This window comes from Chenopodium quinoa, unplaced genomic scaffold, assembly GCF_001683475.1.
Source record: "Chenopodium quinoa cultivar QQ74 unplaced genomic scaffold, ASM168347v1, whole genome shotgun sequence".
In the NCBI taxonomy this organism is placed as follows: domain Eukaryota; kingdom Viridiplantae; phylum Streptophyta; class Magnoliopsida; order Caryophyllales; family Amaranthaceae; genus Chenopodium; species Chenopodium quinoa.
In genome coordinates, this window is record NW_018744367.1 from 314,610 (window position 1) to 386,698 (window position 72,089).

The 72,089-nt window shown below is 37.4% G+C and overlaps 6 protein-coding genes and 1 pseudogene across 6 annotated transcripts; 2 read left to right on the plus strand and 5 right to left on the minus strand.

The window, feature by feature from the left end:
* Window positions 1-1,367: 1,367 nt before the first annotated feature.
* LOC110696418 lies at window positions 1,368-2,383 on the minus strand. Its single transcript, XM_021873704.1, has 2 exons — window positions 2,336-2,383; window positions 1,368-1,841 (listed from the first exon to the last, which is right to left on the minus strand). Exons 1-2 carry the CDS (start codon window positions 2,381-2,383, stop codon window positions 1,368-1,370), a joined length of 522 nt encoding a protein of 173 aa, XP_021729396.1.
* A 6,443-nt stretch (window positions 2,384-8,826) lies between these two features.
* On the plus strand, window positions 8,827-9,572 carry LOC110696419. Its single transcript, XM_021873705.1, has 2 exons — window positions 8,827-9,046; window positions 9,145-9,572. The coding sequence occupies exons 1-2, from the start codon at window positions 8,827-8,829 to the stop codon at window positions 9,570-9,572; spliced, it is 648 nt and encodes a 215-aa protein (XP_021729397.1).
* Window positions 9,573-11,637: 2,065 nt separating this feature from the next.
* On the plus strand, window positions 11,638-12,780 carry LOC110696420 (uncharacterized mitochondrial protein AtMg00810-like). The gene is made up of 2 exons (XM_021873706.1): window positions 11,638-11,978; window positions 12,285-12,780. Exons 1-2 carry the CDS (start codon window positions 11,638-11,640, stop codon window positions 12,778-12,780), a joined length of 837 nt encoding a protein of 278 aa, XP_021729398.1.
* A 4,588-nt stretch (window positions 12,781-17,368) lies between these two features.
* On the minus strand, window positions 17,369-18,222 carry LOC110696758. Its single transcript, XM_021874108.1, has one exon. The coding sequence runs from the start codon at window positions 17,989-17,991 to the stop codon at window positions 17,479-17,481; it is 513 nt and encodes a 170-aa protein (XP_021729800.1). The 5' UTR covers window positions 17,992-18,222; the 3' UTR covers window positions 17,369-17,478.
* Window positions 18,223-20,720: 2,498 nt separating this feature from the next.
* LOC110696466 lies at window positions 20,721-29,273 on the minus strand (annotated as a pseudogene).
* A 2,552-nt stretch (window positions 29,274-31,825) lies between these two features.
* Window positions 31,826-35,021, minus strand: LOC110696468 (DNA replication complex GINS protein PSF3-like). The gene is made up of 7 exons (XM_021873757.1): window positions 34,835-35,021; window positions 34,112-34,241; window positions 33,934-34,005; window positions 33,750-33,850; window positions 33,453-33,545; window positions 32,528-32,667; window positions 31,826-32,439 (listed from the first exon to the last, which is right to left on the minus strand). Exons 2-7 carry the CDS (start codon window positions 34,154-34,156, stop codon window positions 32,333-32,335), a joined length of 558 nt encoding a protein of 185 aa, XP_021729449.1. The 5' UTR covers window positions 34,157-34,241; window positions 34,835-35,021; the 3' UTR covers window positions 31,826-32,332.
* A 10,507-nt stretch (window positions 35,022-45,528) lies between these two features.
* LOC110696469 (transcription termination factor MTERF4, chloroplastic-like) lies at window positions 45,529-47,344 on the minus strand. Its single transcript, XM_021873758.1, has one exon. The coding sequence runs from the start codon at window positions 47,138-47,140 to the stop codon at window positions 45,596-45,598; it is 1,545 nt and encodes a 514-aa protein (XP_021729450.1). The 5' UTR covers window positions 47,141-47,344; the 3' UTR covers window positions 45,529-45,595.
* Window positions 47,345-72,089: the final 24,745 nt, after the last annotated feature.

Sequence of the window (72,089 nt, forward strand, 5' to 3'; positions counted from 1 at the left end):
AGATACATTTCGAAGTATAGCAGGATCACTACCAATGACCTCATCAACCAGGGAATGAAAATGTTCAGCTTCCTCGGTTGAATCGTTAATGAACACATGTATATCAACACCATCACCAATAACCAAGGTCTTCCAGAATGGATGAATTTTCCTGATATACAAGCGAATCATGTATATGCAACTAGCAAATCATGTATCTGGCAAGCACATGGTAAACCATGGGTCACACGCATTGCACATCCACAACTCTCATACACTTGGTAACTCAACTCCCTCATCCTTCTTGTCTCATCATCGAGAATTTTCAAACAATATTGAGACACTTTGCCATTTATACGTGATAGTGGAAATTGTCTGTACTTCTCACCAATTTTCGATCTTGATGCCCCCAAACCATTACGAATTGCAATGATCTAATTACCAATATGGCAATGTACTCGGACCCATAAGGTATCCAAAGAACCTGCCGTTGATTCAGATTATAAAAAAAAACATTATGATTTTTAATTAAAATTACTAAAACGAAGTAAAGACAACAACTACAACATTATAACAACGAACCTGTCGATGATTCAAACCACGTCTTCACTGCCGAATGTTGGCTCTCAACACTACAACTACTCGTGTTACCAAAGTGAAGAACTTGGTTCGTCCAAAATGTCACAAATTTTGATTTTATGACAAAGTCATGTGTTTTCAACGTAAGTTATCACTGTCGGATAACTTGCCCACCTAGCTTTCATTGTATCTACAACAACATAATAATCCGCCTCGGTTGTAGCATCCATAATACGTTTCCATTTGCCATTTTTAAAACTCGCACCGATCTTCTTATTTTTGAACATATCAGTCACCCTAGCCTCCACATCTTTGTTAATGTGCCATCGACAAAGTAAATGCAACGTCCCTGGAAACACTTCTCTCAATGCCGCACAGAGGCCAAGTTCACGATCTGACAAAAATATCGATGGTTCTTTATCATACCCAATCAACTCCTTTAATCTTTGCAACACCCACCGATAGCTTGTCGTGCACTCGTTGCACATGAACACATAACCAACGAGGAAATTCTGATTTGTCGGTGTTACACCTACTATCTCAAAGAACGACATCCCGTATCGGTTGGTCTTGTATGTCGAATCCATACCGATTACATGTGGGTATGTGCGTAGTATGTTTACCGTGATTGGGTGCACCATAAATGCATGTCGTAGAACGCCGAGGTCATCGGCCATGACCCAGTAAATATACTGACTCTGTCTCGCCAAATGAAGAAATTGTTGAACAACTCCTCTGCCTTCAGACATCTCCGTTCTCAAGTCATTCCGATAATTGTAAATGTGTCTGATGTTTGGATGATCATCAGGTTATTGCTCTGAAATAGTTGCCATGATGTTACGCGGTGCAATCTTGGACTTTGTCAGGTCACGCACAACCTTTTTTGCATCCGGGCTCAAGCCAGTAATTTTACAATGACCCTCCTGATACACAATCATTGGATGACTATGGGTCCCAGTTTCATCATTTTTTGCACGAATCTTCCAACTGTTTGTGATGAATTCATAATATATCTTGATGTAGAAAGGACAAGCATTAGCTTTGGTTTTTGTGTCCTTTTGTATTGCGTTCTCAAAGTCTCTCGGCTTGCTCTTCCGTCCCCGATCACATTTCAAATATCGATACGGCCAACCATCTCTAGTTTTGTTGTAAGATGATTTAACCAAAATAAATCCCAGATATATGGAAACAGCATCCGCCCATTTAACTGCATCATCAAACGTTGGAAATAACGTGTCCGTGACAAAATTCACACCATCACCGCCATTTTCAGACTCCAAATCCTATAAAAATAAAAGAAAACACACAAAATTCTCCAATATTTTTTTATTATAATATTAATAACAATATTTATAAAACAATAATAATACTAAATATCACTAATCACAAGTTAAATAATAAGGTTGATCACAATAATATATTTAAAACCAACAATAAGCAAATATAAACAAACGAACATTAACTAATATTAACTAATAAATTATCACAAAAATAATAATAATCACAATAAAAATTATAATAATAATACAAAGATTACATTAATAAATTTGATTTATTGGTTTTAAAAAAAAAATTGATTAATTAATCAATACAATACTATTAATTAATCAATACAATACACAAAACAAAAAAAAAAAAAAAAAAAAAAAAAGACATCCGCCTTAAATTTTCGGATCTACCTTGGTGGATCCAGAAATTTTAAGCGGATCCACCAAGGTGGGTCCGGATATTTTAGGTGGATGTTTTCATTTATATATAAAAAAATACGAGGACTTACGGAATCCTCCGACGATGCCTCCGGTGTACGATCACTGTCATCGTCCATCGTACTAAACCCGTCGCTGAAGCTTAATAAACTTTTTTTAAAAAACAAAATTGGATTTTTGGTGGTGGATTGAATGTGGTGGGGTTGGATGTCGTGGGGTCGGATGTGGTGGGCTCGGGAATTTTTTTAACCACGTGGTACTAAGCGGAGGGGTCGGAATAATATTAAATTGCCCATATGTCTCATAATGGACCATTATATAGTCCAACTTACACAAAGAACAATATCGTCTTTCCATGTCAAAATGGGAGCGATGCCTTGTAAAATGGGAGCGTTGTTTAGCAGTTCACTATCAAATATGTGATCAAGGGGAGTTGACTGACTCTGATTTAGATAAGGATAAGCATCGATTGCCAATGTCCAAAAGTAGATACAGAGTTAATCTAGACTACATTGGTAAAAACGTGGATGTAGATATAATACAACTAAACTGTAATCGGACCGTAATCTTGCTAAATTTCACCAAGTTGGATAGCCTCGACTGTTATGTTTTGAATCATTAAATGGAAAAAACTGGAATAATTTTTTTTAAGCGTTAATAATAATCCTTACGTTCAAGTTTGGGTCAGAAGGTGCACAACAACACGCTTCCAGGGCTCCTCTTGCTACTCGTCCAGGTTTTGTAGTTGTGAAACTCTGATTAGTTTTTGAGTGAACCTTGCATTTTCTTTGCTTAGCTTATAACATGCAGTATTATTGGTTGTTAAATGACAAACTTTGATATATTATTGGAACAATATTGTTTTATTACTTCATTATTTGTTTGTGTCATTATTATTTGTTTATATCTATATAATATATTAATTAAGGGTTTTTGGTACAAAAATATTACGCTTTCATCCTAACCTAGTTTTTGAGCAATCAATTGTAGTGGTTGAAAGTTATTAGTCAAAAAGCACCACATTATGCATGATTGATTTAATATTTTAATTTCTGCAAAAACCCCAAGTAATTAAAATATGCTTGACACAATTAGATATGCTTGGCTCCCTAAATATAAGTTTTTTTAGTTTAAAAATATAAAATTTATACTTCCTCTGTCACTACAAGAAAACAGTTGGATTCCGACGGAAAAATTCCGTCGGAAACATAGGAAATTCCGTCGGAATCAGGCTTTCCGATGGAATTCCGTCGGAGTTAGTCTGTCGTAACAGCCTTTGTCGGAAATTCGACCTTTACCGGTGGAATTCCGTCGGAAGGCGTTCTTCCGACGGATTTTCTGACAGATCTAATTCTGTCGGCGCTGTTTTTGACTTTATTTGAAATTCCGTTGCAAATTTCCGTCGGAGGAGGGTAGGTTTCCGACGGAATTTTCCGTCGGAAAAGGTATATTCCGACGGAAAATTCCGTCGGAAAAGGTATATTCCGACGGAAAACTCCGTCGGAAAAGTCAATAAAAAAAAAGACCAGCTCCACCCCACCCACACCCAGCGCCACCAGCCTAAATCCCCACACACCACCAGCCCACCCCCTGCCCCTGACTACCCCACCCCCTGCCCCCTACCCCCCCACACCACCACCCGCCCACCCCCTGCCCCCTGCCCCTGCCCTTGCCCCCTACCAGCCCCCAACCACCCTCACGCACCACCCCTACCAGCCCCAACCACGCAACACCACTGAAACCACCCACACACCACCACCAACCCACACCCAAACCCACTAGCCCACCACCGTACACCACCACCTATCCCACCTTCACACACCACCACCAACACACACCCAAACCCACTACCGTACACAACCAAATCGCAACCAAAACACCACCAACACCCCACCCAAACAAAACCGAAACCACCCTAACACATACCCCACCCACACCAAACCCAAAACCCCGCCCACACCAAACCAAAACACCACAAATCAATTCCAAAAAAAATAACCGAAAATTATCATAAAAAATCAACAAAAATTACCCAAATCAATTCAAAGAAATATATAAATATACATAAATTTAACAAAAATTATACATTAACATTACAATGACATCAATAATTAACTAAAATCGGAATTTAAAATGAAAAAAAGGCTAGATCTACTTGGTGTTGGTGAACTTGGTGTTGACATCAATAAAAAAAAAGGCCGTTGTTGGTGAATTTAGTGTTGGCGGCGTCGTTGAAGGTGTTCGTACTTGGTGTTGCGTTGAGGGTGTTCGGCAGTGTTGGTGGCTATGAAAGTGAAAGGGGAGAAGAGAGGAAGAACCAAAGAGGAGAAGATGAGGGAGAAGGAGAACGTGAAAGGAGAAGAGGTGAGAGGAGAAGAGAAAGGAAAAGAGAAATGAGGAGAGAGAAAGAGAGGAGAGAGAGGAGAAGAGCTGGAGGCGGAGAGAAGAGGAGAGGAGAGAGAAAAGAGAAATAAAAGGGGGTGGGGAACCTTTTTTTAGGGTTAGTTTTTTTTTATTTAATTATTTTCCGACGGAATATTCTGTCGGAAATTTCCGACGGAATTTATTTCCGCCGAAAATTTAATGTTCGACGGAATAATCCGTAGGATATTTCCGACGGATTTTATTTCCGTCGAAACATTATATTTTCAACGGAATATTCCGTCGGAAAGCCCATAAATTCCGGCGGATTTTTATTCCGTAGGAAATCTGTCGTAAATGTCCGACAGAATAAAATTCCATCGGAATTTACTGGATTTCCGACGGAAAAACATATCCGTCGGAAATGGTCCGTCGGAATTTGGCCTATTTCTAGTAGTGTGTTTTTTTAGTTAAAACCGTTTGACTTTTACACTATTTACAAACGACACTTTGACTAGTTTTTGTGATTTATAACTACGATAAAATATAGTCAAGTGGAATCTTGGTCGAATCGTCTCCGTGTATGTTTTATTAATATCCACTTTTTATAATTTTACAATGTCAAGAGTTAGAGATATTAATCGTTAAAATAATGCGTTGGCAAGCGTAATAATAGAATAGTATCAACTAAATAAAAACGGAGGTAGTAATTATTTGGGTAATGCTATATATATGTAGGGCTACAAATAAGCATTAAATATCTTTCCTTATTTGATACAAGTATTAGTTTCGGAATGTATGACAAAATCACGCGCAAATCAGTGTAATTAATAATGAATATATCACACTAATACTCTCCTCTTTTAGCTTCTTATTCATAGCCCATGTATAGCATTTTCCTAATTATTTACCAATGTAAAATTAGAATAATAAAATTATAAGTTTTACATGATAAAGTGTTAATATATTATGAACGAAAATAGCGCTAAATTAACACGTCAATGTAATCTCCAAAAAGAACGTGATTTTTGTGAAGGCCTTCATAACGTTGATTTTTTTTTTTTTACAAAAACCACAACACTTTATTAACTTGAAACTGCAATACTCCCTCAATATATTAGAGTAACTTCAATGGTTATAAATAGGGATGTGCTAGTAATTTTAAATAATTTCTAGCTACTATCTAGCTTGACTATTGAAGCTAAAAAAATGCAATTAGCTTGGCAAAGCAATAATTTGCTTTTCTTTCCTTTCTTTTTATTTAGGGTTTCAAGTTTTTTGGCCGTTGAGGCAGGAAATAGTCTAATTTCTTCGAAAATTAAACTATTTCTGACCCTTTTTCTTAATTTAATTTAGGTAATTTGCTTTGTTATCTCCATTTGCTTGTGAGAGTTTATCCCAATTATATGGGTTTTTCCCAATTTTCTAGGATTTTGATTCTCATCTATGGATGAGAATTTTATTTTTAGAGTTTTAATAATTGGGAAGGTGATTTGGATTCATATGAATTTAGGGTTTGCCATCAACTTTACGATCAAAACATCAGTGCAGATTGCGACGGTCTACACTTGAGAATATGTGAATACATCGAAAATCAATTCTCGCGTCAAGTTTGAAGCGGTGGAATGTGAGCTATGTCAAATATGCAAAATAGTTATGTTTTTTATTGTAAAAGTTAAGTTATTTTCTCTAAATTTATGGTTTAATTTACATACCAATGCTATTATTGTAGATGTCGTATGACTACTCATTAATGATAATAATTTCTTCCCTTTAAAAAAAAGGCAACAATTTACTTGGAAATAAACTTGCCAAAAAAAAAATAGAATAAATAAAATTAAATATAAAAAAGTATTTAAGGAAGTGGAGTTCATTTGAATATTAGCTAATATCTTGTCATGGTGCTCAAAGCAGATAAAATGACAATTAGTTTAAAAGGTTATGTGGCATGACATACTAATTTGACCATTGAAGTTGCACTTACTTGCTCCACTTTTCTTTTACGGCCGTATTTTATTACTTGCTCTATTTCTTTTATGGAAAATCTTAACAATATTTTACTATTTTTTCTCCACTAGTGATCCCCTTCATATCATATTGTAATATTTTTCATATTCTCTTTCATTCCTACTTATACTCACTTTTGCTTTTTCAAATTTTTTTATTTTTCAATCAACCCTACTTCCATCATAAAATAATATTTCTTCTTAAAACTTTGTATCCGGAGAAATGAAACAAGTAATAAAATACAGAGGGAGTATTTGGCATTACAAAATTGAGCCACTTAGTCGGTGCTTCTTCTAGCCAAGCTCTCATTACATCAAATATTTGCTCAAATTTGCAAGTTTATGAGCAACAATATTACCACTCCTTTATTAATGAGAGAAAGAAACAGTGGAGCAAGATGAAGATATAGCTAAAATATCATTAACAATGAGACCAAAAACCGTCAATTCACAAAGGCTTTCATAATATCGATTGTTTTATACTCCATCTGTTTCATGATAATCGGAAAGTTTAAATTTTGTACTATTTATATATTTACTTTAACTACAATTTTTACCAACATATAAAAAGCATATGTTGATATATAATACGGAGTATATTACTCCCTTTTCTTTTTCTTTTTCTTTTTTTCTTTTCCTCAAAAAATAACAATTCCCTTAAAAAAAAAAAAAAAAAAAAAAAAAAAAAAAAAAAAAAAAAAAAACTTTTTCTTATGTAACTCTTAACTTTTTCACTACTTCTTGAAGTAACCTTAAACTTGCAAAACACCATTAAATTGGATGGAAAAGCTAACACTTAATTGTTTAACTTTTTATCCTCTTCAATTCAATCTCATTAGTTGAATTCACTCTCTTTTTCGTAATAATGGGGGATCTAAGCAATGTACTTCTCCTCCCCCATCTTCTTCTTTCTTCTTCTTCTACTCTATATCCTCAATTTCAAGACCGGATATAAAGAAGAAAGACAACATCAACCAAATTCTATTTCAACTCACACAGCTTCGAAAATTAAACCCAACCTAAAATTTAATTACCTTTACAATTTGAAAACCCAACTTGAAACATAACATTTACCATCCCATATCATCCACTCAAATTAAACATCAAATCAATAAACATATATGTAATATAATAAAAAAAAAAAAATTTAAAAAAGAAACCAATTTGTATTGAGAAAAGGAATGAAGAGTTAGCTAGGAAGATTAAAAGGAGTTACTTACTGTCTTTCTTTTCATTTTTACCATTTTAGTCTGACTTACTAATTCACAATGTTCAAACACGCTGTTTTCACATCTGTCACAGCTGATCATATATGCATTAGTTATTGCTCCTTCCACCTTCGCTCCTAACTTTCGCTCACTCAATTCTCAAAAAACTTTTTCAACAAATCCTTCTCTGCATCACCAATATTTGGATCAGTGAGTGAACTCACCAATGATGATATAGTGAGCTCACCAATTCATCGGCTTTCGCTAGTACATGTGGATATGACACTCCTTACCTTGGAGTTTTATTAATAATATAGATTATTTACAAACCCGCCGGCTCAGATACTAAACACGATATATAATTTTTTGATAACAAAGGAAGTGGAATTAAATAGAAATAATTAGTAAGATTAAGTTTTTAGTTAATAAAAAAATTTGTATGTAGTAGAAATGTTAATTAAGATAGAGTTTAAGAAATATTTAGTATATTGTAATTACGTTGATAAGAAGTTTTGAGGCATTGAGATTACTTTGACAAAAAAATAATTTTTAATCAATAACGAGTAATAATACAAATAACAATTATTAATGCTTTTATGTGATAGATATTATAGTTATGATAATATTTGTCGCAGATAAAGATAATAATTGTATATATTTTGTATCCTTATCGTACTAGGTTTACGATATTTGTACAACTCTATATATATTGATCAATGGTACACACTTCAAATTGAGAAGTTTTTCCGAAATCTAACATGGTATCACAGCTACAGGTTTCGATACTAGGATTATTCAATTAATTCTTTTCATTTTTTTCTCTGCTTCCGCTTTCCTTTTTGTTCATGCAATTTAGCTTCCATGGCCAAAGAAGATGATAGATGCTACCCTTCACCGCCCACTCCTCTACCGTCCAATGAGTTCCATCCGGCCCTCACGGTTACAAATATCAAAAACGTAATTCCCTTGACTTTAGATTATGAGAATATGCAATACTCAAATTGGGTCGAATTATTCGAGAATCATGTTTGTGCGTATAATGTTCTTGATCACATCGACCCGGATACCCCTCGTCCAACTGACGTTTTCGATGCTTTATGGAAGAGACTAGATGCAATTGTGAAACAATGGATCTATGGTACAATCTCGGTTGATCTTCTTCAAACCATCCTTTTACGGAAATCTACTACTCAAGAGACTTGGAATCGTCTCAAAGATATCTTTCAAGATAACAAGAATACAAGGGCAGTGTATCTCGAGAATCAATTTAATTTCTTCATCTTGATAATTTCCCAAACGTCACAGCTTATTGCCAGCGCCTAAAAAGCATCTCTGATCAACTCGCCAATGTTGATCAGCCAGTTTCAGATCAAAAATTGGTACTCCGTCTTGTTGCAGGCCTCACTAAGATCGATTTTGACACGGTCGCAACTATGATTGCTCAATCGGACCCCCTTCCGTCTTTTAACAATGCTCGATCTCGGTTCCTACTTGAAGATACTCGCCGGAATACGGACTCTGTTCCATCTCCGGCTTCGTTTGTATCACAACAACAATCATCGCTCAACTCCGACTCCACGCAACAGCAGCAACCTGCCGCAGGTGCCGGCAGAGGCGTTGGTGGCGGCGGACAAGGCCGCGGTGGCGGAAAGGGGCGAGGCAAGGGTCGCGGACGTGGTACTCCTGCCCGTGGCAGCCCTCAAGGCCAGCAACAAAATACGCAACAACAATAATGGCAACAGCAGCAGGTGACTCCTAACGGCCAAAATTGGGCCCAGCAGCAACCTTGGCCCAGTTCGCAGCAGTACTATTGGCCTCAACAAGGCTGGGCCGTACCTCCTGCCCCCTTTCCAACAAACGGGCCTTATCACAACCGGCCCCCTGCAGGCCCAGGTGGTGGCTCATATCCTCAACAGGCTTATACCATCGGCTAACCTCAATACGGTACACCTATGACTCCTACGGAGCCCGGGAGTGCCTACTCATCATTGTCCCTTTCAAATCCGGAAAACGGGTGGTACATGGACTCTAGAGCTACATCTCATATGACTCATAATTCTGGTAATCTCTTGCCCCTTTTAAATTTAAGCACGAATAATCATATTTTAGTCAAAAATGATCATCGTATTCCAATTACCAGTTATGGTCACACCACCCTCCCTCATAAATCCCTAGTTTTAAAAGATGTCCTCCTTGCCCCACAAACCATTAAAAATCTCATATCAGTTCGTAATTTTACCTCTGATAATTCGGTTTCTATTGAATTTGACCCTAATGGTTTTTCTGTGAAGGATCTTCGCATGGGGAGGGTAATAACAAGATGTAATAGTTCCGGAGACCTTTATCCAGTCATCGAAAACTCACCAAGCACTTGTCTGGACACATCTCTCACCACAGTCGCTTCTTCTACTTGGCATGACCGCTTAGGACACCTTGGGGCTTCCTCTTTACAGTTTCTTAGGAGCAATAGTTTAATTGATTTTAATAAGGAGCATGACTCCAATTTTTGCAATTCTTGTCAAATAGGGAAACATGTTAGACTTCCTTTTTATGATTCTAATAATAACTCTTATTGTGCTTTTGATATAATTCATGCTGATTTGTGGACCTCTCCTATTCGTAGTATTAATGGGCACAAATATTATTTGGTTTTACTTGATGATTTTACCCATTATGTGTGGACTATTCCTTTAGCCTCAAAATCCCAAGCCTTCTAAAGCTTTCTTATTTTTAAGCAATATGTCCAAACTCAATTTGAACCGCCTATTAAATCCTTCCAAAGTGATCATGGTCGTGAGTTTGACAATGATTAGTTTAAAAAAAATTTTAATGCTAATGGCTTGGTGTTTAGATTCTCATGTCCTCACACCTTTTCCCAGAACGGGAAATCCAAGCGCATGATCCGCACTATCAACAATGTCTAACGCACTCTTCTCTTCCACGCCTCTTTGCCTCCGTCCTTTTGGTCGCATGCTCTTGAGACCGCCACATATCTTATTAACATCTTACCCACTAAGACTCTTAAGAACTCAACCCCTACTCAAGCTCTTTTTCGTAAAAACCCATCCTTTGATCACCTTCGGGTTTTTGGTTGTCTATGTTTCCCAAATTTGTCGGCTACTGTGCCTCACAAACTTGCTCCATGCTTTACACCTTGTATTGGGTTACCCTTCCAATCATCGTGGGTATAAGTGTTTAGATCTCACTACTAAAAAGGTCATTATTTCCCTTCATGTAACCTTTGATGAACTCACTTTTCCATATCGGAACATTGAAAAACATCCTCTAAAGGACTACAATTTTTTGGGCATTGATGACCAATCCCCCATCCTTACACACTTATTTTTGCGCCAAGGAGCCCCAACCCAGTCCGTACCGCAAGCAGGCCGCGACCCAGGGCTCTCTCCCAGAGACCACCCGCAAAGCCCACTGCCTACCACCAACATCTCTCCTTCTAGCAGCCCACACACCTCACACATCTCCCCTGCGAGCCCAACAACCCTGCCATCTTCACATGGCAGCCCACCTGTCACGCCTCAAACCAGCCCAACTCACCCAACAGGCCTGCCACACCTTAATCCCACATATAATCCACCTCCTTTAAGGGGCATACCACCTTTGCAGCCTACTCGGCCTCCCCCTCCGTCCCCTCCCATCACCCGTAGTCAACGGGGTATAGTTAAGCCTAACCCAAAATATTTCAACCTCACTGTTCAACCTTCGGGTCCACCTCCTCACAAATCACCTCTTCCAAAGTCTTATAAACAAGCTTTAACTGACCTTAATTGGAATGCGGCAATGCTTGATGAGTATAGTGCTTTAATTAAAACAGGGACTTGGGAATTGGTGCCTAGGCCTACGGGGGTGAATATTGTTAATTGTATGTGGCTTTTCAAACATAAATTCAAATCTAATGGTGACCTTGAAAGGCACAAAGCTCGTCTTGTTTGTGATGGCAGATCGCAAGAAGTTAGTGTGGATTGTGATGAGACCTTCAGTCCGGTAGTTAAACCGGCCACTATCCGTACAGTTCTCAGCTTAGTTATGGCTAAAAAGTGGTCAATTCATCAATTAGATGTCAAAAATGTCTTTTTACATGGTGATTTACAGGAAACCTTGTATATGCATCAACCCCCAAGGTTTGTTGATCAGCGTGCACCCTCTTATGTTTGCCGGCTCTGAAAGACTTTCTATGGCTTGAAACAAGCTCCTAGAGCTTGGTACCATCGGTTTGCGAACTTTCTGATTAAATTGGGTTATGTCATTACCAAGAGTGACAATTCTCTTTTTTACTTTCCGGCAGGGTCATGATATGGCATATTTGCTTCTCTATGTTGATGATATTATATTAGCTACCTCATCTGACAGGTTGCGTGCAGGGATCATATCTCGGTTGAAAACCGAATTCCCTATGACTAATTTGGGGCCTCTGAGTTTCTTTTTAGGGATTGCGGTGACCCGTACACCCTCTTATTTGCTACTTTCGCAGGAAAAGTATGCACAAGAGATTATAGAGCGCATGCAGGTATGGACTCTTGTAAGCCTGCAGCTACTCCAGTTGACACTAAGTCCAAACTTAGTGCAGATGCAGGACCACCATTCCGAGATCTTACTTTGTATCGCAGTTTAGCAGGTACTCTTCAGTATCTCACCTTCACTAGGCCAGATATTGCCTATGCGGTACAACAGGTGTGTCTTTTTATGCATGATCCCCGGGAATCTCATTATGATGCATTGAAACGCATTATGCGTTATGTTCAAGGTACCATTGATCATGGCTTACATTTATATCCATCTGCTTCTCATCGTTTGATTACTTACACTGACGCTGACCGGGGAGGTTGTCCCGATACCCGTCGTTCCACATCGGGTTATTGCTGCTTTCTTGGGGACAACCTCGTTTCTTGGTCATCTAAGCGTCAGCATACATTATCTAAGTAGAGTCAGAAGCAGAATATCGAGGCGTCGCTAATGTTGTCTCTGAGGCATGTTGGCTCCGTAATCTTTTACTTGAGTTACATTCCCCCCTGCGACAGGCTACTAATGTTTATTGTGATATTGTCAGTGCTATCCATCTTTCTGGCAACCCGGTACAACACCAACGCACCAAACATGTGGAGATGGATATTCATTTTGTTCGAGAAAAGGTTGCTTTGGGAGAAGTTCGGGTTCTACATGTTCCTTCCAGATATCAATTTGCGGACATTTTCACGAAAGGCTTACCACGGGACTTATTTTTGGATTTTAGATCCAGTCTTAGCGTACGACCTCCTCCCGCTATGACTGCGAGGGTGTGATAGATATTATAGTTATGATAATATTTGTCACAGATTAGGATAATAATTGTATATATTTTGTATCCTTATTGTACTAGATTTACGATATTTGTAAAACTCTATATATATTGATCAATGGTACACACTCCAGATTGAGGAGTTTTCCCAAAATCTAACAATATGCAATATTTAGGGGGTGTTTGGTTCATCAAATTGGAATGAATTGGTATGAAATCTCATACTAAAGAGGAGTAGAGGAGAGAGAATCGGAGAAGAAGAAGAAGAAAGAGGCGGAAGAGAGAAGGAGAAGAGGATGAGAGAACAGAGGAAGGAGAAGAGGTAAGAGAACAGGAGAGAGAAGAGAGTATCAGAGAAGAGGAGTAGAGGAGAGAGAATCAGAGAAGAAGAAGAAAGAGGTGGAAGAGAGAGGAGAAGAGGAGAGAGAAAGAGAAGAGATGGGGTACCGGTTTAGGGTTTGTTTAAACGGGGTATAATTTTTTTAAAAAAAATATTTTCCGACGGAATATAGTAATTTACAACGGAAAAATCTGTCGGAAAATACATATATTCCGACGGATTTATATTCCGTCGGAAATTTCCTACGGAATTATTGAATTCGTCGGAAATTTCCGACAGAGTATAAAAACGTCGGAAAGTTTGAATTTTCCGACGGAAAAACATGTCCGTCGGAATTCGGCCTATTTCTAGTAGTGACAAACCCTTAGAGTTTTGCATAACAGTACATATACATACATATTTGTTCATCACATCATCCGATTTCACAAGATTATAATCTCACACGGAACAACATATACATACACATATTTGTTCATCACATATACATACACATATTTGTTCATCACATATACGTACACATAAGAGTACTCATACATGCATTAAATTAAACAAACTAAAAATTTAAATTTCCTCCTAACATACAATGTTAGATAAATCTCACACATAACAAATTAAAATATTTTTGAGTGGGGGGGTTGTCCTTGAATATAAATTCTGCATATAAATATATCATCACCTTTTACACAATTCACAAGCCACTATTCACACGCACAACTGAAATAAAAATACGATGAGCTGCATCATTTTGTCTTTATTAATAACTGATGAGGGCCTGAAGCCAAGTTATTACGAGATTAGGGTATTTTTTGTTCACCTTGAACGTTACACGCCTACAAGAGAGGTTAGGGGACTGTTCTCCCAAGAGTGTCGCTAGATTATTGAGTTGGGAAAGACACACATATGAAGTTTGTGGCACGAAGTAAAACTTGTACGTACTCGTACTCGTACTCGTAGTTAGGGGTGTACACCGGTCCAAAACCGGACCGGACCTGGACCGGACCTGTTTGGACCGGGGACCTGAATTAGGTAATTTTAAGGACCGGGGACCGGACCTGATTTAACAGGTCCGGTTTCGGGCCAGACCTGAAAAATCAGGTCCGGTCCGGGTTTAGACCTGAATGGACCTGTTTTGTATATATATATTGATTATCGAGAGTAACTCAAAACTAAAAAATATAATCTGTACACAGAACTTACATTTCAATTATGTACAAATGAAGACTAGTGCCTTTAGTGGTATACTGATATTCAACCACAAAAGCCCACTAATATTTCACTTATGCACTCTTAATTTCATCATATTCCGAGAACTAAGAATACAAAAGGCAAAACACGATCCACAGGCAAAACACGATCCACACAAGTGGTCTGAATTTGCAGACAAGTCGAGAATTCACGACTTTAAAAAGAAGATCAGAATATTGAATACACAAATTAACAAAAAAAAAATAGATCTAATATACAAATTGAACAAAAACATATCTATAATAAAAATTGAATAATACAAATTCAAAAATAGAAAAATTAAAATCCGAAAAAAAAAAATTCTGGAAATTGACGAATGAATGAATAAGAAATCAAAATCTGGAAATTGACGAACGAATGAACAAAAAATAAAAATCTAAAATTAAAAAATAAAAACCACCCATCACAGTGGTTTTCTTGGGTCCGAGATGAAGGAGAAGGAGAGGTTGTTGCGGTGGTTTTCTTGCGACGCTAAATGGTGGTAACGGGCTAACGGCTGCTGTGGTTGACGCCAAATTGCCGGAAGTTGCAATAATGGTTGTTGGTCTACTCCGGTGGTTTTCTTGTGGTGGTTGTCGGTGTTGGGCAAGGAGAGGAGATTAGATCTAGGGTTTGAGAAGTGAGAGGAGAGGAGAGAATTTGAGATGCAACCATCAGAAACTCTGATATAGGATATTAATTATAGGGTTTTGCTGAGTTGCTATTTTATATATATATATAAAAATTATTAATTCAGGGTTTCAGGTCCAGACCGGGGTTTTCCGGGTTTTACCCGAACCGGACCGGAAAACCGGAATCGCTTATTTTCAAGGACCGGGACCGGACCTGAATCAGCAGGTCCGGTCCAGGTCCGGTCCGATTCAGGTCGGGTTTCAGGTCCGGTCTATTTTTTGTACACCCCTACTCGTAGTAGTTACTTTAGTGAGTTTGACCTCCCTTTCCAGTACTAACTCCAGGCCGTGGTGGAACCCTGATTCTACTTTGCTTTGGTTGCGGCAGTAAGCCTCCCTCCTTCACATTTTGTTCAGACAAGATGTTACTTATAATACAGAGTATAATTCGGATATTGTACATTTGTACTATGTATACTAACTCGTATAATATAATGCCAAGTATAAATCTAATCTCCAATTGTAAGACTCAACTTTGAGTATTAATATACAAAATGAGTTGTTTTTCATACCCAATGGTAATACCTAACCTATTTCTCAATTAAACAACTCATGTAATACGAAGTATATAATTTCCCAATGATGAGACTCTCAATCTCAACTTTCTTTTGGAGTATCTAAGTTTAGATACCAACTTATTGATATCCTTGACAAAAAATACTCTCTCTCTCCTAAAAAAACTCTAATGAGTTTCACCATTGGAGATGGTTTAAAGAGTCAATACAAAATTAAGGCATTCAAGCAAGCAAGCAATGCAAAATTAAAGTGATACTACTGGTGTAAAAGCTTGTTTTGTAATAATAATAATAGGAAAATGCTATACATAGCTCTCGACCTACATATAAGAAGCTAAAAATGGAAAAAAAAAACAAATAAAAAAATAACATTAATAACACTAATTTGCACGTGATTTTGTCATGCATTTCCTAAATTAATACCAAATAAGAAAAGCTATTTATTGTTTATCCATAGCAATAAGAGCTACATATAGCATTACCCAAATAATAATCTACATATTAATTTTAGAGTCATTTTTTTTATTGTCAACAACAAATTTACTAAACCACCAATGCTCAAAATCTATGCACTTTCTTGGCCAATTACTTCTACCCTACGTACTTTGTATTTTGTATGGTGCATAATAACCACGAGTATAATCTGGTAATGATGATAATAGTAAATTAATAATCTATAATAAACCTCTTGACCTTAGTTGTACATAGCATATGTACCTAAACGTTCATATATGATAATAATATGAGTAATAATAGCAGGGGTACCTAATGCATTTTTTCAACTTTTTTCTTACCTCTTCAAAAAAAAATTACTGTACTTGTATTAAGGAGTAATAATAAATAAATATACTTTTAATACTTTTTTTTTTTTTTTTTGAGGAAATACACTTTTAATACTTTACAATTGATCATTCAGTCATTTGGGAAAAAAAATATGTTCAACTTCCATTTAAGAAATACACGTATAATAATAATAATAATAATAAAAAATATAATTAAGGACATTAAAACTTTTTTCAGTCTTCTCTCTTAAATTTAAAAAAAAAAAAAAAAAAAAAAAATATTCAAAAAGATTCGAAAAATATTATGAAGTTAAAATTTTACTTGCAACCATTTGAACTTTAGTTTTATTCTTTTATTTGTGGCGTATACGTAGCTAATACATACAAGTATAATTTCTTGTAAAAAAAATAAAAAAAAATACATACAAGTATATTTCAATTCACTTGTGGTTTCAACAACAACAACCCCCAAAATATATAAAAAAAATAATAAACATATACGAAGTACTTTATATTTATATTTTTGGGGCTAGGGAGCTAGGTATAATTTTATTAGGATACAAATCTTTAATAAGTACTCGTATTAAAATTCATTGTTACCCAAAGATGTACATACAGTACAATTATTTTCTCAATAATAATTAATGATGGTACTTGGTCGGTTAATTATAAAACAATAATAATGGGAGAAATAAATTGAAGAATCATATGTATAATGTAAAATAGTAAACCATCAATACCTCCAGTATAGTAGCCTAATATAATAGGGTTACGTTGCATATAGTATAATCATTTAATTACCAAGAAATAAATCATAGAAAGAAAATAAATCATGATTAGCTGGACTTACCGTATCTATAGGTGGAAAATAATCACCCTCTCCTGGCTGACTTGCACTTCCACCACCAACATCGCCATCACCACCACCTACATCTGGTGTTTCCGTGGTCGGACAAGTCGTCTCAGCTTCTCCGTTTTCACCGTTGTCTATTACAGTCGTTGAACTCGGAACAATCACAACAACTCCACTAGAAGCAACACTAGTAGTTATTGTTGTCTCTTCACTACCTCCTTCTTCTTCACCACCGTTGTCGGTTACAGTTGTTGTTGAACAACTCGGAATAGTCGTAGTAACATTAGTATAGGCAACAACAACATCATCAGTTGTAGTCGTAGTTGTAGGAGGAGGAGGAGAGTCTTGTTGAAGGCCTAAACATCTAAGAATTGTTGATATTAATTCATCAAGAAATTCACAAGGACCTTGTAACAAAATGTTACTATGATAATAGTTACCAAAGAAATTCATCAAGACAGTGTTATTTAATGTTTATGGTAAAATCATTTTTATATGTTACACCACCTCACTTCTGTGGTTATTGCCTTCTACTTTTATTTTTTAAATAATAAAATAGATTCAATGAAAGGCTTTTTTTTTTTTTTTAATATTTTGATAAACTAAATAGAACAGCTGTTGATATGAATTTGTTGGCAGTCAACTAAGACTCTTTCTCATCAATTTTATTTTAAGGGATTTCACATTTACTACTACCTCATTTTCTACATTTTTTTTAAAAAGATAGGATATTTCATTATCTACATTAAGTCTTCAAACAAAAATATATGGAAGCACTTATTTTATTTTTGGACAGAGAGAGTATAATAATTGTAAACGGTAAAACCAATAGCTATATATATACCACATACTCTTAAGTTCATTCCAAGTAATAAAATAATTACTTGTATAACAAATTGATGTACCAAATCTCAATGAACTTTGCGTATATTATTTAACATTTTAATTTTCTTTTTCCTAGATCAGGTTGACTCTTTGACTCAAACCTCCTTTTACCTAAACTCATAAACAATTTACTGGTTTAGAAATGTCAAAAATAACTTTTCAAGAAACAAAAGTTAAAACACTACAATACTATCTACTATGTATTTATTTTTTTAAAAATATGAACTATGCACAATTTTATATAAGTTTAAAGTAATTACTTCCCAGAATTAAATTTTTATTTGCATAAATTTTTATGAATTGAAGGTTGATAAAAATAAGATAGTGGTGTACTGGTGTTTATTTGTTTATAGGTGAATATTAAATATACTCATATTAAAATTTGGTTGATTAAAAGTAACACAAAAAGAGGATTGTGAAGTTTGGTCGATCAAAAGTGAATAAATGAAAAACATAAATATATTAAGGACACGATATATTGATGTTATGAATTTTTATTTGAGATAGATGGGATATCCGGTATCATTGAAAAAGTCTCGGAATAACGTATAGCTATACAATTGCATTAATATATAATCAATTTTCATAAATAATTTACACCAAACAATATAATATGGGTCATGATCAAGTTCAATATTTCCTCCGTTTTTAAATACTTGTAACACAACCTTGTCACCTTGTGGCATGCACTTTGAGGTCAAGATTAATCAAAATAATTTTTACACATGGTACCTAACCCTTCTCTAATCCAAGTGTTAAAATAATATTGAAAAAATCGTTTGTTTACTCTTACTAATTGCTGCATAGGCATAGAATTGTGTGTTTAAAGGTTGTGTTGCAAGTATAATAAACGGAGGAGGTATACATTTGTAAACAGATAATATCAAAGGAAGAAATTGGATGTTTGATGACATTTAACTGCATGGAGGTTTATACCTTGTCTTTTTGCAACCAACTCCTATCAACTATATATAAATATAACCATATTATAAACTTTATAGTAAGAGTTAAGAAGATAATTTATTCAATTATTCCATTCGTGAGTCCAAGTGCATAAATGTGTGTCAAAGTTAGGAGTTTCTGCAACAAGTCATTTCCAGATTAACATGTTACATTTATGATATAATATACTTATGGTTTTTTATTGTAAAGTTGTTAAATTCCAAAACTCATCTTCTTCCGAACTAGATAAGACAAATAGACAAGGAGATTTCCATACACACCAAAAATGCAAAATTGTTTTATATAAGCTATTTATTATTCCCATGAAAATGAAATAACAAAGTTTATTTTCTTTGTCTGAAATAAGGTGATTGTCTATTTTTAAGGTACGAATTAATTTGATCTAAATATTTTTTTTTTGGTTTGGACATATATGACCCAACATACTAATTTGATAATTTTGACTGTTTTTTTCCGTTAATGTACAAATATAAAAAAAAAAATTGTTTTTAAGTGAGATCTTGTAAGAGTTTTTTATACTCCGTAGCAAAATTTGCAAATAATACTGAGTAACAATTTCTTAATATTTAGTAATCCATATAAAAGAATTTAATAATAATCTAATGGAATTAAAAAAATTTGGTCTAGCATGGTTTAATTCTAGAAAAAATAAGCGCATTTTTTTTGTTCCTACATTTTTCATGTTTCGATATTAGCATACTATTTTTGATGATTAACACAATAATATCTGCAAGAAGCGGTCACATAAAATTCTTCATAGATTCAGTCTCAATATATATTTTCGTATTACTCTATATCAGCTTATTACGGAGTATACTTTTTGAAATACTACGTATAAGAACAAATCCTAAAACACCGTGCAAAAGGCATGATGCAAGGAATTTATTCCATTAGGTTGCTAGTGCCAAAGGCAAAATACAAAGAATTTTGAAAACAGTAAAGACTCAACATATTAACTTTATCTCCACATTTATTATTATTATTATTATCAGAGTATAATCTCACTAGGAAGAGCTTAAAGACAACTCAAGTATCTTCAAGTAATTTTGTCAAAATAAATAAATAAAGTAAAATAAAATAAAAAAACCATTCAACTTAGGTATTCAAATTCTTGCACAACATACTATTTAGAAGTTAGAACCCTTTTGCAACCTACAAACTATCAAAACCAAAAACTTTCCCCTTATATGTCCACATACCCGCATTCATTTTATCTCTTAATATAAAGATTCAAGTTAGGATAGTCTTCTCTCGAGTCAGAAGTGTTTACATGTATTAGCTGTATGAATGGCAAGATTATGTTACCACCTGAAGTTTTGTATCTTTGCAAGAAATTTATAACAAAAGTTGCTGAATCTACATTTAATTGATCACTTGTCAGATGGTCACAAAATAGTCCCATAAACAATATGCAATTTCCTGAGAAATTGCCCCTCCAAAACAGGTCCATGTCCATATACACAAATTAATATGTAGCCCAAAAAAAAGGCACTCGGGACGACTTCCCAGTTACAAGAACACGCCTAAAGATGAAAAATGAGAAAAACAAAAATAATAATAATAATAATAATAATAATAATAATAATAATAATAATGAAAAAAAAGGAGTTAATTAAATTAATTTCTTTTTTATTCTGTCACTTGGGAGTGACATTCATCTAGGACCAGATAACTCAACTGCATGCAGATTGTCAGTTGAATCGACGATCCAATCTGAGTTAGAGTGAGGAGCTAAATCCACCTCTTGCCGAAGAACTTCCACCTTCTGCCATTCATCCCACCTCTCGGCCAAGCCATCACCTTCAAGCATCCTTACTACCTCTGACATTTTGGGTCGTTCCAAAGGGTTGCCTTGCGTGCAGAGAAGTGCAACTTGAATAAGCTGCTCCACTTCTGCCTCAATGTAATTATTTTGAAGGTCAGGATCAACAAGCATTTCTAATTTCTTTTCTTTGAGAAGTCCTTTAACCTGTGGCGTCATTAGTTGATGAAACAGCCAGATTAATGAGTGCATAAAAACTTGGAGAAAAAAAAAATGTTGCTAAAGTTATGTAGTCAAATTCCACTAACAATCTACCAAAAGTTTCAAGTGGCATACCCAATCGAGTAACATGACATCATCATCATTCGCAAGTCGAGCAAGATCGAAAGCCCTCTGTCCAGTGATTAACTCAAGAAGCATTATACCATAACCAAAAACATCAGTTTTTTTCTGAAGATTTTCCAGTAGACAGGTATTCAGGAGCTATATGTCCTATGGTCCCACGTACAGCTGTAGTCACGTGAGTGTCCTTGTAGTCCATCAGCTTAGCCAGACCAAAGTCACCAACAACAGCTTCAAACTCCTCATCCAATAATATATTGGCAGCTTTTACATCTCGATGAATGATCTTTGGGTCACAATGGTCATGCAAATAGGAAAGTCCTCTAGCAGATCCTAATGCAATTCGTTTGCGTGTAGGCCAATCCAGTGGCGGTTCATTTGGTGGACGTTCTGACAAGAAACAATGTTAATGTCAGTAATAAGGTCAGATATAACCTCAAACAAAAATAAACTACCAGTCAGAGATATGATTTATATCTCACTACCACATTCCCACCCTACCCCCCAAAGGAAAGGTTATTGAGTTATTGACTGATTCCCAATCGAAATGAACATATTATTGAAAGAGCAACAGCACACCAGATTGCATTACCTCGTAAACAGGAGGCAACACTCCCGTTAGCCATGTAGGGGTAAACAAGCAGCCGTTCTGTTGGTGTCATACAAAATCCACGCAACCGGAGCAAGTTTCGATGCACAGCCATGCTGATCATTTCCACTTCTGTTTGAAATTGCAGCTCACCACCAGGAGTACGTTCTTCCTTCAAACGTTTTACAGCAACCAATGATCCATCAGCAAGGCGTCCTTTATACACCTTACCAAATCCTCCTCTACCAAGTATGTTTTTGTTGCTAAAACTATCAGTAGCAACCTGCAGTTCTCGTAAAGAGAATCTTTTGAGCTGCCCCAGATGTACTTCCGGATCCTCCTCAGCTGCAGAATGGAAGCAATAAGTATATTTATGGTAAGTGATGGCAACTTTTAATTTGAGCCTAAACAAAAGGTTGAAAACTTTGAGGACTTACCAGGGACATCAAAGAAATACTCTTGAGGCTTCCTACGCCGCCACCAGGCAAATAATATTGCAGGGGCAGCAAACAGTAAAGCAGCACCAGCAGCCACTCCACCAGCAATTGCTCCCGTGGCACTGACACCACCTAAATATCCAAATGATGAAGAATCAATAAGGGCATAGTACATCATAACAAACTCAGCTGGGTATCCAATAAGTGAAAGTGTGGGCAAGTAGATGAATCACATCAGCTACAACTGAGTTCCAATGCATTAGCACTAAAGAAGAATTCGATTCACAAACTAAAACACAGCAAGTAGCAGCCTTCCTATGAGCTAAGACTACAGTTAATACAACGTAAATGATATACCCACAGAGTACTATCAAGATGCATAAGCTCATTCAAACAACCAAGGTAGAAGTGATGTCTATCAAACGATAAATGGAAACCCATAACTAATTGGTTTCTGATTCAGAGCAAGAACCTGCCTTGATTATTAATTGGTGGTGGTGGTATGAAAGGAGGCGGTGGTGAAAAAGGCGGAGATCCAGGACATGGCCTCCCAGTGACAGGACCACATAGATTTAAGTTATTAGCAAAACTGCAATTACAAAAAGAAAATATCAGAAGTCCAACAATATTGATGTCTACTCCAAGTAAATTCACATCCAAACAGACCTTATTGGCGTAAACAAGGAAAAGGAACCATTGTCTGGAACAGCTCCCGAAAGACGGTTGTTTGATAGATCCCTGATCAAAGAAAGGATTCCATGTCTCAAAAATTCATAAAAACTGAGTAACAGGGACAATAAGACTAGACCAACTAAGAGAAAGTACAAAGAAACTTACAAGACCTGCAACGAGGTGATATTTGTCAAGGACATAGGAATGGGGCCTGTCAGACTATTGTTGTTTAGCCGACTATCCTTGCACAGAAATTTCAAAATTTTAAAAAAATGTTAGGACCTTATAGTTCTTCAATCAACTGAGATGCACTCCAATTTAACAGATCTAATTATCCAAAGTACAAAATCTAAAAGCACTAGCAACACTCTTGGAAGCAAAATTGAGTCAAGTAATGTCCACTGTCCTGAGTCATTTACATTCTTTTCATGTCAAAAAATAAACACACATGGAGTATCCTAGAAGAGTTTTATTGAAATTATGCAGAAAATAACTGTACAGCTCAAATGTTAAAAAATCATCAGACATATGTTCAGTCCTTGTTTTGGCTCTTTTCCGCTGCTTTCCTATCACTTTACAACCTTGAAATAAAAAATAAAAAATCCCTCCAACTACTACAACTTGGCTTGCATTTCACTCACATCAATATAATGGAAGAGATCAATAACTACCCTTAAATAAGGGAAAAGGGTATATTCATCAAGCACAACATAAGTAAATCAAAAGACCCTTAATAACCTTACAGTATGTTTGTCCCCATTGAACTTCCACACATAAGAAGAAACAAGGAAAATAACTACAAAAGTATTTGGAATTGCTTTGACAAAAGCAGAACATTCAATGCATAAAATAACAAATGATAATTGTCTCAATCAATCTGAAAGTACAAAATGGAAAGGTCATTATGGAAGGAGATAAGGAGTAATTTTTTGGGTTTATATTTTATACTTCTGGCAAAGAAACTGAAAAGAAAGCCAGTAAATTAGCACACCAACCTCACTTGTCTCTAATCCCTCCACAACTATAACTGATAGAACCACTAAAAGGTCTCCTTCAGATATAAGATGCCCCCAATAGGAGATCCTAAGAGTCAACAAAGATTAGATCGTATGGCCCATCACATTCTATCTTGCCCCCTCTTCTCTCACTACCCATTCAAGAGTTTTAACCATCCAATTTCCAAACCTCAAGTTTGCTATAACAAGGAGATGTGAAGATTATTTGAAAGGCAAAGAATTTGACTCCCAAATGCAACTAGTGCAAAATAGAACCTTATATCATCAAATCAAGCAAGAAAAGCTAGTAAATATAGAGAGGGGGAAGAAAATGGTAAGAATAGACACCCAAACAAGATCAGAGAACCATTAATGAGACCTCGTACTGCTGATGGTCTCATAAAATAAGGTTATTGTCATCACACTTACCATTATGAACAACCTTTGTTAAAATGTTAAATCATATTAAAACCATGACAAGTCTCTAGCATTAAGAGAAGCACATTTTCTACACTCAGTCAATAATTCATCACCAGCCATAATAAATTACGCAAGACTGCAAGAGCAACCGCGAAAGCCAAATCAACTAGCAGACAGATAACATATGGGTATAAGACCACATAAGGCCATGCATAAATTCAACACTGTACATATCAATACAACTGTCAAAGGCAAAGAAGGTATAATCTACTTGTACAAAATAAAGTCAGGCAAGGGATTGGTATACATACAGAAAGCGCAACTTTGATAGCCTGCCCAAAGACTCGGGAATTGGACCGCTGAAACTGTTCAAATAGAGATCCAAACTGACCAAATTTGTCAGATTGCCTAGCTCACTAGGTATTGGCCCACTGATATTGTTACTGTACAGTTCCCTAAGAATAAAAACATACTAGAATAAGTTCATATAATTTCATAACAAAAAAAGAGGATCAAGAAAATGACAAAAGTTACATTCCAATGAACCAAAAAACAATTAAATGTGTGCTTGATTCATATTATAAGCGCAAAAGCAATAATTATTCAGTTGATTTCCCATCAAACCAGGCTCAAAGATGACAAGATGTATGCAACTGTACCCTTTGAAATGAGAGAGAGAGAGAGAGAGAGAGAGAGAGAGAGATCATTCATTCATAATGTTCCTAATCCTTGAACCTATGCAATGTTATAAAACATAATTAGAATCCCGACATATAGGCTCCCATGCATTTTTAGTGAAGGCTTTATCCCAACTTTGTTTAAGCAAGCCATGCTACCTTCCACTACACAGTATAATTTTGGCATTTAGCTCACAAGACTACTCAAGGGCCCAGATGCCCCAGATCATTGTAATATGAGACTTAATTTAATGGATAACAATGATGGAGTATTAGTGCATTTGTGAATCAATGTTTCAAATTTTGTTATTCTAATTATTTGTTAAAAATAAAATTTACCTTTCAAATATAGGATAATAATGGTTAGTTTGATTAAACAAACACAAGAATAGCATAGCTTAGATGATCAGCCATTGTACATTGCAATTGAATGGTTCAAATCTTGGTAGACACTATAACCTTGGATACGCCTATACAGGTTAATATGTTTAGACTTTGATCTTTTCCCCTCTTCATTATATTGTCCTTCACCAGTCTTGCATTTACGCTAAATTTGGGACACTTGCACTTCACTTATCTATTCATCAAGGATTGGAGAGTTTCTTTTGTGACTATCATATTTACACCAAAAACTAGGGGTGTCCGTTCGGTTTTCGGTTTGGATTTAGTCCAAATCCGATCCAATCCGAAATATAATTCAGTTTTCAATTTTCCAATCCGATCCGATCCGAATTTCTCTCTTGATCCAATCCGATCCAATCTAAATTAAAATTCGGTTATTTGGATCCGATCCAAAAATCCAAATTATAATACATTATTTTTTTAGCGCCTAATACAATTATAAAAATAAAGCTTTACTATACATAAAAGTCTTCAAAATCATGATTAAAATACATAGTTCAACGTCAAGTCATCAATTAATTAATACAAAGTCTCTCTAATTTATTTTATGTAGTATTAAGTATTTGAGCTAAACTTCAAAATATACAGAAATCCATATTTATACAAGCTTAATTTTACAATTCGGTTTTCGGTTTGGATTGGATCCAATTAGGGTCGATCCGATCCAATCCGAAAATCCGAATTTCCAAAAAATCTCAATCCGATCCGAATTGATAATTCGGTTTGGATTGGATTGGATTTCGGTTTTTATCCGAATTATGGACACCCCTACCAAAAACACATAATAGCTATGCCAAATAGCTACTTAATCTATCTCCAACCTTGTGAATGTGCACCTGAATGAGCAGACTCATGGCCATCAATGGTTGACTTATTTTGGGGGTTCACTTCACTATAGAGCAATAGAGAGGTTCTTTTAAACTAATAACATGCGAGTCAGGCTTGGGAATAACTTCTATGATCATTACAAACATTTTAATACTCTAAAATTTGAAAAACTAATGATGCATACACATGTAAAAAGTGTACTTTAAAAACTTATAATGGCTACACAATAAATGAGGTTATATATTTTAAGCCTTTTTTGTGAATTCACCCACACCTCTAGCTTTTGTATCAAGGTTCTCTTTCAACCCAGATATAGACAATGCCTATTAAAACATTGACATTACATAGGAGAGCTGACTATTTTATAGATCCTTTGAGCTTGAGCTCCAGTGGAAAGACAATACCAACAGAATCGTGGTCGCAGAATTTCTAATTCTTCCCCCCAACCCCATCAAAGCTTCTATGTTTGTGGTCAGCCACTCTTTAGTTTGTGGGTCACCCTTTAACACTATGCCCATCCAGCTCATCTAGCGCAGAAGTCCATAAGTCCATAACAAGTCCTTTAGTTGCCCGTAAAAAATATAAACCCATCCAAGCTGAAAATTTGAACCAGTGCCATACCCAATTTCCTGATTTACAGTAAATTGTTACAACAGTTCACATATTTGGATGATACCTCCAAACACCACTCATAAACCTAGTGTGAGGCCAACACAACCAAGCATGGATGACAAGATTAAAATCTCTTTATACACATTTTTTTTTTTGTTAAAGTTCTGGCTATGTTTTCCAACTTCAACGTGATGGTGTAACCCAGTTCCTGGCAGTTTGGCATTCAAAGTTAGGCTCTATTTACAATTCCATGAGAAAACGTTCCAAAGAATGCCAATCTTAATCACAGTTGATGTCATCATAATATGTATGAGTAATTCCAGACTAAATAAAGGTCATGCAACTATCATGGTATATTTTACATAACTAATATCAGCCGACCAAAACTCCAATATATAATATAAAGAAGAAAGCTTCTGCCTAAGTTACAAGTTATGACTTACAAGTACTGAAGATTTTTAAGTGAGCCAAGAGCTGGAACCAGTTGACCTGACAATGCAGCATTTCCTAGATCTCTGAGAAAACGCAGAAGAGAAAATGATGTAAGATAATAAATTTTAATTTGCAAACTCTAGGATGGAAGCGTGAATTATACCAAGGCACAACCATGTAAGGTGGATACTTACACTCTTATAACACTGTTATCTGGGTTACAAGTGACATGGAACCATGTACAGGGATTTACAAGGGTGGGATCCCAGCTTTGCAATACATTGAAAGGGTCATCTAGGTTGTTTCTCAAACTATGAAGGGCATCCCCTGTTCAGTTAATTGAGACAGTTCAAAATAAGCATACAATTTCAGTTATTTGTATGATGTTAGAATTGCACCTAAAGAGCCAGAAAAATATACTACAAAAGCACAATCAATAAGAGCAACAAACATATAAAAGTCAGTTAAGTGACATATATAGCAATCAAAATGGGCATTGATATAGCTGATGAAGAGAGGAGTAAACAAATGATGGTTACAAGTCCATTTCATGATGACATGACAAATCAATAGATCATTGAACTCAATGTTAATCAAGTGAACCCCAGCCCCACTGCTCACAAGCCACAACCTTCCCTTTTGAAATTGCCACTTTATTTCAATGATCTTTGATGGATGTTGACAAAGATATGAACAGAGAGAATGCAAAACCCCCTAAATCACATTAACAACAAACAACTAGAAACAATTATATATGCCTATATAGAACTCACAATGATGTATAACACACTCTCCTAAAGTCAAAAGGATCTCTTAATTCTCCAATAGCCCCAGAAACACAATCAGTCAACAACATACCAGTACTCACGCCCGTCACACCCAAGAAGAAAGGTCAACACGGGAGTAGAATAAAGGGCCATAAATTGATTTAAGGACATTCAAACTAAATTTCCCTAACTAAGCAAACACATATTCTTATATGCGACATTCCACATTATTCAAAAATCAACATAAAAAAGCATACAAAACCAAAAAATTACACAAAATCCATAAAATTAGAAACATAATTTATCAAATTCGACAGATTTTAACATAACCCAGAAAAATTCAGCTGCAAATAAAACAAAAATAAAAGAACAAAATACCTTCCACATTAGCAGAAGTGAATTTGAATGCGAGCAAAATATACAAAAGAGAAGCTAACACCTCCACCCACATGATTCTTGTACAACTTCAGAATTCACCTCAGCTCAGATCCAAAAACCCAACATTCTCAATACATAAAAAATCAAACTTAAAAAAACCCTAAAACCCCAAATGAAGAACAATCCCCCAATTCCACCATTGTCAACCAAATTAAAAATTTCAAAAAACCCCAGAAAAATCAAACAAAAACTTGATCTCAAAAATCAAACAAAACCCATTAAAAGCAACATTCCATAGTTTAAGAGCAAACAAACTACTTTCCCTTCCTTTGAGCAAAAATTTCAACTTTTTTTTCTCTCTCTATGTAATAATCTCACATTCCAAGACCTTTTACACTGTACACCTTTTCCTACTTTCTCTCTCTAAAAAACTCTATCTAAGAAACAAACAATGTAAGAAAAGGTTAGTTTAAGCTTCTCTCTCTAGAAAGGAGGAGAGAGAAAAAGGGGAGTGAGAGGAATGAGTGAAGGCGTGCAGGTAGGCTGGAGGGCTGCCCGAAACGGGAAAAAAAGAAGCTGACCGCTGCCCGAAGACAGTCAAAACGGGTTCCCGCTACTCTCTGACTGACTGGCACACCTCCGTTAAGGATGATAGGGGTAGACTGGGGCCCGTTATGTGACACGTGAGATAAGGAGTGTTTGAATTACTTCCTCCGTTTTTTTAGATGCATAATTTCGTTTTTGCAAAAACACGAACTCCTTTTTATAATTTTTAAAAATAAGAGAAATAAAGAAAAACAAAAAAAGGATTCATGTAATATTAGACTATGATAAGGATAAAGAGAATTTTGAGAGTATTACTATTGAACATTCTTAGTAGTATTATATAAAAGACACTCTTAGTAGTACTTAAAAAAGTATCTCAGCAAACTTATTATTAAGACTTGGTGTTATACAATTTTATTTGTGTGTATCTCAGCAAACTTATTATTAAGACTTGGTGTTATACAATTTTATTTGGGTGTAACGGTAATATATTAGGACTTCCTCATTACAACAGCCATAAAGAAATTTTTAACTTTCGAAATGATGCATCTAATTTCGGCTATTTCACCAAATGTCACTGAGCACGTTAATATTCACCAAATGTCATCAAGGTTTTCAAAATTCATCAAATGCCACCGAATTTTAAAAAAATTCACCAAGTGTCATTAATGACTGATGGTCGTTGACTTCGTTAGTCATTAGGGTTTAATCATGACACATGTGGACACGTGTCAGTCAACTATCTGTTTTAAAAAAAAAGATAAATAAAAATAAAATTAAAAATTAAAAAAAAAAACTCTAAATACTAACCCAACCCAGCCCCACCACTGTAACCACCTGCCAAAGCCAACTGCCGGAACCCCCTGACCTCCCTCTGGAACCCCTTGATCCCGCCAAAACAGCCGACTCCACTTAATCCCCCTTTCCTCCTCCCGAAAAACCTCTCCAGCCACCCCAACCGTCTCACGCAATGCCCAAAACTCCGCCTGCCCGACTCGAGCACCTAGATGATGACCCACAGGGACGACCCCCGCCCTGATCCCCACCCAAGCCCCCGCAACCACCTAACGCACCAACACGACGCATCACGGTAGCCACCGTAACCGACCATGGAAACCCAGAATAAAACCCGACCATGGAAACCCTTCACCCTCAAACGACCGAAATCAACCATGGAAATCCAGAATGGTCGATTTCTATTGCCGATTTCGTCGTTTCAAGGGTGGAGGATAAGAGGGGTGGTTTTGCGCGGTGGTCGGAAAACGCTAGGTGTTTTTTTCGTGAGGGGAAAAAGCAGAAGGCGCTAAGTCGCTGGTTTTAGGGGTGGTGGTTGGGCTGGTTTCGAAGGTGAAGATGGGGCAGGGAGTACCGGCGACTAGGGTTGGGCTGCCGGCAGCGGCAGTGTTGGTGGTGGGGTTGGGTTAGGGTTAGGAATTTTAAAAAAAAAAAAATTATTTTTTCTTTTTTTTAAGATTTTTTTTAAATTGAACCAATCATATCATGACATGTGTCATGATTAAACCCTAATGACTAACGGAGTTAACGACCGTTAGTTATTAATGGCACTTGGTGAATTTTTTAAAAACTCGATGGCATTTGGTGAATTTTTTAAAAACTCGATGGCATTTGGTGAATTTGAAAACCTTGATGGCATTTGGTGAATTATTAAAGTGCTCAGTGTCATTTGGGGTAAAATAGCCACATCTAATTTTAATACACTCGTAGTTAGAAGGTGGTTGCATCTAAAAGTCGGAGAATGTATATAATGGTAATTTAAGTCTACGACTTTGAAGATAGAGAGACATGAGTGTGTTAGATGGTTCCCCACCGTTTGATTCTTTTTCTTTTGCTATGGAGATTCGAGGCAAACGGTCCTTTTCTCCTTGTTTTAAAAAGTAGTCTGCTAATCTCTCATACTTAGGCTTTTCTTATAAAGTGAAGCTTTAAATTAATGGCAAAGATTGCATTTTTGGGTCTAACCTCTTCTGGTTAAGCCCCTTCTCTTTATAATATGTTTTTTTTTTTTTTTTTTTAAAAAATATTTAAAAAAGTGTGTCAAATTTAAATGTGTCAGTTATTCTAGAATGAAAGAAATATACAATTGTTTTTGTTTAAGATGTAACATATACGAGAAGATTTGATCCTTCTTTCAAGACTTATGAGTTGTGATGGTACATACTTCCACCGTTCTATTTTTGTTCACACGTTTAGACTTTCACCACTATTTACTATTAACTTAAGTTACTTTGATTTTATTTTGCAATTTAACTTCAAGAAAAAATATAGTGGAGTGGAGACTTGTTTGTTTCATCTCAAAGTCTGTTTTCCAGATATAAATCATGATTTTTTGTTATTATATGTTAGTGTAAAATTACGATTAGAGTAATGGTCCAAGTAATGAAAAGTATCCAACAAGAGGAGATTTTTAATGTACTACTCCTTTCGATCATTTTTGTTCTTTCCCACTGACTTATTTTGCTTCACAAACAGCTTCCAAAGGAGGAGAACAAAAAGGATCGGATGGATTCATATAATATGATCTTCAGTTAAGCTAGTATAAAAGAAAACATGAGAAATGAGTAGGCTAATCACATTGCTAAATTCTACTATTACTAACATGAATAAGTAGACTCCATAATGGAAGAGAGCAATACAAGAATAAATTCTACAGCTAAAAGATGTACAATGTGCATGAACAATTTGTAACAAATTGTAACTTTATAGCAAAGAAAGGGCACAAAATAAAAAATAAAAAAATACAATATATATATAGATAAATTACTCAAGAAATAGGAATAGCTCAGTTAGACTACAGGCCTGTCCACAAGGTCTGAGATTGAATCCCTTCTGGCAGTTATATGGTTCTTCCAGGGCTTTCTTCTCTTTAAGCTACACAGAATACAGCACATGGAAAACACGTTTATTTGTCGCTAGCATTGTCCTGAATGAAGCACAACATCCATTCATCTCAAGGATAAATGAGGGAAATGGCAACACTAGATGAGATTCATCTTCTTAGATATAGGAGCTACTATTCCCCCCTTGGAATCAAATGAGAACTGGAAACCAATGGCTAGAAACAACAAACTATTCAGAAGGCTTTCTCTTCCCAAGAACAGAAGGCATTTCGAATCGAGAGCCTCCCATTCTCCACTTCTTGAAGGCGGTCATCGAGGACTGAGCTGCATCACACACTATGCAAACACAGAGAAACAAGTTCAGTACACAGATGATTGCTCGGGGTGCACAAGCTGTATCTAGTGATGAAGATAAAAAGCTTACAATGAGTTTCTTCTTTAGTTAGTAGAGTTAGGGGCTTTGATGCAGCAACATAAGTTGCAGTATGGGCCTTGCTGAGCACTTCCTTATACCTGTTCTTAAATGCGTACAAGAGGAAGGACCCAATAGTTCTATCACCAACCCTAATCATTGTTAAATCAATCAGTAAGATTTCTGCCAAAACTTGCATGTCACTTAAGCAGTTTGAACGATAAATTTTGTAGAAAATACAATCAATCTCACCATAAAAGAAAGGCTTAGGCTGAGATAAAAGAGAATAAGGTGGATAATGAGTGAAAAGACAATCAAATTTATCCATCATAAGCATCAGTAAAAGAAAAAGACCCAATTAGGCAATTAGCCAAATTTTTTTTTCTAAGGACAGCCGACAGCAGATATTAAATCTCACTATACCAAACAAGGCCTAATCATGCTGAACAATCAAAATACTTAGTGTTTAATGCCAATAGTCAACCCATAATCAAGTTAACCTTGATGCTTATGACTTTTCTCAAACCTAGATGTAAATTATAACCTGACAAAATGTTGACTCTTGACGGCAAACAGAAACAATACAATATCATGATCCTTCGGGGATCTTATAGCCAATCCTCAGAGCGGTTCATGAATGCTCGTTTGGGCTTTTTTGCCATATATTTTCCTAGAAGCAAGTGAGCAAAGGATTTGTACTATGTTGTCTATGTACAAACTCTACAAAGCTATTTGAAACCACATACAGGCCAAAAATAATGAGGTGAGGCAGCTTATTCCCTATAACGCATGAAGCAAAGTTATTCTCTTAAGGCAGCTTTGACCAAATTGCAGGAATTACATCACAGGGATACTATTAGTAAGTAGTTAAGTACATACAGATGTGCAATATTTTACAAATCATATACAACTGCAAACAAAAGGATGGAGAGCTTACATAGGTGCTATCTTGCATCCTAATTCATAAAAATATTGACATCGATTTCGAAGATCAACAGATCCAGGATCAGCCTGAATTTCCTTCCTTGTCCTGAAATAAGAAGGAAACAGGTAACAAGATCTAAATTAGATTTAATTGCATGAACAGCAATAGTACAATCTACAGGTAAGTCATGCAAAATATTAATACCAAGCACTAGTTAACTTGATAAAGCAATAGCACAAAATGTCTATAGATGACGAGACAATGCAGCACTTATTAACTCAATAATGTAATAATGCAAATTTCATTTACATTTGATTGAAGCAGGGTGGAATGTTCATAACCACTGCTAGTCTCGAATGTAACTCATGAGCAAGCCAAAAAGGCAATTCCACTTTTGCTCCCTGTTCAATCTGGAAATATATCCAGGGCAAACAGTCAGAAAGGAACGTAATTTCATTCCTTTAATCTAAATTTACAACTTCAGAAATCTTACATTGTTGGTTTCAGCACTGGGGTCAAGGAGTCCTACTCCAGTTGCTGCCTTCTGGAACACCACTGGAATGAACTTCAAGAAAATCAAAACAAAGAAAACAATAAGGAGACTTAGCATTGATTACTTTATCACTAGAGATTGATTATCTGTACGCTAAGAAACGAGTAATCCAATTTACCTCCTCTTCTGTAAGAATATCATCAATGTCATAGTATTTTGCCATAAACAAGTTCTCAAGATTCCACTAGTTAGTAAAAATATTCCAGCAAAGAAGTTGTATGTCTGGCTGTAGTCCCAGTATTACGCGTCTGAAAATCAATAAAAAGACATAAGACATCGAAAACTCGAATCTAACACATACACAACATGACAACAAAGTGAATCAACATATGTTTCCCTAATCAAAACTACGATTGTTGAAACTTGAAAGAGAGCATATAAATTAAATACAATATTGCACATATGACATTGCTATTAATGCATCATGACGGAGCAAAGTCAGGCCTGTCCCTGAGCCACGGCAGGAGGGGCGGCCGGCTTTGGCCGAGGGAGAAATGGTCCATTTTCACAGTTCCATACTAACATTAAAGCTTTATAAGCAAAAGTGTGCAGCACATTAGCAACTAAAATTGCCTCAATTATCAAATTAGGCTAAACAAATCGCATAAAAATCCTTCTTGCTTAAGAACAACAACGTAAAATGCACATAGCAAAATTCTAGCAATAAAATTGCTGTTATATTCTTAAATAACTTGAGTAATTCTAACCAATAATACAATATTTCACTTTGGAAGAACCCTGAATTGATTATAATTACAGTTAAATCAAGGATAGTGTAAAACAAAACCCTAATTGTGAAATTTGAATTCGATGATAAATAAAAAGAAAAAGAAAATGTTACCAGAGAAGTTGTTTCAATGGAGGAAAGAAAGCTCGGAAGCTGCTTCAATGGAGAATTCGGTGTACTCTTCAGTGGAGGAGAGAAAGAGGGAAGGTAGCGAACAAGTTAAAATTTCAAACGAAAATAAAAAGTGAACACAGAGGAGGAAATTAATGAGTTTTGCATGTATGTGACTGTAAAGATCTAATTAATACGAGAAAATACAAGTTTCTCCTGACGTTTAACAAAAATTTAGAGTATCTGAGACAATACTTGACATTAATTCATTTTTATATACAGTTTTTTCACCCTATATCACTAACTTATTTTGTAATTCACTATATACCACATTTTTATATACGGTTTTTGGTAAATGTCACAACATGCCCTTTCCGTTAACTCAGTTAGTCATTAACGTTAATTGTGCCACGTGACAGCTTGTAATTGATTCTTATTAATATTATTTACTTAATTAATTAATTTTGGAAAAATTATTAAGAAATAAAAAAATCGTTAAAACACCACCAACTAAATCACTGCCGCCCCCAGCCCAGCCCCGACCCCCACCCCGACTGACCGCTTGGTCCACTTCCTGATTAGCGACGACCATCCCTTTCCATCGCCGGCGATGGTTTCGACTTCAGCCACCTCTCCCTTCCGAAATCCCAGCCACCACCTTAGCAATTTCCCTCCCGATTTCCCCATCCACCACCTTAGCCCAATTCCCAAGCCACTACCATAGCAGAATTCTCTAACCACCTTCGCCGGCTTCCACACGAAACCCCACCCACTTCGCCGCTTCCTCACAAAACCCCTACCCATGTCGCCGTTTCCTCACGAAACCCCCACGCCGCCACTTCCTCTGCTCATTCCAAGTTTGCACTCTTTATTTTTATTTTTTTTAATTCAATTTTCTGTTTTTTAGGGTTTTGATTTGTTGGTTTGATAAGATTGTTGAATTGATTCAACCAACAATGAATTTGAAGAATGTACAAAACTTCTGAAATTTTCAAGTGAGTTTGTAATTGATTGAAGAAGAGAGAGAGAAAGAGGAGGAGATTCAGAGAGTTGTTGATTTCTCTGGAGATATGGGTTGACAGTGGTGACGATGGATAGAAGAGGTGGGTTGTGGTGGTTGTGAAGGTGGTGGTGAGATTGAGAAGCGGAGGAGATTGCTGGAACGGGGACGGGGACAGGGACAGGGAAGGTAAGGGGTGCCGGAAACGGAAACGGGGAAGGGGAGGGGTTGCCGGAGGTGGCAGAGCCGCTGCCTACCGGAGGTGGGAGTGGTGGGTTTGTTTGTTTGTTTTTTTTTTTAATTCTTTATTTAAGTAATTAATTTAATATTATTAATAAGAGGCAATAAGTGACAGCCACGTGGCACAATTAACTTTAATTACTAACGGCGTTAACGGCAGACTAACGACAGTTACAAAAAAAAAGGCATTCTGTGTTAATATACATTAACTCAGTGGTATTTGGTGTATTAGAAAATTTTGTGTGGTATATGGTGAATTACGAAAGAACTCAGTGATATACGATGAAAAAATCGGTTTATATAAGTTATGTATGACTAGTTATCTATAAATTAAAGCTTTTACCTCACTTTAATACGAAGTAATAAAATTCATGACTCTACAACATTATTTATTTTTTTTTTTTTAAAAAAAGGCAATTTTATAAATGTTACTGTATAAAACTTTAATGATCAAATTAGCAATTGAAAATAGCAAATACAGAAATACTCCGTATTGGCTAATTTGGTTTTCCATTTATTTATAATATAGGAAAAATTAGAAAATAACATCACAAATTTCTCAAAAATTGAAGTATAACACCACAAAATCTCAAACATCAAGCACACGTATCACACATTGATTGGTTTAAAAAACCTAAACTCTAACCCAGCACCAGCCCCACCACGACCCTATCGCCGACAACCCAACTCCAGCCAGAAACCACCACTGCCCCCACATTGACCGATGAAACCGAGCGACCACCACCCCTACACCAGCGGCTCTACCCGTTCAACCCTTCCCCCTTCCCGAAAACAGCCCAACTTCTTCAAACCACCGCGCAAAATCACCGCGAAAAACCACCTCCTTTTGCCCCACCCTTGAAACGGTCAAATCGACCATCGAAATTTACCATTCTGGATTTCCATGGTCGATTCCGGCCATTTTGAGGGTGAAAGGGTAAAGGAGAGGTGGTTTTTGGCCGTTAGAATTCCAACCGTTGGGGTTTTTGGTGGCCGGTTTTCGGTGGCTGGGTGTTTCAAGGTTCCGTTAGGTGGGTTTTTCGGTGGCTGGGGTGTTTCAAGGTCAGCTCTGGTGGGTTTTTCGGTGGCTGGGGGTGCCGACGGTGGGGATGGAATGGAGAGAGGGATTGCCGGCGGCAGTGGCAGGGTTGCCGGTGGTGGGCTGGGTAAGGGTTTTGGTTTTTTTTTTTTTTTAAAAACCAATCAATGAGTGACACATGTACTTAGTGGGCCCACTAACGGATTTCATCCAAAAATCTGTTAAATGGCGGTGAAATCCAATTTTTGGGTTTGTTTTTGGTGGGGTTATAATAAAAGTTTGAGATTTTGTGGTGTTATAATCCAATTTTTGAGAAATTTGTGGTGTTATTTTCTAATTTTTCCTATAATATATTACTCGTATGTATAATTTATTTAAAAATAGGATGAAAAAACCTTATTTAACCGAACTCAAAATCACAATGTGAGTTCCCGCCAATAATATTACATATATTATGTACAATCAACAATCAATACTTGTATTTGGTATTCCAGCTGAATACTTCGTAATTACTTTGAAGTACTATGTCACTTAGAGACTAGACTTAGCTTTTGTTATCTAGAGGAATGTGGGTCATTTTCTTACGGAGTACATGAAACCAAGTCTATAATTAATTTCATACTCTGTATGAAGTGTAAAAGAAAAAGAAGAAAATAACTAGGTTTTATATTCTAGAGTATAAAGTTGAATAATCTGGTATCTTTAAAAACGTATTCATCCGAAATTAGTCATCCTTTGTCTCAACCTCTCATAAACAAAAATATGATATGAGTTTAAGCAAAAAGCCTTCATAATAATTGGATCATTTTTATACCCTCCCTATCATTCAATCTAAAAAACTGTACAAATACTTGCATTATATTAACTGTGGCAAAATTCTGGAGGATGAAGTACTATACATTGGTTAAAGGGCCAAATCACCAACCTATGAAACACAACTGCAAAGCCCTTATATTAGCAACATTAATTTGAAAACAAGGGCTGATAGCAATATACAATAGTGTAAGGATCTAGGATTAGCTTAATATTCAGAATAAGCAATGATAATGATGCTTCATTTTTTATAGCATTGAGGAAGTGAGCTCTTCAGAAGTCTTGGGCATGTGAGTTCGACAAACTATGAAACCACGAATCTCATGGTCCAAAGATCATTCAAAAATTCAGAGGACAGGGTCCTTTCTTATGATCGCTCCTGCATTATACACCCACTCATTGACTTGAATCATCCACATTCACCAAACAATTTGTCGCTCTGCTCTTTACTCTCGAATGTCTGATTTCACTGTGAACTCTTTGACCCTGAGGCTCTTAGCAACTCAACGACAGTGACAAGCTTATGCTGCCCTAAGACAGGTTCATGTAGTTACGGTGAAGCCTCAGCTCGACATGTGTTAGATATGGAATCATCTTTGTCAAGCTCCTTTCTGATTGCCTGCTAGCAGTGTTAAAACATACGAAGTACTTAAAATTCTTCCTAGTCTCCTGCTACAAAAGACAAGACAAACACTTAGTTAAATATGCATGAGTTCGCTCTCACAATGGCCTGGAACAATCATTCATCTGACAATAGAAAGTCAGGTGCAGGCTTTGCTAATGAATCAGTGTATATGAGCCAATGGCTTACTACTTAACTGAGTTGAAACTTTGAAAGCCATCGTAGATGTTTGCTGGGTGAATACAATGAAGGAACTCTACCAAAGCAATGCATCTAATAAGTTCGCAATAACACTAATAGTGTACTAGGATAGCAATCAGAGAGAAAGAGAGAGAGAGGGAAGGAGTGACCTAGCATATTCCTTCCAAATCTTTCCAAAACTGGTAGGAGTAAAGGAATATGAACGCTTTCAATTCTCTCCCCTTTCCTTTCTACTTGTCATAACCAAACAAGGGAATATGAATCCCTCACTTTCCCTTCCCTCCCATCCCTGCATGATGATTCATCCGATGAATCTTCTTGATTAGCAGCTAGATGGGCCTCTAAAAGGCCATATGTTCTATGTTTATTCACCCTTTTGTCCCCAGCAGTGATCTTAGGTTTGGGTCACAAACAATCATTTTCCTTTTCTTTGGATCAAAGAGCCTTTTTTCATTTACATACTTGGTAATAACAATGACCTCTACATCGTATTGTGACAATTCTGTGCTTGCATCAACACCTAAGGATGCAAGAAAACACACGATTAGAAGCCCAGTTTATGAACTCCTTTTTATTGGACTTCGCCTTCTCCCTTCACCGCACAGAGACTTTCCTTCTCACAAATGGTTTTTTTTTTTTTGGCTGTTATCCTCTATAGTCTCCCATTCCCAGTCATCAAAACTATTCAATTTCAGATCTTGGTCTCTATTTGCAAACTCATCTCTATCATCCAAGTTTCCGTAGTTTTTTTTTTCAACAAAGAACATGCCTTTTGGAGATCTTCCAATCTCAAACCCTCACTTTTTTTTGAAGATTTCCCAATAATCCATAAAAAGAAATTCACTAGTCCCTCTCTCTGTAAAATCAACCTTTTCCTGGAAAATCAGCAAAAGAAACAATTCTAGTAAAACAGCAGCAAGTCCAAACTCATGACAGAAAGAAGCAAGAATGTTATGTTGGAATTTAAATCTCATAAAATAAATTTACATTTCCACCTTGCCTCCCTCCCTGTACACCCCAGCCACTGCCTAAGCCAGCAGTTACAAGATGATTCTTATAAGACTGAAAGCTATCTCCAAAACAGCAAGAGTTCTTTCCCCTGCACTTTCTCCTCACTCACACAAACCTTGTGACTAGAATATTAGCATTTAGCCTTCTCGAAAAAATAGTGTGTTAGTATAGGAAGTACCATATTACTAAAGTATCTTTCAAATTTCAAATATCACCGGGAGTCGCAGTTCTAAGGAAATGGAAGAGCTATTGGCATGACAAATGGATTTCAGGGATCCCAGAGAGATCACAACCTTCTCAGATAGCTGATTTGGAACAATAGTCCCCCTCCCCTTCCCAAAACCACTTCAGGGAAGTTCAAAACCATATTAAAAACTCTATGCAGCAAAAAGAATAAGCGAAGATGAGAATTTCTCAACCTCATGACTGGTTATAAAGACAGAATACTAGCAGAGGATGAAAATATAAAGACAACTTAATATTGTGGTCACTTCATTATATTCACTACTTTAATTTATACTTCCAAGAGTTGCAACACTTTGACATCCATGCTTGTCATCACACAACCTTAACCATTAAATCTTCAACTACCTACTAGTAAAAAATACAAAAAAAAAAAAAAAAAAAAAAAAAAAACTATTAAATTACGATACTCTTAAAATAGATAAATCGAGACCAACAACATTTTTTTTTGTAAAGTAGTACAAAAATATGATCAAAATTAATATATGTATACCAAAAAAAATAGTATTAGTGTTACAACTAAATAAAAACATAAATAGTAGCATAATTCTTGCTACTCACGACAAAATAGCACATAGAATGGTAAAATAATGGCCTTGGTTGACCCTCATAGACACTTTGATTAAACAGTTGTCTATAATCATCCAGATGACAGCAGATATGATTATGTAACAGTAAATGTAGGTAGATGAGAATAGAATACCAGAGAATCAGACCATAATCCATACAGTTAGCTGTACTATAAAGTTAATAAGAGAAAAGAGAGGGTCAAATGCTGAAAATCTTACATTACCCCTTCATTTTATAAAAATGGTTCAGAAACAAAATCTGTATGTATCTACAAAAAGCAAGCTTACCCCATCTGAGTTGACATCCTTCTTTTCCCTCCCATGACAAGGCAAACATAGACAATTGCAGCAGAATTCTTTGATGCCTCGGACAAAATCGAATTCTACTTCACCCATACACTGTCCACACAGCAAGTAGACAGCAAATGCAGTGAAATTTTGCAGCTTTCTTACAATTGAAACAGAAATGCCAATTGATAAAGTAGGGTATCATCACTAGATATATTTTACTTCGTATCAAAATCATGGAAAAACACAGATGTATAACAAACAATTCTGAAAACCCTCAATGTAGTAAAATATGAATGACTCAGAAAAATACAAGTAGCAGATTCATAACACCCTTGAATCTGACTGTTTGAGAATTAACTGTGAAAGTCATCATCTTAAAAGTGATTATTCTATTGCGACCCTTAAACAGATTCTAATAGGGTTTTAAATGTTATTTTTCTACTCTCTATTCTGTTGATAACCTATTTTACTCCTCAGTATTTCTCATTTTTGTTCAAGATAATTGTGCATTCTATTGAAAAAGACAAACAGGAAAGAAGAAAGACGTAAGTGAAAAAATAGTTTGGAATGCTTACATTGAGATCATGTAGGACAACACAAATATAGTAAAGCTTTGTCTAAGCCTTTTTGGAAGCACCACTTTTACTAAGCTTCCTTAATCTATCCTTTATTATGTGAAGAGCTTCATTTTTGTGCACCAAAAGATCAACAGAGAGCACCATGATAACCCACAATTCTCTCACCAACCTACCAAAAAGGAGGGCCACATGTTAATTTTATATGTCTCTCCACTCCCTTCCCTTCAAACTTTGTGTTTGTCAACTCCTGGCCATTAATGGAACCTGTCTACTGTTTTTGCAACAGAAGACCTTCTTTGGGTCACTTAAAGTTTTAAAATGAAGGTTTTTGTGAAGTTCAAAGGTGGTCTTATTGCTAGAGAGGTTCCATTTACTTCTCTATTTTCCTATTACAAAACATATATACATCAGAAAGAGAACCATGAGTCCTTAGAATAAAGGTTATGAGAATTATCAAAGTTCGTCTTTAACAAACATCACTTAAATAGAGAGTTGGCTTGGAGATGAGGAATAATCTTCTGATTAGCCAAGGGAACACATATACTTCCTTTTTTTAACCCACTTCACCTCCTCAACCTCATAGATTAAATACTCCCTTCGCCCACCGGTAATGCCTAACATATGCAAGAACGAGTGACTTCTTGCCACCCAAAAGTAAGTACGGTAAGCCTAAATTAGGATATAATGTCTTTTATGGCCCCTGAACCTATAAAGTAAGAATATTGACTTTCTCCAAAATAGAAACTCTCTTTGAAAATGTAAGATCCTTGAAAACCTTCAAGAAATAAAACACTCATTTGATTCCCAGCCAATAACGATAAGGATAAGAAAGAGTATGTTGGACCCAAATAACCTACAAAGGCTAAATGTTACAACCAAAAAACATGTTCTTCCTTACCTACCTAGTATTAAACCAAATAACAAACTTCTAAGGGCTTGGGTTAGGACTTAGGAGTATGAATCTCTCCTAACATAGCCCATCCATTATAAATCACTTATACAGTATATGACAGGTTAGTCAAAAAATTAGTTTCCCAGATGTCTAAGCATTTCTCCCCTCTAATTTTCTTTCAAACCCTTTGAACTTACTGACACTCTTTGAGGTTGGTAATAAATAAAATAACAACAAAAGCACACTATGAAAGTATTTATAATATGAACCCAAGGCTATGATATGATTGATTCATGTTAGACATTTAACCTCCATATATGAAATGGAAGGAGTATTATTTTCACATTTAACTGTATTCCTAAAAATATATACCAAGGTTGTAGCAGGATGTAACATCACAAATTAATCAAACTCGAATAAATTTGTTTTGTCTATCCAAAAACGTAGTTTATGCAAATTTCACTCAGCAACTGAAGATGTGTGAAGTGTCTTGTCACACAATACATGGAAAGATAGAAAAGATTTTTCATCTCACTGAGACAGAGTAAAGAAAAAGTTCTTTACCACATCTGAAACTCTCGTCACAGTCCAGAGGTGAATCATCCTTTCCAACACACTGAGGGTGATATGATTACAAGCAGTCCCTATAGGTATAATATTCAATAATTTAGAGTCATTAGCTTGAGGAATTACCATCAAGACAAAATAATCAGCGAGACATGGAAAGCATGATCATATTGATAAGCCCGTGTAGAAGAAACCAGTCAAGAAGTTTAAATGATGTGTAGAGGAGGATAACAGAAAAAAGATGCTTTCAAAGAGGCAAATGATATAATCCAAAGTACAATAAGTGATGACTTACATACAAATCGTTATGTTTAGTTTGCAGGCAGTAGAGCAAGATAGGCTTACGGATGACCCTATTAATGTATATAAACTGGAAGCTCAACCAAAAGGAAAAGAAAAATATTCAATGCTGTGGCACTGAAAATACTGTCATGTCATGTGTGAATTTTCTGTTCACTTCAACACCAGACGTATAAAAAAAATCTACAGTAATATCTCAACAGGGTAATCTCTAATCTGGAAAGAAAATATGAGAATGCTTCAATACCATCAAAGAAGCATCAAAATTATAGCCCCAGTTGACAGTTGCAGTCACACCATTATTAGAAAGGTTTAGCACTTTCAATATATTTTCAAAACAGAAACAGAGGGGGAAAAAAAGAGTTGTAGCGCAATGGAGTAGTAAGGATGAGAACCAAAAGAAGTATCATATCCTCCTATTGACTATTACATCTTTCTTTATTTCATTATTCCACTTGGCATTTCCTCTTCTTTCATTCTAATATGAGATTTATCAAATTCTACCCGGCATTGTTGAGTTGATATAAAGAGAAGAAATAAGCTGTTAATATTGATATTGCACGCAGGAAAAACATGAAGTCATGATAGTTAACAATTGAAAGTTGCACTCTACAAATGTAGAACTTGAGTGTCACAATATTACCTAAAAACACAAAGCTGCAAGTTATAAACCATGGCTCAGCTAACCCCTCAACAATACCCTGTGCGAAGAAAGTAGCAATTAGTTAGTTATTAGATATAAGCAACATATTTCAAAGCGATATTGGCAACACATACAACCAAATATAGGCAGATTATAAAAGGCAAAATCATACTCAACTTCACTTACCAGCACGTCACACTTGCAGATTTGATTGGGTCCATTTGCTCCGTATGTCTAACGGACCCCTCCTCTCTTTACTTCTAGACAAAGGTAGCGAAGTTTATATGAAAAGCTGATATAAAGTCTTTTCCACTGTAGACAGCTATTTCATTCCACACTATCGATCTCCCCCTCCAGAGTCCTCTACAGAGGAGGATGGGGGGAACGTGACGATAAATTCTAAACAAAAATCATATCAGCCTTCCCAAGACATACATGGCCAAGATAGTGAAAATGGTTTTGCATTTTTGCAGCAAAATAATGTTAGGCTACTGCAGAATTGGCTGCTAATAAATATCAATGCAGCGCAACAGCGCAGCCCTGTTGGCAGATAAGGCACAAATTATCTTGTCAAACTCCTGAGCACTGTAATAAACGATGCATAACCGCACCTCATACTGTCAATAATTCAACATGAAAAATAGACAAAACCAGTCACTTTTCCTTCCCAAAGTGCATAAAAATATATTTTTAAAAAAGTATGTCACAGCTAATAAAAACGTAAATGTTACCATCTAGCTTAATATGACTCCCACTGGTATTGAAGTAGTAAGCTTGTACAAGATTCCTTAGATCAATTTAATCTCAACTTATCTTGTAGAAAATAGACATGACACACTGTTGCCAGTGAGATGACTCTGGAGCTTGTTACACTATTACAGCACTGACAAAAATAACTTTCACAATTCCATGCAAAGCTTGCTATCCATAGCAAGTTGACTAGTTGAGAACCAAAACCAACTATTTCCCCTGACCAGTTGCCCAATGCCTACTCTCAACACACAGCCTATCCCACCTAGCTCAAAAAAGACAGGTAGAAATCTCAAAAAACATACTTCCAAGGAAAACAAACACATAAAATAAAAAAACACCACAGCAGCCTCAAAAAGAAAAAGGGGAAAACATGCTTAATGAGTTGTAAAATACCAAGATGCATCAACAATCTACACATTTCAACAACAGCAAAGTCAGTAGAACTAGGGCAAGAATGATAGATCACATTGATAAAGGGCTACCAATAAGATGTAACATGAATCAAACAATTCTAGGCCATCATTATCCCCATCCCCAAATCATCCACCTGCTTCATTCAGTCATACAGTGTGCTACAAGTTCACATAACACAACCATACAGGCTCACAGCCATACAAATCAATAGATTTTTTGCCACTAGCACATGCATAATGTGACACTCTACCTATGCATTTTAAGTTATGTAATATGTACACCTCTAGACAAATAGGCGACATTTGTATACATCTAACTAAACTGGTTTTTCTTTCTTTCTTATTTTTTTTTTAGCACATAATTAATAATTTCATTGTCCAAACAACAGACTAATCTCTGTTTCTGACGACAACTACAGAGATCTAAAAAAACAAAAAATCCTTATAAAGCTTAGTTTCGAGAATACCATAATGCATTGTGAAGAAAGGCCAAAAAAAAATAAAATGAAGCTATAGGGAAAATGAATAAAGTTTGACTTTCATTAAATCTTTGTCATATTTGGTACATAGTTATGCAACACAAACAAAACTACAGAGAAACAGTGCGCCTATAGAGCACTTCATCCTCACTTTCATCTTCTTCATCTGTTACATTATAACTTCCTGGCAGTTCTAACTTCCCACCCATGTTGAATGTGGGGCCAGAGCTCTCAGCTTCAAAATAATCAGCCTGAAGTCTTTCTTCAAACCTTTTCTCACTGCAATTGAGAAACCATGCCAAGGAACACCTGATCCCTTTACTTTGTAATCTCTGATATCTAGGTTTAATTCGGGATTCCAAGCTATAAGTAAAGTACTCTGGAAACTCGACTAGCTCTTTTATAGGACGACCCATTTCACTCTTGAAGAAGTAAAAACTATTCTTCATGATCATAAGTGGCATAGCCACTACTTGTGGACATCTCACAAGCATCTCAGCCACATCCTCAGCAGGTATACCCCGTGCTATAAGAAACTCAACAGGTTTCATAATAACATGCTGATTAAGGCTAACTATCTGAGGCATTCTCTCGACAATTTGTGCAAAACCTTCCGGATGAATCTTGAGCTTCAAATTGAAAAAGTACTGCTGGCTTGACATTTTTGCCTTCAAAGGCAACCCAAGAATCAGTGGGTATTGTGCTATAATCAAAGGAATTTTTTCCCTACTTATGCCAAAGCTGATCAAACATTCAACATTAGGTGTCACAGTTTCTTGCAAATCATAACCAATAACATATGGCCGCTTCTCAAACATTCGTGCCAATATCTTCTTTGGCAAACCCAATGAAACCAAGTACTCAACAAGTGGTTTAATCATCGTTCCTACTCTCATCCCCAAAAGATACGGATATTGTGTCACCATTGGCCCAATATCTCTAGGGTTCACCCCAATACTAACAAGATACGCCACCGATGTACTCATCGTACCTTCAAGCTTAAACCCCAACAATTCAGGATACTTTTGCAACACATATCCAATATCTTCTTTATCAGCATCAAGCCCGCGAAGGAACCTAATCACCGGAACAAGTTCAACCACCACACTAGCATGTAAAACTTGTGGGTAATTCTTCACAAACTCCCCTAATTTCCCCCTAGGTATCCCAATCTTTTCCAAATACCCCAACACCGGGATCATATTCTTTCGAACACTACAACCGAGCATCAACGGGTACTCATTAATATCGTCGATACTCAACCCTAACTTCTGCAAAAACTCCACTCTTTCCCTCATAACATCAACAGTAGAGGGCAACTCAATATCCTCTAATTCATCAGTAATAACCCCCAAAGTCTTTAAATAATCACATATAATAACTTTTGAAACAAGCCTTTCTTTGCGACCTTGAACAACTCCCCAAGTAACAGACGGCATTTCATATTCAGGAAGTTTATCATTAGATTGCGTCGAAAATGAACGAACCCAATAAACCCCACAAACCCTAGAATCAAAAACTGGAGATTTTCCGAACTGTGTATTTCTCGGATTTGGGATTTTCGCATTGTGCAAGGATTTCAAGCTAAAAGCTTCATTATTAATGAATTTATTCTTAAGAAAATAGCAAATATTTCTCCTTAAAAATGGATTCATTCGAAATAACGAAGAATTAAACTTACAGAGATAATCTTGGATTGAAGAGCGACTTTGATTTGATGGAGAAGTCTCTGGAAAAATTCGTAGTAGAACTCAGTTTGCTTTGATAGCCATAATCAATCAGCAGGTAATAGAGCTAGAGACTAGAGAGACGAAACCTCCGAAAATCGATGTGTGTCGTGTGCTGACTAAGCGGGTCGGGTTTTGGATAGACGAATTCAATAACTAATATCATGTTCTATCCATCTAAATTTTAGGAAAAATTAGATGAAGGCCGTGCGATGCATAATACTACGTAGTAACGTAGCACTTTAAAAAACTTAACCTTACGTGGCATAATTTGATTGTAGCGTTTAAAAATATTAATCCTAAGTGGCAAATTTTTTTTTAAAAATAAAATCCTAGGTGGCGCTCGAAAAACTCGAAAAAAACTCCCCTTTATATATATACTAGTTTTGTGCCCCGGGCGATGCCCAGGTTGTTTATTAAATATTAGGGTAAACCTTTTGGCTTGAATGTTAAATACGGTCATATAATCACTTTTGATAATGCAGGATATATATTTAGACATGCGATATCATACTTAAATTATTTATACTAAACTGAAAGTATTTTTACCGATTAAAACTTATTTTTACTAATTCTCTATTATTTTGAATATATTATAAATGGATCTTACTTTAAAGAACTTTTTAAAATAAATTTTATGATGAAAATAGAACCGAGTTATTAGATTTTTATTAAAAGTTATGATTAATTTTCTATATATGAAATATTAGTAGTGTATCGATAATAAAACTCTATACAACATTTTCGTCTTCAAAAATCTATCCAAAATTCGATTTTTAGCATCATATGTGTCACAATAATACCCAATTTTGTGCTCGGGCGATGCCCGGAATGTTGATAAAATTTTAGGATAAACTTTTTGGCTTGAATATATATTACTACGGTCATGTAATCTCTTTTGATAATGTAGGATATTTAGACATACGATGTCCTATCGCTTATTTATAGAATATTATGTATATGTTGTAGTTTTGTTTGTAAATAGATATCTATGTTATTATTGACTTGAAATTATTGTAATTTAACTTAAATTATTTTTACTGAACTGAAAGTATTTTTACCAAACTAAAATTATTTTTACTAATTGAAACTTAGTTTTACTGATTGTCTATTTTTTTTACTAAATTAAATATATTATAAATGGATCTTAGTTTAAAGAATTTTTTGAAATGAATTTTATGATGTAAATAAAATTCGGTTATAGGATATTTGTTTAAAGTTATGATTAATTTTGTATATATGAAATATTAGAAGTATATCGATAATAAAACTTTATACAACATTTTTATCTTAAAAATCTATCCAAAAATCGCTTTTTTGTGCCCGGACGATATCCAGATGGTTGATAAAAGTTTAGGATAAACTTTTTGGATTGAATGTTAAATACGATCATATAATCCCTTTTGATAATGCAGGATATTTAGACATACTGAATTGAAATATATTTTATTGAAATGAAATTATTTTTATTGAACTAAAAGTATTTTTACCAAAACAAAAATTACTTTTCATGATTAAAATTTATTTTTACTGATTCTCTATTATTTTTATAAATAAACTAAATATATTATAAATAGATCTTATTTTAAAGAACTTTTTAAAACGAATTTTATGATGGAAATAATACCAAATTATACGATATTTATTAAAAGTTATGATTAATTTTGTATGTATGAAATATTAGAAGTATATTGATAATATAACTCTACATAACATTTTTATCTTTAAAAAATCTATCCAAACTTTGCTTACTTAGCATCATATGTGTCACAATTACCCATTTATCGTCTACGTGGCGGGACACTTGGCGAAAAACTAGAATGCCAAGTGTTGAGGTCTCATGACCTAGCTGCGAGACCGACTTTATTTATTAGTGACTACTTTTGTGCCCGGGCGATGCCCAGATGGTTGATAAAATTTTAAGATAACATTTTTACTTGAATGTTAAATACGATCAAATAATTCGTTCTGATAATGTAGGATATTTAGACATACGATATCATATGGAGTGTGTTTCGGGGTTTTCTGATGTCCTGCGGGAGAGTTACAATTCCGGGACTGGTATCCTTGCGCCTGTACCTACAAAACAACGGAGACTCCTTGTGGTGGGAGTTCCGCCTCCGACGATCAAGTTAGTACTTGTTGAGGAGTGAATAGTGCGGAAAAGTAAAGGTTGAAAGATCAGGTTCCCCTAGGTGAGGAGTGATCTAGGTGTTTAGGTTCTCTAGGTGAGTGTAATTAATTGCTTAACCCTCTTTAATGAGGATTAATTAGTGTATTTATAGCCTTGGGAAGCGTGCTAGTCCTAGGTTTAGGTCAACCTAGGGCTGATTGGGCTTCTTCCGAAGACTTGGCCTAGGTGGCCGTTTTGCCCATTTGGCATAGGGGAGGCCATGTTGCGTGGCACTGCTGGTCCAAGGTGGACTGATTAGTACCCGACACATGACAGGCTCCAACTGGTCCATGTGGCGGACACATGGCAAGACCTGAATGGTCCACTTGTCAGATGATGACTGGAAGGGGAAAATCCCCTAATCATTTGCCCCTCACAGGTGGCACGTGACTGGTCACATGTCACATGTGACAGGTGTCGGCCTGTAACAGGTGACGACCTGCTACAGGTGTTGCCCTATAATGGGCCGAGCGTTTTTCCCGCTCAGTTTTTGAATTGGAAGCGACCCTTCGTATTCTCCTTTTGCGCTATATAAGGGCATGTTGACCAAGTTTTTTGTTCACATTTGCGAACTTTTCAAGAGAACTTCTCGGACCCCTGAACTTGAGCTCTGATTTTCTGGACGACTGATTTTACCAACCGCCTGTTTTTATTGGACGCCTGTTCGATCAAGCTTTCTGTCAGAACTTAAGTTTCAGGTAACCGTCTGTTCCTTTATCCTTTTTGCTTTACTTTTGCACTTTTTCTTTCTTTTTGAAATGAGACCTAAAAAGCATCCGGCACGACCTAGGTTAGCAATCAGCCGGTCATCGGGGACGGCTGAGTCTAGGACTAGGGGTGCCGACTGCCCTGCGGTACTTCAAAATTTGCGCAAGTCCCGGAATCCAACTGTCTTTGTATCTATGCAGGACAGTATGGCAAGAACAAAAAGAACAAAGAGGATTGAAAGCTCTGATGGCTCCTTTTTCCGGGTTCAAATTAGTGAGCTGTCGGACCAGCCGCCTGATACCGCAGGGACTTGAGGTGGCTCTGCTGCTGAGAGCTCTGAGGAGAGGGCCAAGGTGGCTCCTTCCCATTTCACAGTTGACTTGGCTGGTCAGCAATCGGCCCCTGAAGAAGAAGAAGGGTCGGCCCCCTCAGAGAGAGGGGAGGAGTCGGACTCTTCTGATAGCGAGTATGTCTTTAGCTCTTCAAGCCGCCTCAGAGGAAAGGCATTCTCGTTTGTAAGAGGCGAGACTTTCTCATGCGACTGATAAGGGGGACGACTGGTCGGAACCATCCGCCTCCCATAGGGAGTTGAATACTCCTTACTACTGTCATGTCCCAAAGGGCAGAATCAAGGCCATGAAAGAACGAATAAACTCTTTTCTATCGGACCATGTGATGGGTCCTGATTTTCAATTATTTGTGCCGGATGCTGAGGATACAGTCGTCTGGCCCGCGGGGACTAGCTACAGGGATGCCTGTTTTGGCTGCTACGAGGCGGCCATTAAGGCTGGTTTTTGATTTCCCTTGCATCCGGCTGTTCAACAAATCCTCGATGGATACGAGGTGGGGCTATGGCAGTTAGCCCCGAATTCCTGGTTCAACATCCTTGACTATGTAGCCGGATGTGAAATGCATGGGGTGGAGCCGAATTTTGAGGCGTTCACCCATATGAATTATCTTAGCCGAACCCCCAAAGCAAGCGGTACCGGCTGGTACCAAATATCGTGCCACAAGGGCTATTTGATGACGAGGGGGAAGGAAAATAAATGGAAGGATTGGAGAAACACCTTCCTCATCATTTTCAGTCATGACAAGCTGCTGAACAAGCGCTACAATAGGTGGAACAAGGATCCGCCTCTTCTAGCAAGTGGCTGTAGCATGCCGCTCGTCCCTCGCAGGGCTAGGGAAGAGATCCTTGACCGAGGACTCTTCAAAGTAGAGATAAGGTCAAACTCTACTAATGGGGTACGAGAGCAGGTTCCCTTAAACTGCGTCCCTAAATTTCAATGGCTCTATGATGAGTATTTTTAGCCGCTTGTGGCCTTAGCAGTCGGACCTCCAGAGGTAGCTGGCCTCTTGAGCCTCTATATGCATCATTGATTTTGCTTTTAAATTTTTTCTAACTCTTTGTAGTGCTTATTTTCAGTTGAAGCTATGGACCACATCTCTGCGTCCAAGAAGGCGGCCGCCTTGTTGCGGACCTCCATTATGCACCAGAAGCGGACCTCCACTGATTCCGCTAAGGATGGGCACCAAGTGAGTTATGCGCCTTCAAACTTTGTCTTGAAAGCCTGCTATTATTAGTATTGACCACTTCATATTTTTCGTAGGCGGGCACATCCAAACCCTCTTCCTCCCAACAACCGGACTCAAAAGTTCGGAAGACGACTGCTGTGAGTACGCCTAGATCTACCAGGAAGCAGTCGGCTGACAAACAGCCGATCCCCCCACAAAGTGGGGGTAAACCATCACAAGTCCTTAAGGACAACCACTACTAGAAAACAGTCAATCAACGACGAAAAAAATCCGTCGAAAAACCCTGAAATTCCGTCATTTCCGACGGAATAGACCTTTCCGACGGATTTTGTTCTGTCGGCGCTTTTGTTGACTTTCAATGAAAATCCGTCGCAAGGTTTCGATGGAAATTTCCGTCGGTGGGGGAGATGGTCCGACGGAATTTTCCGTCGGAAAAATAAATAAAAAAAATAAAAAAAAAGCCCCCACCCCACCTGCCCAAACCACCCCCACTCACACCCACACCAGCGCCACCAGACTACCCCCTTACCCACCACACCAACGCCCACCCCACCCCCTGACTACCCCCCTACCCAGCCACACCACCACCAGCCCACCCCCTGCCACCATAACCCAAATCCCCACCCACTAGCCCACCCCCTACCCCCCCGACTTACCCCACTACCTAGCCCCACCACCACCAGCCCAACCCACCCCTGCCCCCTACCCTCCTAACTTACCCAGACACCACACCCCACCCAGACACCCCACCACACCAGCCCACCCCCACCACCAGCCCACCACAACCCAGATCCCCACCCACCACCGAAAACCCAGATCTACCCACCCACCTAAACCACATTCCAAAAAAAAAAAACAGATTCAAAATCCAAAATCAAGTACAAAATCAGAATAAAAAAAAGAAAAGAAAAATCAGAGAAAAGTAACTACGAATAAATCCGAAAAAAAAAATCAAGAACACGAAATATAAGAAGAAAAAAACGAAAAAAAGGCAAAAAAAAAAATAAAAGACGAAAAAAAGAAAAATCAGAAGAAAAAAACACACGAAAATATAGAAAAATCAGAAGAAAAAAAAAAAAGAAAAAAGCCGAAAATCAGAAAAAAAAAGTAAAAATGTCGAAAAAAATAAGAGAAAGTGAATAGAAGAACTCACCTTGAATTCCATCAAAACCCCTAATTTGGCTTGAATTTGGGTTTTAAAGGTAAAATTCGACCATGAAAACTCTAGGTCTAGGGTTTTCATGGTCGAATTGGACATAAAAAACCGTATTTTGTTGGTTCTTGGTTGCATAGCGGCGGCGGTGGTGGTGGTTTGTGGAAGGGGAAGGAGAAGGGGAAGGGGAAGGAGAAGGAGGAGAGAGAAACAAGGGGAAGGAGAAGGAGGAAAGAGGAACGAAGGGGAAGGAACAGAGAGAAACGAAGGGGAAGGGGAAGGAGGAAAGAGGAAAGAAGGGGAAGGAGGAAAGGGAAACGAAGGGGAAGGGTGGAGGAAAATCAGAGAAGGGGAAGGAGGAGAGAGAAACGAAGGGGAAGGGAGGAGGAAAATCAGAGAAGGAGAAGAGAGAGAAAGAAGAGAGGAGAAAGAGATGATTCCGGTTTTTTTTTTATATATTATAAAGTTCCGACGGATAAAAAATCCATTAGAATATTAGGGTTTTCCGAGGGAATATTCCGTAGGAAAATTCCGACGGATTTAATTTCCGTAGGAAAACTAACTTTCCGACGGAATATTCCGTCGGAAGCCTTTTATTCCGAGGGAATTAATTTCCGTCGCAATATTTTCGACGGAGTTTCCGTCGTAATGAACCTTTTCCAACGGAATTTTCCGACAGACCCTATTTCCGTCGAAAAGTTCGGATTTTTCGACGGAATTTGGGTCCGTCGGAACGATTCCCTCTGAAAATGGCCTATTTCTAGTAGTGAGCCGGCCTCCAAGAGGTATAATCGGCTCTGCTAGACTTAACTTTTTTCTGCATTGCTTTCTTCATGTTTTGATGTTTTTCTCTTCTGGATGCAGGCGGCCCTCAAGAACCAGGTGGCCAAGTCTATGATTAAGGCCATCCCTGAAGAGGAGAGGGATGCGGTTAAGGGAGTCAACACCCTTGACCTAGACGACATCATGGGTCTCCTTTCTGAGGTAGACTTAGAGTTTATTTTTTATTTATTTTTTATTTTTATTTTTGTAAATGTTTGACTTTGCCTGCCGCCTGCTTTTTCCAAATCTGACGCCTGTTTTCCCTTTCTCAGACTCTGCTGCGAGTACACGGCCTTCGTAGGCCGATCAGCGTCAAGAACAAAGAGGTAAAGGCTGCTAAAGCTATGACCGCCTCTGACATTGATAAGGCAATGTTTCAAATTGCCCAAAATGAAATTTTGACAACTGATATTCTTTATTATCAGGCGCAGACCACTTTGACTGTCCGCACCGAGTTGGAGGCGGCCAAAAAGAAGAACAATGAGCTGGAGACGACTGTCAGAACTCTCCGAGAGGAGCTAAAGCCACTTAAGCATATGGCGATCCAATATGAATCCCTTCAGAAATCCTTGGAGAATGTCAAGGACCGCTTGCAAAAGCAGGAAGCGGCCATCACTGAAGAGCTCAAAGATGAGGCCGAGTCTGCAAAGATGGCTTTAGCTCAAGCTATGATGGAGGGCTCGGCTCAGATCATGAAGATGACCTGGACAACCCTCTTCCCAAAAGCTCACTATGGCGCCTGGGATAAGAAGTTCAACGCTTGTACTGAAGAGTACAATCGAATGATCATGCAGCAGGTGGCTGGCGAAGACGAGGCGGCCGACTCCAGCTTTGAAGAGGAAGAAGAGGTGGAGGCGCTACAGTCGATTGAGGTGGACGCATCTAAAGCTCCAGCCCCTGAAGACGAGACAACAAAGGAGGACGCTTTGAAGAATCAAGCGCCCATCGTTGAGCTCGATCAGGCGGCAACTAACACCGAAGCCCCTCCCAATGCTTAAAGCTTTATTTTTTCAAACTTTTCTCCGGCCTGCGTGCCGTTTGCTCTTGTATCTCTTTACCCGGCCAAGGGGCCGGGGTTTATGAATATTTTGCCGGTCTTTATGGCCGGCTGTTTATATGAATGTGGCGACCATCTTTCGGTTGTCTTTGCTCACTGAATATTGTTTATGCTTTATTTTTGCCAAGTGTAGAGGATCCTTACTATCCGCTTGCATGTCATACCGACTGTTTCAGCTAAAAATGTTTTAAAATTTGTAACTTATCATAAGGCAAAGATTGAGAAAAGTACTAGGTACAGACTACCTATTCCCCTGGACGACTGGTTGTCTTGGTTCCAGGTTAAGCGATCAATCGGCCATTTACCCAGTCGGATCCCCAACATATTTTAGGAAACACGTTAGGTTTGTATAATTTTTTCAAGTTAGAAAGGAATAGGCCAGTTATAACCAGCCCGCCTGTTTGTTTTTAAATAGGAATAGTTCTTGAGTCCCTGTTTGCCAAAAAACAGTTGACCCACGAACCAGTTTTTCAAACATGTTTGGTTTGAAAAGAAATCATCTTAGTAGGGGTCGTGGTACGAGAGCTTTTGTTTGCCTTTGGACAGGCGGACTCGTCATACCTTTTTGGATCCTGAGTAAGTATGAGAGAGTGATTTATGAGTAATCTTTGAGATTATTCATTCGTCAGCTTCTGAGTTTGAGTAGTAGAGGTACCAGGCGGCGGAGGCCGGCTGATCCCCTTGATTCGCCAATTTTTGTTTGCTATTTACTCAAGAGGTACCGGCTGTACTTATCCCAAGTAATACAGTCGGCCATCCGACGCGGATGTTAACTGCTAACACTTGTTTGGTTTAGTGTTTGAGTCACCCTTGTCTCAAAAACGGCTACGTGGTTGCCCTTAGGGACAGTCGTCTAGGTGCCGTGTAATTAGTTTATAGAGCAATGTTCCACCCAAAAGGGAGCTGCTCTCTGCGACGAATTTCATCCGGAGGGATGTCGCCGGACGCCTGCTATGATATTGGGACAGGTCGTATTAGTTTAAAGAATGGATCAGTTGGCTGGGCGCCTGGTTTGATTATTCGACCATAGGCCTTAGGTAGTTCATGGCAAACTAAGTATAGGAGTGTAGCCGTCTGTTTGGTTCAGGCGGCCACATTTGATGGAGAGTAGCCGACTGTATAGCTACAGGCGGCGTGCCCCTCTTAAATTAGTACATATTTAAGTAAAATGGAGAGTAGCCGACTGTTTTACCAGTTGGCATGCCCCTCTCTGTACGATATAGATGAAGCAAAATTGCAAACTTTATTAGAAACTCTCGGCTATTTACATCATTCAAAAATAATACTTCTTTAAATTATCTACATTTCAGGTACGAGGTAAGGGTTGGCCGTCTGGTGTTTCCAGGCGGTAGGTGCCGTCCCTGACCTCTTCATAGATTCGGTAGGGTCCTTCCCAGTTGGGAGTTAATTTGCCTGACTCATTAGCCCTACCGACTTCTTCCATCTTTCTTAGTACAAAGTCCCCCACTTTGAGTGGACGCCTGTGCACTCTTTTATTATATGACCTTGTCATTCTCAGGCGGTAGATTTCATGGCGCAAAGCTGCATTGCCCCTTCGCTCTGGGAGTGAATCCAATGCTAGGGGCATGGACTCCCAATCCGCCTCTTTGTCATACAGCATTATTCGAAGAGTCGGCTCGTAGTGTTCAATAGGTAGAACAACTTCTGCCCCATAAGTTAGCAGGAATGGAGTCTCTCCAGTCGCCCCTTTTTCAGTCGTCCTAATGGCCCAAAGAACATGTGGTAGTTCGTCTGCCCATAGACCGCCTGCTCGTTCAATCTTCTTCTTAATACCGTTTGAGATGATCTTATTGAAAGCTTCTACTTGGCCGTTTGCTTGTGGTCGGCCGACTGATGTAAAACAGTGTGAGATGCCTTGGTCTCCCAGCCAAATTTTGAGAAAAGGCGTCTCAAATTAGGGACCATTATAAAAAACCATAGACATGGGCACCCTAAACCGAGTGATGACATTCTTCCAGATGAATGAGATCACATCCTTCGTCTTGATTCCCTTAACAGATTCTGCCTCTACCCATTTGGTGAAGTAGTCGACTGCTACCAATATGTACCTTCTGCCGCCTGTGGCAGGCGTATAGGGACCTAGGATATCCATGCCCCATTTAGCTAATGGGATGGGACTATGGATGACTGTGAGGTCGGTGGCCGGCTGATGGATTAACTTGTCGAACCTTTGGTACTTGTCACATTTTTTCACCATCTCCATGGCGTCTGCTTCTAAGGTAGGCCAGAAGTAGCCCTGCCGCCTTGCTCGTTTAGCAAGCGACCTGCCGCCTACATGCGAATCACAATATCCTGAATGTAGGTCTTCTAGGACCTCTCGTCCTCTTTTTGGGGTCACACACTTTAAGAGGGGCAGAAGATAACCCTTCTTAAAGAGCTCGCCCCTGCAAATTTCGAAGTTGGACGCCCGTTTTTTTAGCAGGGCCGCCTGGGGTTGAACATTCGGCAAGGTGTCGTCTGTTAAATACGCCCTGATTGGGTCCATCCAGGTTGAACTTCGATCTAGAATTGCAATAGGTTCCTCTTCAATACTTCTCTTTTCCATAACTTCCCAGAAGACGGTTCTTGGGGTGTCACAGGAGGTCGAGGATGCCAACTTTGAAAGAGCATATGCCTGGTTGTTCTCGGACCTGGGTACTTGAGTTAGATGAAACTCCTCAAGTGACCCAGCCGCCTGTCGTACTGCCTGCAAATATTTAATCATGGCCGGATGGGTTGCTACGTATTCGCCGTTGAACTAAATTACTATCAACTGTGAGTCAGAGCAGGCGTCAATTTTTCTTGCCCCAGCCGCCTTACACATGCGGATACCGGCCAGTAAAGCTTCACATTCCGCCTTGTTGTTCGAGGCTTGGAAGTTAAAACGTAGAGCATACTTGTACCTGTCGCCTTCTGGCGATTGACATATGACGCCTGTCCCACAACCATTCGAAGTGGAGCTCCCATCCACATAGACCTTCCAGACTTGGTCTGGAATTTGAGAATCAGAGGGACGAGTCATTTCTACAATAAAATTAGCAAATGCTTGCCCCTTTACTACTTTTCTTGGCTCAAATGTGATTTCAAGGCTCTGAATCTCTATCGCCCATTTGATCATTCGGCCTGACGACTCCATGGTTGTCAGTGGCCGCTTGATTGGCTGATCTGTATATATGACGACTGAATGTTCCAAGAAGTAAGGCTTCAATTTTCTAACGGCCATGAAGAGAGCAAGACCGAATTTTTCCACTAGGGGGTACCTCAACTCAGCATTTCAACACATGACTGACAAAGTAGACCGGGAGCTGAAAACCGTCTCTTTTAGAAAGGAGGACGACACTTAAAGCATGATCAGACACTGCGAGATGCATGTAGAGCACTTCTTTGGGCAAGGGACTGACCAGCCTTGGTAAGGAGTGCAGATGGACTTTCAGTTTTTGGAAGGCCGCCTCAGCATCCGGCCCCCATTCAAACCTAGCTTTCTTATTTATTGCCTGAAAAAAGTAAAGGCACTTGTCGCCTGACCGGCTGAGAAATCTTCCAAGGGCCGCCAGACAACCTGTTAACTTCTTAACCTCTCGGACTGTGCGAGGCGACTGCATATCTATGACCGCCTGCACTTTCTCGGGGTTCGCCTCTATACCTCTCTGATTAATGAGAAATCCGAGGAACTTCCCAGACTCAACTCCAAAAACACATTTCTTGGGATTGAGCATGACATGGTGCCACCTGAGTGTGGTGAATGTTTCTCGGAGATCGGCCAGATGATCCGTCTGAAGCTTGGATTTCACAATCATATCATCTATGTATGCCTCGACATTCCTTCTAATTTGGTCAAAGAAGACCGTGTTTATCATTCTTTGGAAGGTGGCCGGGGCGTTCTTCAAACCAAACGGCATGACCGTGTAGCAATACAACCCTTGATCAGTGACGAAGGCCGTCTTCTCCTGATCCTTCTTCCATAAGGGGATCTGATGAAAGCCAAAGTAGGCGTCCATGAAGCTCATCAAGGCGTGTCGGGCTGTTGAGTTGACCAGGCTGTCAATCTTAGGCAATGGATAGCTATCTTTGGGGCACGCCTTGTTCAAATCAGTGTAGTCCACACACATTCGCCAGGTACCATTCGGCTTTTTTACTAGCACAACGTTTGCAACCCAGTCAGGGAAATAACATTGCCGAATGAACCCTGCATCAAGCAACTTTTTAACCTCAGCGGCAGCCGCCTGACTTCTTTCTTCACCATGGTTCCGTTTCTTTTGCCGGACCGGTTTCTTTTTCGGATCCACAGCTAGTTTATGCATTGCCAATTCTGGACTTATACCTAGCATTTCATGTACTTCAAATGCAAAGATATCTTTGAATTCCTTCAAAAGTTGGTGAAGATTTTCACCCAATACCGCAAGAGCAGTCGTCCCAACTTTGACTGTTCGGTCAGGACATGAGTCGTCCAGGACGACATCCGTATGCTCACCAGCCGGCTGAGGGCAGAATTCGTCTGGCCGCTCCTCTGCCAATGATTGCTATCGTTTTTCTTTTCTCTCGGCCCCCAGTTTGGCGGCCTTTCTTTTCTTGGCGCCTGCTGCTTGGGCAGGCGCATCCTCCTTGATTTGTTTAAGGTCCACTTTCTCTTCACTTGGGCCAGCAACCACCACAGTGGGTTTGATATCCGAGAGGTAGCACTCTCGTGCCATCTTCTGATCTCCCCTTAAGGAGCCGACTGTTCCATCATCCTTCTCAAATTTGAGCAACATAAGAGAGGGAATGATGATAGCTTTAGAGTTGTTCAGGGTGGGTCGTCCCAAGATTATTTTGTAGGCCGACAGTTCTTCAACCACTAAGAACTGGACCACCATGTGACGACCCTCCCCTTTCTCACCCAGACGGATGGGTAGATCCACCCGTCCCACTAGGTGTACGACACTTCCTCCAAACCCTACTAAAGGGTGAGATACCGGATGTATGCAGTCAGGTTTGTACTTGAGCTTTGCCAAGCATTTGTTGCTGATGAGATCAGAGGAACTGCCGGTATTTATGAGGATCCGGCCAACTCTCTGGTTGGCCACTTTACATTCAATGACAATGGGGTCGTCATGCGGCCCCCTAACCCCTCCCAGATCTTCTTCTGTGATGACAATTTCTGGGAATTAACTTTTGGCGGTCCGTCCTTGATTGACGGAGTTAACATCCAACCACCTGATGTTATCTTTATTGCCCCTGATTGTGGGGCCGCCTCCTGCGAAGCCGCCTGCTATGGTATAGACGACGACGTCATTAGTATCAGAACATTAGTCGACCGGAGGCTCTTTTTGGCCGACTGCTTCTGTTTGGGGGGAGCTTTCCCCTTGGGCTTCTAGACGTAGGAGTCAAGATCGCCTTTCTCTTCCAGGCGGTCTAGGTAGCGCATAAGGCTGATACATTCATTGGTTTCATGACCAATGTCTTCGTGAAAATGACAGAATTTATTTTGGTTCCGACTGCTCGCAGAACCTTTCATGGGGGCTGGCTTCTCAATTGAGATTCGGCCCTTGATTTCATTGAGGATAGCTTGGCTATCCTTGTTGAACACATACTTGGGAGAGTATGGTTTGTAAGTTTTCTTCTTTTTCTTAGCAGGGATGTTCATGGCAAAATTGGAGGTAAACAAGTAGGCAAGGGTCTTGAAATTGTTCACACAACTAGTCGGCAGGTTGCCGAACCATTGTTGAGCAATGCCCTTCAAGGTGGCTAGGAAGCACCTGCACCATGTGGGATCATCCAACCCTTAGAGGTACATAAGGTTGGTGAACGCCATCAGATGGTCCTCTGGGTTAGTAGTGCCATCATAGGCGCCTACTAATACATTCTTCACTTTGGCCGGCTGGGCGGCCTCAATTATTTCTTTGGAGAAGGAGGACGACTGTTCTCCAAGTCTAAGCAACCGTAGTTGCCAGTCCAAAGGCTGGACACTTCTCGCCGCCTGCCCTCCAAATAGAGGGGGTTGCAAGAAATATTGTTGTTGCGACACGTATGGCTGTTGTGGCACATGCGGAGCCGACTGGTTTTTATGGGATCCGGACCGACGGGAGGTGCCGCCTGTCTGGCTCTCATAATTTGATTGTGAATACCTCATGGAGGTATTTTGCAGACTGTCTTGAAAATCGGAAGTAGAGGCCGACTCTGACAGTCGATCACTCTTCTTCTGCTCTAGCAACAATCGAGCATCAGAATACATTTTCTTTGACCCATCCGCTTGAACATGACAGATGGGCTTTCTCTTTCCTGGTGAAGGAAAGTGATACTTCGTTAGGTCGATCACTGGCGGCTCCCACTTCCTAGACTTAGGATAAGGAGTCGCCTCCCGACCCTGTACAGGTTTCTTCCTCCCACACTGAGAGGGTCTTCTAGCCGACTGCTCCTTAGATGGAGCAGGCGTCTTCTTATTGATGAGATCCCGGATCTCCCCTTTGAAGCTATTCATGAAAGTCATGAGTTCACTTCTAGTAATGGGAGCAGATCCCTCGGCCGCCTGTTGATGATCAAGCGGCTGGCCGGCAGGTTTACTAGATCCAGCCAGGCAATCCTTTCGTTCCTTCTTTTCAAAGGAACGAGTTCGTCGAGCTCGTAAGGTCCCGTCTAGGACCATATGAGTCTCAACCTCGACCTCATTGTCAGTGTCCTGATCACTATAGACTTGAGGGTCTTCCATAGGATGCTTCTCGCTTTGATTCGGTACAGACTGTGATTCCATCTCGAAAGTACTCTCCCCACAGACGGCGCCAAAATGTTTCGGGGTTTTCTTATGTCCTGCGGGAGAGTTACAATTCCGGGACTGGTATCCTTGCGCCTGTACCAGCAAAACAATGGAGAGTCCTTGTGGTGGGAGTTCCGCCTCCGACGATCAAGTTAGTACTTGTTTGAAGAGTGAATAGTGCGGAAAAGTAAAGGTTGGAAGATCAGGTTCCCCTAGGTGAGGAGTGATCTAGGTGTTTAGGTTCTCTAGGTGAGTGTAATTAATTGCTTAACCCCCTTTAATGAGGATTAATTAGTGTATTTATAGCCTTGGGAAGCGTGGTAGTCCTAGGTTTAGGTCAACCTAGGGCTGATTGGGCTTCTTCCGAAGACTGGGCCTAGGTGGCCTTTTTGCCCATTTGGCATAGGGGAGGCCACGTGGCGTGGCACTACTGGTCCAAGGTGGACTGATCAGCACTTGACACTTGGCAGGCTCCAACTGGTCCATGTGGCGGACACATGGTAGGGCCTGAATGGTCCACTTGTCAGATGATGACTGGAAGGGGAAAATCCCCTAATCAGAGTGTACTTTGTGTAGTTTTGTTTGTAAATAGATATCTATGTTATTATTGACTTGAAATTATTTTTATTGAACTTAAATTATTTTCACTAAACTGAAAGTATTTTCACAAAACTGAAATTATTTTTACTGATTAAAATTTATTTTTATTGATTCTCTAATTTTATTTTTATAAAATTAAATAACAATGCATTTTGTATGCGGCTAACCGCTGGCCGGACAAAGTAACCCCTATAAAACTGATCAAGTAACACTTGTAATACTATGTAACACACCAATAATTTTCTCTTTAAAAACCTGTAAATACCTTTAACAATCTACAAGAGAATTACTGACGTGCTACCGCCACGTATTCAAACGTTAAGGCTAGTTCAGAATTTAGCAGCGGAAAAATTAACTTAGTTATCAATAAGTTTCAAAACCAAAAATCAAAACCAAATTTAGTCTTACAAGTTGGAACCATTAAGACCCTTATTCAAAACCCAATAAAAGTAGTAAATAAATCAAACCAGAGTTTAATTAAATCCAAACTTATGAAATGTAATAAACTGTGGAAATATCCAACACTCCACTCAAAATCTCACGACCTTGATGCAAGTTCTGATTATGTAAAAACCTGTGATTAATCTGCTCCCCAATATTACAAGTGTAAAAATTGGATCATTACAGGGTCATTGAAGGGCAAAGGCCATGACCAAGAAAAAGACACACAAAAGCACGTAGTCAGCAACGCTGAGTACATACAAGCTACGAAATATATCAAAGAGTCCTTAGCATGTTACTAAAATCAATCAGCACACACAATCTAATTATTGACTCAACCACACACGCCTCAACTGTTAACATTACTAAGACCTCACTAATTACTAACAATAATTCATTTCATTCATTGGTTGGATTAAGCAATAGATCAGGTTGTCTCCCCATGCTCTAGTTCAGAACATCAATAAAAGAAAACCCCCTGCCTCCTTTCGGAAACATCAATAAACATCCAACGGCAGACAGGCGCGACTCTGTGGCCATAGCTAGTATGAGATCTCATCTAACTCCTTATAGTTTAGAAAAACATTTGTAAACAAGAGACTCATAGATCAAATGGCCTCTAAAAAGTACACGGCTAATACCTCATGAACTTTAACCCCTGATTGTCAATACTCCAGATGTGCACAAATCCAGAGTTTTATTGCTCATCCTTCTTGCACTTTACGTGATTTACCAGTTTAAACTTGGTGATGACTCAATGCAAAACAATACAACCAATCATACATCAATCATTCAAACAATTCAAATTTCTAATTCAATTCTTGATTTATTAGTGTCAAACAATATTTAGTGTTGAATCATTTAACTAACTCGGTGTATAAACACCTTAAGTGCATAAGGCACCTCAATCCCCAACCTCGTCTTATAAGACTTTAATTCTCCCTTTACTCATTCCACTTCAATAATCATGAACGAGTAATAAAATAATTAATTTCACATATTCACGTACCTTTGCCTCTAAGTCATCTTGCAAGTTAATGCATAAATAATGCTTACAAGATAAACTAATACGCAATTCTCATACATGAAACAAAACCAATCATCACATTATTCACCAATCAAACTTACTACCATACAATTCCAACCAATCCACAAGTTTCCTAACATGATTCTAAGTCTTCCAAGTCCTTAAACATGCTTCTAGAGTCAAGGTTTTCGTATCCTTGTACGTACCTTGAGTAAACAAGTTGGTTAACCATTTTAGGAACTTAAAATCGCCTTCTACAAAGTCCTCTCCTAAACCAAACAATAATAATTCAATCAATACCCAAGCAATATAATTTACAGCAATACTAACTTACTTTAAAACCCCTTAAACCATTGAAATAATGCTTTTAAATTACTCACAATAGTCAAAGTTAATAATTTAATAGTTCAACTATAAGTTTATATGTTAAAATCATGAAAATATAGCTTATAACATAAAATTCCAGCAACTTTAAAGTAAGGATTATAATCTGGAGATTTAGTTTAAGATTATAAAACAACCTCATAAACATCTCTACTTGAAATAATCATTATATAGTAGGTTAGTATGTTAAAAACCTAAAAATCCATTATAAACCATGATTTAAAACCTTTAAAACCAAGATTAAAAATTTGAAAATTTAATTTAATAGTAGAATGTATGAATACAACAATCTAAACTTGAATCAATTAGTTTCATAAAAACTCAATCAAACCTTCAAAATTCAATTAGTTTCATAAAAACTCAATCAAACCTTCAAAATTCAATTAAACAACACTATTTTTTTTTTTCAGATTCAGCCTGTAAACACTAAACTGAATTTAGCCTCTAAACACTACTTAGAGGCCGAAAAACATTGTTTACACACGAAAAACACTATTTTTTTTTGTAAAAATCGGACGAGTTAGAATCTAAACGTGATTAAAAATAAATTAGGAACGGAGATCATAAGTTGATTACGGAACAATGAAAATTTATTTTTATGCTTAATTAATCATTAGAAATTCAATAGGAACAAAAGCCCCAAATTAATTGATCATTAGAACCCTAAAATCCCAATTTAACTAAATTAAAACCCTAGGTTTAAAGTTACAAAATCTGAAAATTAAAACAACAATTGTAATATGAAATTATTAGTTTAAAACATCAAAAACATGATTTTGACAATAAATAAACTAATTTTAAGCAATAAAAGCCAAAACCCAAAAATCAATTACATAATCTTTATGAAAATAATAAGAAATAAAGAAAGAAGAAAATAAGACTAACCTTTTTGTGTGGGGAAAATTTGGAGATTCATGGGGTATTTATAGGAGAGAATTGTAGGGTAGAATTGGGCTTCATGAAAATAATGGGCCAATTAAATAAACAAATGGGTTAGGCTTCGTTTTTATAATAATGGATTGTAGGATATAGGTTCATAAATTAATTTAGCCTAATATAATTTTTGACCCAAATTAGTAATTTGAAAATTAAATTTTGGAAAAATACAAATAAATATTATAAATAAAATAAAATTTCATTTATAAAATATTTAAAAATATGGGGGATTATATACTAACTGAGTAACCTCTAACACTAACTAAGTAACCCTATCTATAACACTGATTGAGTAACCACTATAACACTGACCAAGTAACCCCTATAGAACTAACGAAGTAACTCTTGTAATAGCTGGTGACACGGTTTGGCCAGCTACGTATAAAAGTTTTGTGATTAAATATATTATAAATGGATCTTGTTTTAAAGAACTTTTTAAAACGAATTTTATGATGGAAATAGTACCGAATTATAGAATATTTATTAAAAGTTATGATAAATTTGTATATATGAAATATTAGAAGTTTATCGATAATAAAACTCTATACTACATTTTTATCTAAAAAATCTATCTGAATTTCGCTTACTTAGAATCATATGTGTCATAATAATACCTATTTGTCGCCTATGTGGCACGACACTTGGCGAAAAACTAGAATGCCAAGTGTTGAGTCTCGTGGCCTAGCTGTGAGACTAGGTTTATTTATTAGTGACATGATATTAGATTAGATTATTAAAAGTAACATGACCTTTGACCAATCTTCTAAAAAATAAAACGACTTTTTAATTAGGAAAAATTAGAAAATAACACCACAAATTTCTCAAAAATTAGATTATAACACCACAAATTTTCAAACTTTTATTATAGCACCACAAAAAAACCAAAAAATTGGATTTCACCACCATTTAACAGATTTTTGGATGGAATCCGTTAGTGGGTCCCACGATGGACACGTATCAATAAGTCATTGGTTTAAAAAAATAAAAAAATAAATAAAAAGAAAAACCCCTAAAACCTAACCTAGCCACCAGCCTACCACCGGCGGCCGTGACTCCACCGCCAGAACCCTTTCCTTCACCAGCGAAATCACCGTCCATCACCCCCACCCACCACAGCCCCTCCTTCACCGTCGAAACCACGATCCCTACACCGACGAAAAGAAAGGTCTCCATCACCACCTCCTTTTCCCCATCTCAATCGTAACCACACCAGCCACCAATAATCCTTTTCGCTGGTTTTAGGTTCATTCGTGGTTTCGCGTCACCAACAATGGGTGAGGTCACAATTGGATCTGGGTAAGGCTGTGGGTGGAATTGGGCATGGATTTCTCCGGCAGTGGGTTGGGGCTGGTGATGGAGCTTGGATTTTGGTGCTTTGGCAGTTGCTGTGGTGATGGGGTGACGGTGGTGGTGATGTTGGTCGGTGAAGGAATTCCAGCGACAGTGGGGGTCTTCGACGGTGGAGTCACGACTGCCACTGGTGGGCTGGTGGCTGGGTTAGGGTTTAGGGGTTTTTCTTTTTTTTTTAAATTTTTTTTATTTTTTATTTTTATATATCTTTTTTTAATGACTTATTGACACGTGTCCATCGTGGGTCCCTTTAACGGATTTCATCCAAAAATCCGTTAGATAGTGGTGGAATCCATTTTTTTTGTTTTTTTGTGGTGTTATAATAAAAGTTTGAAAATTTGTGGTGTTATAATCCAATTTTTGAGAAATTTATGGTGTTATTTCCTAATTTTTCCTTTTGATTACTCCCTCCGTATTTTATTACTTGCTCCACTTTCCTTTTGTTGCCATATTTTAGTACTTTTTCAATTTCCTTTTTTTGGAACCTTTTACAATATTTTACTAATTTCTTCTCTCCTAATGGACCCCCAACTATCATACTTTAATATTTCTAGATTCCCTCTCCTCCCAACTATAATACTTTATTTTCCACCAACCCCACTTTCTTCATATTATATTATTTTCTACTATTTCTACTAAAAATCCGCGCATAAAGACATGGAGCAATTAATAAAATACGGAGGGAGTATTTCATAATAAAATGATCTTTGATAGATATTTGCCCAAAGTAGAACGTGACTGGTTGATAACCAGTTTAATAGGTTAATTGTGACATATCTGACAATGAGACCGATAGCCATTTTTTTATTTTTTACATATTTCTTTTTTAAGAAAACTAATTTTTTTTTAAAAACCATCCAACAGCACCCCCACCCCGTGAACAACCCCCAACCCCTCCTTCGCCGGTCATCCTTCCTTTCCAACCCCTTCCCTCTTCGGTCGCCCTCCCTTTCCCGACCCTGACACCGTCTCCCTTCCCTTTCCTCCACCCCCAACGCGCCCCACCCCCTTCCTTCCCCCACCTTAAACGCGCCCTTCTCCATTTCCCCCACCTTGAAACACGCCCTTCGTCCTTTACCCCCACCTTGAAACATGCCCCCCTCTGTTGGTTTTGGGTGGAGAAGAGGGTCAGGAATGGTCAGGGTAGGGGGACTTTTCGTGACAACTAGTGGGGAGGTGGGTTGGGTTTACTCGGCAGGCGGGGAAGGGTGGTCGGTGACTTGGCAGTAAGGGGAGGTGGAGAGAAAAGGAGTTGATCAGGAAGGGGGCGAGGCTGGGGAGGGGGTTCATGTGGTCACGGGGAAGAAAGAGTTTTTTTTTAAAAAAAAATTAATTAAAAATCAATTTTTTAAAAAAGTAAAATGTAAAAATTAAAATAAAAAATCTTAACCAATCACAATGCGACATGTGTTCTGTTTTAACCTGTTAAACAAGTTAAAACAGGTTATTGTTTTTTTTTCTATTTTAAGCAGATGTTTGTCAAAGAGGTCACCACTGCACTTATCTCCTCCTTCACCTTCACTCTTCCGCGCCGCCGCACTACTATCTCCCTTACTACTATACTAGTGACCTTTTGGATCAAGTAAGTAGTTGGGGTTTCGAGCAAGGGGTTGGAGTTTCTCATCTAAAAGGGGATAGGGTTGGGAATTCAATTCAAGTAAAGGGGTGGGGTTAGGGTTCTATACTTCTATACCTAGATGGGGAATAGGGTTAGGGTTTTAAGTTAGATCGATAAGAGGTGGGGGGTACGATTAAGGTTTCATGGGAGGTGTAACACCTTAGAATTTCCTTTCCTTTAAAATCCCCATTTTACCATTAGTTAATTTTAATAAGGAAAATTTATAGCATTATCACCATCATGATAACGGCTTAGGATTTTATGAAAGAACACAACTGAAGATTTTAAAACCATTTCAAAACCAAATTAAAAAGCTTCAAACCAACTTAAACCAAAATAACTTAAATCAAAACTAAACTTAAATACAAAGCGTACCGATATAGGCCCAAAACAAAACCAAATAAATAATCAATGCAAGTAGGTTAGTAGCATCAAACCAAATGAGCAAATATATAACGTAACAGTTCTAAGGATCATAAATAAACATAAGTAGTGACTCATCTCCACATACACAAAAGACAAAACCCCTTGTCATGCTTCATGCATATGCTTCTCTACCTGAAAATGTTTTAGACTGTTTCAACTACTCGCCATAAATGAGTCATTACAGGGACAATACAAAGCAAGACCAAAAAATACAAACAAGCATGCGTCAACAAAAGCTGAGTACATACAACAATATAGGAAAACACACTAACATGCATAATCCTAAGCAACATCATCAAACTTACCTGGTAGCCAAACAAGTCAATAAACAATAGACTCACTTAACTCAATATTAATTAATTTTAATTTTGGATAACGCATCGAATGGGTTTCCTTCCTAATGTCTTCCCCAAAGAATTGGGGTAAAATACTCGCGAGCTAATCGAGTAGGCACCTATGTCCCTTGAGAGTAATGGACGTCCCTGCTCATAATAATAATAAAAGGAAAATACAGCATCCTGTACCCCTGTAAAAGTTATGGTTAAATATAAAATCTTATAACTCCTCCCATATGTTCATCGTCAAGGTGTATATGTTCCAAGAGTTTTGGTGCGTTTCCTCTTTCACTTTACATGATTTACATTTTTAAACATGGTGATGACTCATACACAACCAACATTTAAACCAACCAAACATAATCACTCAAGCAATCAATCATTCCAAATGAATTCTTGAATAATTAATGACCACCTCGGTGTATAAATCCCTTAAATCTTAAGGCACCTCGAAATCCTCAACCTCGTGTCTTAAGCCACTTAATAAAAATAACGCATTCTTTGTAAATAAGCACCCCTTTCAATTTAGCTCAATTCCTTGTGTATAGAAGCACCAATAACATAATATGGATCATGCCAAGATTTCTTCTCAATATTCGAAACCAAATCAAATAGCTCATTCTCACGCTCACCCACTATATAGCTCAAATAATTCTATGGTTCATACTCATTATATATCAAGTAATCCAATATAATACTTAATCAACAAACATGTTTAGAATAACATTATCATTCCACAAATCAATTCCAATCATCATATCAACCAACTCCAATCAATTTCACCAAATTAAGCATGTCACTACCTTACTTGATACAATTACAAACGTTCCTAACATGATACTACACGTACTTAAATTTCATATACGTGTACATACCTCAAAACGATTTGCAAAATAATCATACTTGCCAGAACTCCCTCAAATTAAAATATCCTTTTTAACTTGTTGACTTCTATGTGAGAAAATTTAGGGGATTGAAGAGATATTTATAGTATATGGTAATTTAAGGCAAATTTGGGCTTCATAAAATGATGGACATTAATGATAAGATATAAGGCCCAAATAAATAAAATGATTGGATAAGATGATTTGGCTATATTTTGATAGAGTATGTAAAATAAGTTATACATACGCTCCTTCGATCGAGTCCAAATATTTTACATCTTGTCCCAAAATAAAACCTATTTAATATAATACGATAAATAATATAATTTGGCATGTAAAATATGTTATATAAATACTTAAATAAATTATAAAATACATAAAAATACGGGCATTACATCGGGTGGTGGTGATGGTGGTGCCGATGAATATTGTGGGGAGGTAAAGAGGTGTGTAGATGATATGAACAATTAAGTAATTCTCTCTCTCTCTCTTTCTTTTTTTTTTTTCTTTCTTTTCTTTCTTTTTTTTTTTTTTTTTTTTTTTTTTTTTTTTTTTCTTTTTTTAACTATGGCTAACATTTTAACAAAAACTAACCCAACGAGGTCAAATTGTAAATAGGGTCATTTTGTGTAAGCAAAATAAGATAACGAAGGTCGCCATCTAAGTGTAGCAAAAGTTGGGGGCTACCATTGAGAACCATAGAGAATTTCCGAAAAAAATATAACGATTGAATACTAGCTACCCCCTCAAATTTTTATTTAAGAGCCGAATTTGACTTTGGCACTATTTACGTATACCAATTTGACCAATATCTATGCTTTATATGTATCATCAAACATAATCATTCAAATGTGTACTTGTAAAAATTGTATTGATGCATAATTTTTGAATATTAGTTTTTATTATGTATACTTATTATATTGCCAAAAATATTATTGGTCTAAGTGTAACGTTGGAAAATGTTCTTGTCAAAATGGGACACTTACAAAAAATAGAGGGAGTATAAATAAACTACTCATTGAAATGAATAAAATAAGATCTAATATAACTATGTAATACAGTAATTTTTTTTCTTAATTTATATTGAGAGTAACTCAGAAGATTCTTTCAACTTATGAATAGTGCCTAATAAAGACCAAATGAGGGTAATAAAAAGGTTCAATAAGAATACAATTATTATTCAAAAAACAACTTACATATTATTCAAGTTTTAATTAATTGTGCTTCTCCCTATCTTAATAAGTGCATGTTGGGTTAAATGTGGCCCAAATTCAATAAGTCCAACCAACTGGGTCACAATGCTTCTCAAGGTCTCTAAAAAATTCTAGCATGATTAGAAATTGGATGAAAATTGTGGAAGATGATAGAATTGGTATATTATCATGAAGCTTCTAGATTTATGAGGAAAACCTTAGAGCATGTTTGAAGATCTTCTACCTCCATATGTTAGTAATAATATTGGTGTTGGGCATAGTTTGGGAGTATGAAATCCATCCACACATCCTCCACTGTTTCTGTAAGGCTTTGATCCTCTAATAATACATTCTACAAGTTGTTCTCTATATAATATTACGACTTAGAGATAATTTACCTATAGCTCTCAAAGATATCATGATTGGAGACTCTACATAATTTACCTACACATGTCAGCTCTCTAGGATATCATGACCGGAGATTTCATATACACACAATCTCCCTATAATTCATAATTCTTTTGCATTACTCCTTTGTGAGTTTATTCTTAATAGTGAGAATTAGTATTTGTAGTACCCACCCCTAATATTTTAGGGTACATGTAAACTCCTATTCTGATATAGTGGATTATTTTGAGTGTTCGTCGTCTGTACCATTTTTGCCTTTATTAAGGACTTTTTCCACGTTAAATGTTGTGTAATCCCTTTTACAATTTCTTGCCTTTATTTACCCTATTTATATTTCTCAATCTCTACATCTTTAATTTGCTTCTAGTGTACACCCACCCACCCTAATAATGCATCAATGTAAATGACACATGTGTCGATGTATAAATTTGATAGATCATTAGTATCTTTGATTTTGAACTTATTTAGTTTTTTTTTTTTTTTTTTTTTTTTTTTTTTTTTTTTTACTTGCAACATTCCTAAGTTTTTACGTTTGACAATGCATAACTTCAACCGTTAAATATATATCATTATGTATTTGAATTTTTTTTATTTATTTATTAAATATGAATTGAGATAGATCTAACAAGATCGATCTCATTTGATTATATAAATTGAGATATCTCATTTGATTATATTTCTCTCAAAATATAAACCATGATATAACCCATGATAATTAACATATGCCATTTGTGTGTAGAGAAAATTAGTTGGTTAAAGTGTTTTTGGGGTCACTTTAACCCTTCAGGATTATATTTGAGGAATGCCCTCTAAAGTTGTGCACTACGTACTTGACCTTACCGCACTCGACCTCATAAATGCTACCTAATCACTACCCTCTTCATGATCCAATTATAACACACAAACTCTCTTAATAACAATTTCTCACAAAGCTAAAGTTAGGAGACAATGAAAATCTTAACATTGTGTGCACCACAAGTTGATAAACTGACGAGCTGTTTCCCATGCCTCCATGAGTATTTGAGCTTTTTTTAGAATATGTAATTATTTTCACATAAAATCTTAAGCTTAAACTAGAGGATTCAATTGTGTTAAA

Excerpts from the sequence above, each read along its gene's own strand:
- LOC110696468 (XM_021873757.1), bottom strand. The coding sequence starts at position 34,156 with ATGGCAAAATACTATGACATTGATGATATTCTTACAGAAGAGGAG. Across the intron at positions 33,851-33,933 it reads CCAGTGCTGAAACCAACAAT|ATTGAACAGGGAGCAAAAGT; the intron begins GTAAGATTTCTG and ends ATATATTTCCAG. Across the intron at positions 33,546-33,749 it reads CCACCCTGCTTCAATCAAAT|GACAAGGAAGGAAATTCAGG; the intron begins GTAAATGAAATT and ends TTCTTATTTCAG.
- LOC110696469 (XM_021873758.1), bottom strand. The coding sequence starts at position 47,140 with ATGAATCCATTTTTAAGGAGAAATATTTGCTATTTTCTTAAGAATAAA.
- LOC110696418 (XM_021873704.1), bottom strand. The coding sequence starts at position 2,383 with ATGGACGATGACAGTGATCGTACACCGGAGGCATCGTCGGAGGATTCC. Across the intron at positions 1,842-2,335 it reads AGGCATCGTCGGAGGATTCC|GATTTGGAGTCTGAAAATGG; the intron begins GTAAGTCCTCGT and ends TTATTTTTATAG.
- LOC110696420 (XM_021873706.1), top strand. The coding sequence starts at position 11,638 with ATGCTTGATGAGTATAGTGCTTTAATTAAAACAGGGACTTGGGAATTG. Across the intron at positions 11,979-12,284 it reads TATATGCATCAACCCCCAAG|GGATTGCGGTGACCCGTACA; the intron begins GTTTGTTGATCA and ends GTTTCTTTTTAG.
- LOC110696758 (XM_021874108.1), bottom strand. The coding sequence starts at position 17,991 with ATGAATTTCTTTGGTAACTATTATCATAGTAACATTTTGTTACAAGGT.
- LOC110696419 (XM_021873705.1), top strand. The coding sequence starts at position 8,827 with ATGCAATACTCAAATTGGGTCGAATTATTCGAGAATCATGTTTGTGCG. Across the intron at positions 9,047-9,144 it reads TACTCAAGAGACTTGGAATC|CTTATTGCCAGCGCCTAAAA; the intron begins GTCTCAAAGATA and ends CAAACGTCACAG.